The sequence below is a fragment of the Cyprinus carpio genome, chromosome A19, assembly GCF_018340385.1.
Source record: "Cyprinus carpio isolate SPL01 chromosome A19, ASM1834038v1, whole genome shotgun sequence".
NCBI classification, from domain to species: Eukaryota; Metazoa; Chordata; class Actinopteri; order Cypriniformes; family Cyprinidae; genus Cyprinus; species Cyprinus carpio.
In genome coordinates this window covers 24,218,975-24,283,695 of record NC_056590.1, presented here as the reverse complement: position 1 = coordinate 24,283,695, position 64,721 = coordinate 24,218,975, and the positions used below count along the sequence as shown (strand labels likewise).

At 35.2% G+C, this 64,721-nt stretch overlaps 4 protein-coding genes across 11 annotated transcripts in view; 1 reads left to right on the top strand and 3 right to left on the bottom strand.

Annotated features, from left to right (window-relative positions):
- Nucleotides 1-11,229: 11,229 nt before the first annotated feature.
- On the top strand, nucleotides 11,230-13,061 carry LOC109111303 (cell wall protein DAN4-like). Its single transcript, XM_019124239.2, has 2 exons — nucleotides 11,230-11,377; nucleotides 12,286-13,061. The coding sequence occupies exons 1-2, from the start codon at nucleotides 11,321-11,323 to the stop codon at nucleotides 12,736-12,738; spliced, it is 510 nt and encodes a 169-aa protein (XP_018979784.1). The 5' UTR covers nucleotides 11,230-11,320; the 3' UTR covers nucleotides 12,739-13,061.
- A 1,313-nt stretch (nucleotides 13,062-14,374) lies between these two features.
- On the bottom strand, nucleotides 14,375-19,581 carry LOC109045633 (annexin A2-like). Of its 7 annotated transcripts, none has more exons than XM_042777152.1 (14): nucleotides 19,326-19,581; nucleotides 19,198-19,232; nucleotides 18,755-18,839; nucleotides 18,457-18,559; nucleotides 18,257-18,345; nucleotides 17,952-18,065; nucleotides 17,644-17,734; nucleotides 16,896-16,975; nucleotides 16,699-16,737; nucleotides 16,244-16,334; nucleotides 15,671-15,778; nucleotides 15,497-15,552; nucleotides 14,707-14,814; nucleotides 14,375-14,570 (listed from the first exon to the last, which is right to left on the bottom strand). In XM_042777152.1, exons 3-14 carry the CDS (start codon nucleotides 18,794-18,796, stop codon nucleotides 14,409-14,411), a joined length of 1,083 nt encoding a protein of 360 aa, XP_042633086.1. In that variant the 5' UTR covers nucleotides 18,797-18,839; nucleotides 19,198-19,232; nucleotides 19,326-19,581; the 3' UTR covers nucleotides 14,375-14,408. The 7 variants fall into 7 exon arrangements, with proteins under 7 accessions (XP_042633086.1, XP_042633085.1, XP_042633088.1 ...); XM_042777151.1 differs by having other exon boundaries at nucleotides 18,257-18,346; nucleotides 18,458-18,559; nucleotides 18,755-18,834; nucleotides 19,326-19,579; XM_042777154.1 differs by lacking the exon at nucleotides 19,198-19,232 and having other exon boundaries at nucleotides 18,257-18,346; nucleotides 18,458-18,559; nucleotides 18,755-18,803; nucleotides 19,326-19,580.
- A 702-nt stretch (nucleotides 19,582-20,283) lies between these two features.
- On the bottom strand, nucleotides 20,284-56,897 carry LOC109045393 (serine-rich adhesin for platelets-like). Its single transcript, XM_042777147.1, has 22 exons — nucleotides 56,559-56,897; nucleotides 51,715-51,817; nucleotides 45,649-48,542; nucleotides 39,813-41,484; nucleotides 33,676-33,723; nucleotides 32,253-32,371; nucleotides 29,046-29,256; nucleotides 28,372-28,511; nucleotides 27,405-27,531; nucleotides 27,271-27,306; nucleotides 27,026-27,165; nucleotides 26,716-26,842; nucleotides 25,707-25,861; nucleotides 25,424-25,550; nucleotides 25,072-25,104; nucleotides 24,561-24,673; nucleotides 24,247-24,376; nucleotides 23,964-24,103; nucleotides 23,735-23,858; nucleotides 23,454-23,612; nucleotides 23,180-23,339; nucleotides 20,284-21,178 (listed from the first exon to the last, which is right to left on the bottom strand). Exons 1-22 carry the CDS (start codon nucleotides 56,729-56,731, stop codon nucleotides 21,090-21,092), a joined length of 7,020 nt encoding a protein of 2,339 aa, XP_042633081.1. The 5' UTR covers nucleotides 56,732-56,897; the 3' UTR covers nucleotides 20,284-21,089.
- Nucleotides 56,898-64,277: 7,380 nt separating this feature from the next.
- The window catches only part of LOC109094691 (PR domain zinc finger protein 1-like), a 12,801-nt gene continuing 12,357 nt past the window's right edge, over nucleotides 64,278-64,721 (bottom strand). For both annotated transcript variants that reach the window (XM_042777146.1, XM_019108405.2), the window contains one exon: nucleotides 64,278-64,721. This exon is cut by the window's right edge and continues 1,386 nt beyond it. The gene's annotated coding sequence lies outside the window, so the exon portion shown is untranslated.

Genomic DNA, 64,721 nt, shown 5'->3' with positions numbered 1-64,721 from the left:
GTTTGAAAATTAAATATATATATAAAACATAAAAACAAATAAATAAATAAATAAAGGCAAAACGAATTGATGAATATTTGATGCTATTATGATAACAATGAGTACATTGTATAAATACTATTTATGTATATGTAAATGTTCTTGTTCTACATGAAAGTCTACTTTCTACTGCTCTAAATAAAGTGAGTTATACGTATGTGCAAAAATTTGCTATTAGAGTATATAATTATGTATTATTTTAAAATATAATATTGATATATAGGCCTAAGTGAGGCAGCACATTTTATCTCCTTAATTATACTCCTTTATTTATTAATTTATTTTTCATTATTTATATATCATTTTAACAAGTTAAGATTTGTAAAATGTTGTTCATTGAATATTCTGAATTAACATTTCTCTTGGATTTGTTCAGGAGAATATAAGAAGAGTTTCATGATCCTTAGTTCCTTGTTGAATTATTTACAAACATGTGACTTGCCAGTAAATACACTTACAGCTATGGAAAGGCTGAGCTGCTGTCAAACTTCCCTGCTAAACAAATCATAATTGATCCAGTATGAGAAGTACTACCACTGACTTCACACCAAATGCTTTAGTCTCTGACACTGTGAGAAATGACAACAACATATTGAAACAATTACATTTACTCATTTGTTGTACCATCATAACCTGAACCCTTCCCCTCTGGTCGTAATAGTTATTTTTTTTGTAGAGAAGCTGCAAAAACAGCTTCTGCAATTGTAACTTGGCATCAAATAGTTATATGAAAACAGTAACACATGACCATTTACATTTACCATGACAAACTTCTGCAAAAAACAAACAAACAAAAACACCCTATACCATTCAGAATCTCAGGAAAAAAAATAAAAATGTTCTAGTTAGGTTTATATGTTCAGATCTAAACAGGATGTTCTACAACAACACACCCCATGGCAGTGTGACGAGATGGATGTTTACGTAATAGATTTAGAAAATTAGAAATTGTATTTGTTTATATGCAAACCTTTTTGGTAGTTGCAAAACATTTCCTCAAATTGGGGATTATTTTACCAAATCTATAATCACAACAAAAAAGAAAATAATAATAATAATATTCCACAATTCCAGAAGTGACCATTTAATTTGTGAGGATGATTTGTGAACAATTTCTTTGTCAGTGCAACAGGTCAGCACTAAAAAACTTTAAATCAGGGCATGGGTTGTAAAACCTGAGAAAAAGTAATTATGTTGACAGTAAAAACAGGCAAATATCCATAAACACAATGACTATCCATTTTAGACATTTTGAAACAACATGCTGGAAAAAGGGAGGGTTTGCTGCAAATCAGTAATAAAAAACAATGTACAGACTGGCTGCTGAAAATTCAGCTTTGCAACCACAAATAAAAAATGACATTTTGAAATATGTTAAAATAGAAAACAGTTATATTTAAATTGTAAAATTACACTACAATTTTAATTAACATTTTATTAATTCTTTTCATTCTGATTCCTATAAAGAAAATCACTCAGTTAAACAAAAGTACATGAGCTACTTAAAATATTAACTTTGGATTGAACACATGAAAATAATTCATTTACATTCACATTTACATTTATTAATTTTCTAGGTGCTTTCATCCAAATTGACTTACAAATGCAGAACAATTTGTTACTGAAGTCAACACTATTTAAAAAGTAAAGAACTGATCAAATTCCCTGAACAATAAAGGAAGTGCTTAAAAGTGCTTCTAGCTGGAGGAAAATGTTTGTCCCTGCTGCTGCTAGGCCTCTTTTTTAGATGAGATGAAAAAGATACATTTTCCAGATACTAAATGAGATGAAAAACATAATTGGGACAAAAAAGATGAAAGAGAACTGTGGAAGAAATATATATTTATATACACACACACACACACATTCTAGTTTAATTAACATTAGTTAACTACATTAGTTAACATGAACTAACAATGAACAATAATTCTACAGCATTTATTAGTCTGTGTTAATGATCAACATTTATTAATATTTTTACAATTAAATTACATTATATTTGTTAACATTAGCTAATACACTGTGAGCTAACATGAACAAAGAACAACTGTATTTTTATTAACTAACGTTGACAAAGATCAGTGTTAGTTTATGTTAGTTTACGTTAGCTAATAATTCATGTTAACAAATTATTATTATTATTATTATTATTTTTTTTGCATGGGTCCACATGACATTTCCTGTAAGCAGAAGGGAACATTTTCATTAAACTCTGCAGCATCTAATTTTGCAGTTCACTTTCATTTTCTTTCTGAAGACACATGAATGGATTCTTCATGTTATGAAAAATATTTTCATCACAAGTTTAACACAGAGTGATTCAAGTTTCATACTATTGCTTAACATGGCCATTTTTATTTTCATATTTCCAATAAACAAAAAAAAAAAGAAGAAAAAAAACTGAGAAAACATGACAGAAATTTTGTCATTCTGTTAAGTATTTCAAATGACAATTTTATCAATAAAAACATTTGTCTTTATCTGCCCCTACCACAACAGTCAGTCCTGGGACTGTCACTGTACCCTCACGCAATTCCTCTGAAATTATGACCCACTCAATCATCAATACCACTTCATCGACTCATAATACCAGCACTGCTCCAAACCTTCAATCCCAGAGCTCCCAGGGCCCTTCATCACATCCCTCCATAACACAACCTCAGTTTACCAGACCTATGCTCACAACCAGCACCATGGCACAACCACTGCTGACCCCTACACCCTCCTCAGGGCGGTGCTTCAGCCCAGTACAGTATGTCCACTTTGGTCTTCTGCTGATCTCTCTGATGTTTCTTGTCGTAGCGGAACTACACGGATTGCCAAATAATGCTTTACCTGCATTAACTCTCATTACCTTCAATAACTATTAATCATTCTTCAGTTATTTTTCTAGTTAGTAGTCAGTGAATGTTTTTCTGTGGCAGTCTAATGTATATTTAACTAGAGAACTCACAAATATTGTGTGATGCAATGCTGATCTTGTCACTCCATTACACAGCTGTACAAACTCCTCTTTGTCAAATGCCAAATTTGTTACAAAAAATAAGCTAAAAGACAGAATGTATTTTAGAGTAAAATTATCGTGAACATCCGTGTCCAGTGCTTGCATGTAACATATGATAAATTAAGTTTAAACTGGTAACATATTTTCCTTCTCAAAGGAAGAGGACTCTATTATAATATGTATTTGTTTTGTGAACTAGGGTAATATGGGAAATTTTAAGTTGTTTTAGCTGGAAATCACGTGTAGGATTATACTTAATGCATCATATGTGATCTGTCAATGCAATCTCAAATGGTGCAACCAAATAAATAAATAAACAAGATTATGTGCAGTACAACTGTGCGATTCATTATTCATTTCATGTCTCGTTAAATGCAAATACTTTGCAAATTAACTTTTCAACTGATAAAGTAGGTATGCAGGAACCAGACCTCTCAGGACATTTCCTGCAAGCAGAAGGGAACATTTTCATTTTAAATTCATTGGTCGCATGCCATTACGTTTGTCACGAACACCAGTAAAACTGCATATAAACATCGTAGTATAAAATATACTGTAAACAAATATATATTAAAACTCAGCAACATCTACTTTTGCAGTTCACTTTATTTTTCTTTCCAAAGATGTTTCTTTATCTTATGATAAATATTTTTAACACACCTCAGTTTAATGTTCTTCTAAGTCTAACACAAAGTGATAATAATGTTTGAGCATTCCAGTCATACCATTGCTACTGATTGTGTCCTACTTTCACCACTTTCAGTGATTTGGACTAGCTTTATCAATAATACATATACTGTTTAAACATGTGAGGAAAACAGGACCAAACTAACCTGGAAAGCACATCAAAATATTTATCATAACTATCTATGCAAATAATGCAAATGCAAATATATATATATATGTTGTTTATATATTTTTGGTAACACTTTCTGTGAAGTCCACATTTACAAAACATTATAATGGTATTCTTAAGGAATTATAATGAATGTATAATGCATTATACAAATAAAAAAACTTTTAATATGTTGTATCATCTCATTAATAATCATAACAACAAATAAAACACCCATTACATTTAAGAGTGTGATTATTTATAATGATTTATAACACAATGAATACCATATTAAATCCACTTAATTTATAATGGATTATCTTATATCTTGACATTATTTATTTAAGATCTGCACATTATCTTACTACATCTTGTGAGTGGTTAGGAATGGTTGAGTGTTTCCCGTGAGGTTAATGTTAATTTTACTGTGAGTATAGTTTAAGCTCAGTTGTAATTCCTTCAAATTAAAAAATATTTTTATATATATATTAGATTGCATTTTATTTTGATGTCCCCTTGGTCTATTGACTATAAGCAGCTTACATGATAATTAACTCTCATGTGAGTATTAGCAGACTTAAGAGAATGAAGTGAAGTGATGTGACATACAGCCAAGTATGGTGACCCATCCTCAGAATTCGTGCTCTGTATTTAACCCATCCGAAGTGCACACACACAGCAGTGAACACACACACACACAGCAGTGAATACACACACACACACACACACACACACCGTGAACACACACCTGGAGCAGTGGGCAACCATTTATGCTGTGGCGCCCGAGGAAAATTGACGTACTTGGAAAGTTGTTTATAATCAGTAGAATGTCTGTTGGGGAACCATCAAAATAAAGTGTTAGTATAGATATTTAGCAGACATACACTCCAATGACTGCTAGATGACATGTAATGGCATAGTTACTTATCAACAGTTGTCTAAAGGGTACCATCAAAATAACCATACTGATATTACAATAAAAATAGTTCAAAGCAAATGTGAACACGTTCATCTGATTTGATATCTGAACTTATAGCTGTTTCAGAAAAACATATTATTATTATTATTATTAGCATTAGTATTAGTATTATATATAAGTGGTCTTTGACTGCTTTAAGTAAAGTAAAATTACTTTACTTAAAGCAGACAAAGACCACTTATAAATAATAAGACCGCATTATAAAGCCTTTTGGATGTTTTCATGAAGACTTTATATTTGTCATTTTACAGTAAAAACACTAATAAGATGTACTAAGTTATTATGCCGATCTTAATCAATGGCAAGATATGAGACTTATAATTCATTACAACTATGTGAAATATAATTCATTGTAACTTAAGTGGATACAACATGTTCAATTGTGTGTTATAAATCATCATACGCTTAAAAGCTATAACCACAAATAAGTAGGTATTATAATAAATTACGATAAGAAACAATAAGAAAGACTGTACAAATGTAATTTTGAGTGCAATGAGTGAGAGGCCAGCTGATTGGCTGTTTGCCATCCTGTTAGTTGTTGTTATTTATGGGAGAGAGGAGTAGCCTATAAAAGCTTGTTCATAACGGATGTTAATCACAAACAAGGTCTAAGCGCCCACACATTAGTTTACCTGCTCCAGGACCTCTCTTGTCTTTGATCACATCATGTTCAAGATTTTGTTTTTTGCATTGCTCATGGCAGCTCTGCTGGTATTTACATATGCACAGGTAATTTATTTAATCTTTTTTTCTATCTGAAATAATTAAAAGTGCATTAATATTAAGGAAATTGATCTAAGATTCACATAAATAATGAGTGTAACTGGTTTTGAAATACAACAATTACTATTAGTGCAAATGTATGTCAAACGGTGCTTTTTAAATAAATGGGTAGAGGTTATTTTAAATGATGCCAATTTCGTTCTTTGTGTGACTTTTGCAGATCCTTATTTTTATAATAGTTTAGCAAACACAGAATTAGACAGCATTATATTATCGTATTCACATTTTTAAAAAGTATTTTAAGTGAAAAAAAGCCTGATGTCATATTCAAAGTGTATGATTTGAATATTTGATATTCAAAATAACAAAGAGGAGGGGATGAATGATGTCACACATGTCACATGTCTGTGTGTCTGTGTATAATTACACTGACTGTACAGTCTTGTAATGTGGTTCTGTAAGCAAAAAGATTTACAATGGTAATCATCTCATTATTTCACATTTCAGAGCACCACAGAAAAACAATCTACGACCATACACAGCATTACCACTGCAACCACAGAAGAAACAACAGCAGCAACAGCAACAACAACAATAACACCAGCAACAACAACAATGACAAGAGCAGCAGCAGCAACAACAACAACAACAACAACAACAGCAACAACAGCAGCAGCAGCAACAACAACAACAACAACAACAGCAGCAACAACACCACCACCACCACCACCACAAACAACAGCAGCAACAGCAACAACAACAGCAACAACAGCAGCAGCAACAGCAACAACGACAGCAGCAACGACAGCAGCAACAACATCAGCAACACCACCAACAACAACAGCAACAACAGCAGCAGCAACAGCAGCAGCAACAACAACAGCAGCAGCAGCAACAACAGCAGCAGCAGCAACAACAGCAGCAGCAACAACAACAACAGCAACAACAACAACGACGACAACAGCAGCAATACCAACAACAACAGCAGCAACAGCAACAATAACAACAACAGCAGCAGCAGCAACAACAACAACAACAGCAGCAACAACAACGACGACAACAGCAGCAACAACAGCAGCAGCAACAGCAGCAGCAGCAACAACAGCAGCAGCAGCAACAACAACAACAGCAACAACAACAACGACAACAACAGCAGCAAGAACAACAACAACAATACCAGCAACAGCAACAACAACACCATCATCAGCAGCAGCAGCAACAACAACAACAACAGCAGCAGCAACAACAACAGCAGCAACACCAACAACAACAGCAGCAACAGCAACAGCAACAACAATAACAGCAACAGCAGCAGCAACAACAACAACAACAGCAGCAACAGCAACAATAACAACAACAACAGCAGCAACACCAACAACAACAGCAGGAAGCAGCAGCAACAAAAAAAGAGAAGAAGCAACAACAACTGGAGGAAGAAAAGCAAAGTCAGGAACAACAACTACAACAGCAGCAGCAACAACAAACCCAACTAGTAGTATGATTAAGAGCACACTGATAACCACAAATCGAATTCCCAGACTTAGCGCTTCATTCAGTCTACTGTTCCTGCCAGTGTCCATGTACCTGTGGTGGAAATGAGCAGTTGGCAATCTCTGGTGGTCTGGAAATATGATGAGTAACCATCTGAAATCAAAAGCCACTACAATCAGGAAAAATCATTTCGCTTGTTGATTTCCATTGTTATATATATGATAAAACATTTTGCTTTTCTTTCTTTTATTTTTAATTATGTTTTCACATAAACAAAATAATTGTGTGAAAACAAAAATGAATAAAGAGTTCATATTTTTTATTTTATAAGGACATAAAAGAACTCATTTCAATAGATACATAAACGTGACTGTATGTAAACAATTTCCACTTATACATAGACTTTTTGATTTGAATTTAAATGGTGCTGGTTTCATGCTCAAATCTTCTGTGGACTGGAGTTATAAACACTTGCTAATGACTTGAGTAATATGAAACTATTTGTCTCACAAATTGATCAAAACTGTAAGCGTCCGTACCCAGACATTTTCATGAAAGATGTATTATCTACATATAGTTCAACTTCCTTGGGGTGAAGGTCAGCACTGTCACAATACAGATTGCTTGGCAAAGGTAGAATTACATTACATGCTTCAAAAGAACAACAGGAGACTTTAATGATACAGCAATCTTTTATGCACTGTAACTACACTATGGGATACCAAAATGGACAGATTTACAGCAGAAATGTAATGTTTTATTAAAAGCATTTTTTTAGGAACTTACTAATAAAATGAGTGTCTTGTATTTATGTTCATTGTGTTTGTTTTACTTGATGAATCAGAAAGTCAGTTTTCAAGAGGTTGATATATATTTATTTCCTGTTTGGCACTTCATATCATAAAAGAAAATAATAAAATAAAAAAGATAAGATAAGATAAAATAAAAAATAAAATGAAATAAAATATAAAATATAAAATATAAAATATAATCTAACCCTAAAATGGACAGGTTTCCAGCAGAATTCTAATGTTTTATACACTGAACAAAATTATAAGCGCAGCACTTTTGTTTCTGCGCCTATTTTTCATGAGCTGAACTCAAAGATCTAAGGCTTTTTCTATGTGCACAAAAGACCTATTTCTCTCAAATATTGTTCACAAATATGTCTAAATCTGTTTTAGTGAGCACTTCTCCTTTGCCGAGATAATCCATCCACCTCACAAGTGTGGCATATCAAGATGCTGATTAGACAGCATGATTATTGCACAGGTGTGCCTTAGGCTGGCCACAATAAAAGGCCACTCTAAAATGTGCAGTTTTACTGTATTGGGGGGTCCGGGGGGTCCGAAAACCAGTCAGTATCTGGTGTGACCACCATTTGCCTCACGCCGTGCAACACATCTCCTTCACATAGAGTTGATCAGGTTGTTGACTGTGGCCTGTGGAATGTCGGTCCACTCCTCTTCAATGGCTGTGTGAAGTTGCTGGATATTGACAGGAACTGGAACACGTTGTCGTATACACTGATCCAGAGCATCCCAAACATGCTCAATGTTTGACATGTCCAGTGAGTATGCTGGCCATGCTGGAACTGGGATGTTTTTGGCTTCCAGGAATCGTGTACAGATCCTTGCAACATGAGGCCGTGCATAATCATGCTGCAACATGAGGTGATGGTCGTGATGGCACAACAATGGGCCTCAGGATCTCGTCACGGTATCTCTGTGCATTCAAAATGCCATCAATGAAATGCACCTGTGTTCGTTGTCCATAACATACGCCTGCCAATACCATAACCCCACCGCCACCATGGGCCACTCGATCCACAATGTTGACATCATCAAACAGTTCTCCCAACACCATACACGCTGTCTGCCCGGTGAAGTGAAAACCAGGATTCATCCATGAAGAGAACACCTCTCCAAAGTGCCAGATGCCATGGAATGTGTGCATTTGCCCACTCAAGTCGGTTACGACGACGAACTGCAGTCAGGTCGAGACCCTGATGAGGACGACAAGCATGCAGATGAGCTTCCTTGAGACGGTTTCTGACAGTTTGTACAGAAATTCTTTGGTTATACAAACCGATTGTTGCAGCAGCTGTTCAGGTGGCTGGTCTCAGATGATTTTGGAGGTGAAGATGCTGGATGTGGAGGTCCTGGGCTGATGTGGTTACACATGGTCTGTGGTTGTGAGGCCGGTTGGATGTACTGCCAAATTCTCTGAAACGCCTTTGGAGATGGATTATGGTAGAGAAATTAACAGTCAATTCATGGGCAACAGCTCTGGTGGACATTCCTGCAGTCAGCATGTCAATTGCACACTCCCTCAAAATTTGCGCCATCTGTGGCATTGTGCTGTGTGATAAAACTGCACATTTTAGAGTGGCCTTTTATTGTGGCCAGCCTAAGGCACACTTGTGCAAAAATCATGCTGTCTGATCAGCATTTTGATAAGCCACACCTGTGAGGTGGATGCATTATCTCGGCAAAGGAGAGGTGCTCAATAACACAGATTTAGACAGATTTATAAACATTATTTGAGAGAAATAGACCTTTTGTGTACATAGAAAAAGTCTTAGATCTTTGAGTTCAGCTCATGAAAAATGGGGGCAAAAACAAAAGTGTTGTGTTTATAATTTTGTTCAGTGTAAAAAGCATTTAAGGAACTTATTAACATATGTCTACTTACTAACTTATGTAAGGAACTTATCTGTACATTTCATTTGTTTTAAGGGATAAGTAGATCTCTTTTCTTTATATTAACTAAAGTCTCAGCATATCTTTTATAAATTGATAGGTTAAATATTAATAATGTGTTTAAAGATTTGATTTCAATGGTCCACTTTAGACATTCTTACGCAACTACATCAACTAACTCTCATAAAGGTATAAGTAGACTGTTAGGTTAGGATTAGAATAAGCCAACATGTACCTGTAAACGTACTTATAGTCAGTGGAATGTGTTGGGGGACCATCAAAATAAAGTATTAAGCAAAGACTGATTAAAACTGAAAGCCATATATATATATATATATATATATATATATATATAAATTAAAGATATATATATATATATATAAAATTATTATTATTATTATTATACATGCCATTCAGGCTTTATGCTTACAAGTGAAATAAAAAAAACAATGAATTTTCATGTGTCTCACACATACTGATAAAAAAAAAATGCATAGCCTGAATGCACTGCAAGTTGCTTTGAAATCATGTTAGCATGAAATCTGAATACCATTTTAAAAAATAACTGACAAAATACCTAATATGTTTTTTTTTATGACAAAATAAGACATTATAAAATTTTGATGTTCTGAAGCCCTTCAAACCCACCAGTGTGTACAGAAGCCTGTTTAGGGGCATCCATACACATTATCCTTTATTATAATAAATAAGTCAATCTTCAAATCAATGTGACCTACTGGCCATAGAGGAAACAAACAGTTTTGATGAGTAAAACAAATTGGGAAGAAGAAAAGCAGAAGCTGCTCTAAATCAAATGAACAGCATGTAATGCTAGGTAATAGAAGTTAATACAAGTCAGTCAACCTTTCCACTTGAGTTGTGAGTTTAAATGATGCCTTGATAATATAAGTGCATATCTTTATTGAAAGTATTATAGGATCCAAAGGTCACATGATCCAGAGGAACAAGGAAGCAAGAGGATATTTCCCAGAAATATAATTACATCCTTAAATCTGCTCTTAACACTTTGTGATAAAGTATTACTGGAAAATAGGTGAAAAAAAAAAAAAAAAACTCAGCATCAAAAATAGGTTAAATAATGAGAAAACTGGGAAACCACACTGGCATAAAATCAAGACATTCACATTTAAATGATCTTCTAACACAGTGAATCTAAATAAAAAAGAAGACATGTTACCATGAAATATGAGAGGCGAATAAGACAATAGCTTGGTTTCAGTTTACAGGAAAAAGTTGTAAATATCCATAAAATAGTAACATCATAAAATCAATAAAAGCTGGACACACACCCCAGAACAAATACCACCTTCATCCTGATCCAGGGATTGGCTGTTCGCCCTGAGTTTTCACTAATCCACACCTGTGTATGACCATGAGAACATGACATAATTACAGCTCATAGAACCTTATATAAGAGCAGAGGAGGGACACAGCCACATTGTGTGCACCTGTTGGCTTGGTCGCAGTTTGAAGCAAATTTCAATCTCTTTGGTATCATTTCTGATTACAGTTTTCTCTACATCATGAAGTGGATGATCATAAGATTCTGCATGTTGGCACTGCTGGTCTTCCAGGCTCAGGTAAATACACATACATCCATCAATAACCTGCATATTTTATATTCACACTCCACACAATGCTGACGTCTTACAATATTATCATAAGTTATTGAAATATGTGTGGGCAGGTAGTCTTGAATAGGCTAAGACGAGGTCAGACTCTGATAAGCTCTTTTCAAAGCTATATGAGAATGCAAATATTGAACTTTTTGGGATATAATAATAATATAATATACAGAAGAAATATTTTGTGTGGTTTCCCAGTAAAAAAAAAAAAAAAAAAGGACCTGTTTTTAGAGAATCTATTTTTGATTATTTTTATTTCTTGTTTTAACTAGAAATCTAACAAAACATAGTGAGATTTATGCTTAAAACAAGAAAGAAAAAAAAAACTTCTTTGTCAGTGGACTAAGAAAAATATACAGAAATAAAATCTTTCCTTTTTCTGTTGTTTCCCAGTAAAAATGTCTTTGCATCTTACTAAAAGAAAACAAAAAATATTTTACAAACAAAACTGTTAAAATAAGAATTATTATCAGAAAATCTGTCTTGAATTATTTGTGTTTCTTGTTTTAAGCAAAAAACTAACAAAACGTAGTGAGATTTATGATTGAAACAATGGAGTAAGTTGATGGAGTAATAAAATGACTTCTGTTCTGCTTCTCAAGTAAATGTATCATGTTTCAAATATATTCAGATGTTTTTACTGGATGACAAGAAAAACTATTAAGGACATGATTTCCCAAGTTATATTTACAACAATTATATTACAGTATTGAGAACAGTAATAGGGAAGGGGAAGTTTCACACCAATCAAATCTGAGGAACAAACACATCATTGTGCTTTATTTTTAACATTTAAAATTGGCAGTGGATAATAAGCTTTTTATTGTTTAATTTAATTAAGCTTTTTAATTGTTTCCTAAAAGACTAATGTGACAACGACTGTGACAACTGACTTGGCAACAACTGATAATACTTCAGTTGCAAGTACAAATACAACAACTGTAAAGACTTCAACTACAACTACAGCTCAAGTCACTGTTCCAACAATTGAAATTACTTTACCCATAACAACGAGCACAAATACTTCAAATACAACTCAAGCCACTGGGACGACTTTGCAGGAACGTGTGACAACTCCATCAGATCAGCCAACCACAACGCCTCCGTCTTCAGAGCCCAGCATGATTCAAACAACTAAATTTTCAAGTAGCATGACTGATATGACCACAATGATGAATTCCTCAATGCCAGTGAACGCCACCATGACAACAGTTGGACAGACTACAATTTGGACAACTACGTCGTCCAGCAACTCACTGACAGTTACAGTCATCAGCTATTTTCTATCCGTCCTGCTGTACATGATGTTGAATTGAGCATTATTTGATTCAGCCCTAGATTAAAGCTAAGCTGGACTGTTTTGCAAAGTACTGTATAATATAATATAAGTAGTATATAAAAGTATAGACTATATGTATATACTTTATAAATAACTGATGAGTATATAAATGACTATTACATTTACAGTAGCATAAGCCAAAACTGACCAACAGATAATAGTTTTATTGATTGAATGTTTGTTATGATTGCACCAACCTGCTTGATGCATCACAAATGAGGACTGAAAAGCACATATGATTTCAAATGAAAAATGCATAGTTTAAAATAATGTCTGAAATAAAGGGGGAAAAAATGTTGATTGCATGTGTCTCTTTCATAGCAAAGACTAGTGTAGATTTTCATTTTAATGTGACAGTAATGTATTTACTTTAGTAAGTGAGCCTTTTCTGGACTAAAATAGTTTAAGCAAAATCAATTTATTTTTACTCAGTTTATGATCTCATGACATACTGGGAAAACAAAGCAACAACCTACAAGATAAGAATGACAAATGACACAGTTGACTTCATGTTTCTGGGTCAATAAATTTAGTAGTCGGATACTGAAGAGGATTTTTTCCTAAAGTTTTCTATTTTAATATACATTAAAATGTCATTTATTTCTGCGATGCAAAGCTGAATTTTCATCAGCATCATTACTCCAGTCTTCAGCGTCATATGAGCCTTCAGAAATAATTCTAATATGTTGATTTATCATCAATATTTTTTTTGGAACCTGTGATACATTTTTCTGGATTAATTGATGAATAAAAGTTCAAAGAACAGCATTTATTTAAAATAGAAATCTTTTCTAACAATAAAAGTCTTAATTATCACTTTTGACTGACACCTAACTTTTTATTAATCACAAAAAAAATAATAATAAGCAGCAAAACTGTTTCCAATATTGATATTAAATAAGCATATCAGAATGATTTCTGAAGCATCATGTGACACTGAAGACTAGAGTAATGATGCTGAAAATTCAGCTTTGATCACAGCATTAAATTATATTTTAAAGTATATTAAAACAGAAAACCATTATTTTAAATTGCAATAATATTTCACAATAGGCCCTCTAGTTGCTTTTATATTTAAATGAAACTAGAGGGCCTATTGTGAAATATTATGGTAGAATAAGTTTGTTTCGTTTAACTATAAAGGCAACTAGAGGGCCTTTTACCCCATGACCTAGGTAGTTCACATATTGTTCCCTACTTCTTACCTAACTGTGTTTTGGGGTATTTTTGACCATAGCTGGTCTTTTCACAGGCCTTTTATGGGCCTCTAGCTCATAGAGCTAGGACTTTTACCCCCAAAACTATAATTCCCCTCAAAATATCCCCTCAAACAAAAGTTGTTTGTTCTGCTTAACCTTTAAAAACTCTTATGGGCAATAATTTAAATAAATAAACCAGAGATTTAAGTTGAACGCTATGAAAGACCATTCTTGCCACATAAGAAAAAAAGTCATGCTTTGGTCAATCATAATTATGATATAGAAGTCAATATATTGACATAAAAAGTGATGAAAATTATGAGAACAAAAGTCATAACTGACATTAAAAGTTGAAAATTATATTATTAAAACTGTATTGCCTTCCACAGGGATTCATAAAGGACAGTGCTGCAATTCTCAGTAAAATTTTATTAATTTATTTATTCATTCAGACACAAAGCTTTTCAGTAAAAAAAAAATGGATGGATTGTGCTTTCACTGTGTGCACGCAAATGTTTATCATTTGTATCATATACAGTACAGCACTTTTTCTAATCTTCTGCACGGCATATAGCCAACAAACCCTGCTGGAGTTCACCTTTGAACTGTTCTATTGAGAAAAAAAAAAAAAACAATAAAAAAATCATTATTTTGCTGGAATTAAAAATGATGGTGAAGACTGGTTTAAAGACGTGTGTCTGTGTGTGTGTGTGTGTGTGTGTGTGTGTGTGTGTGTGTGTGGAGACCTGTAAGGCCGTGTACAGAGAGGTTCCCGTTGATTGAAGGTATGCCACTCTAACTCTCAATAGATCCTCCTCACTGTGAGCCACCATCACACCCTGGACCACCGATGACTGCAGAGTACAGGACAGAGTATGTCAACAAATATCTTACTAGCTAATATATCACATATTAAACTAGCTGTTTCAAAGCAAAAAAAAAAAAAAAAAAAAGTATGTGGGCACCTGAGCATTATACAGTGTATAAACAAGTGATCTCAGTATTTGTGTAAAGCTGTATATTTGTTTTAAAGAACTTCCCGTTTTGCATTTGCATATGTTTTGCATGGATTCAGCAAGTTGTATTTTAGGGAATAACTTGCTATAAATTCTTTAAAATATTTTTTTTCACTGATACATACTGTAGCTGCCATCCAAGAAACGTAAGTTTATTCTATAATTGTAATTGTGTGCACACTTACACAACATTTTTCTATGATCATTGGGACTTCTGTTGTTTTTATGTTGAGCAAATTATATTTTCTATCCACTAACCTCAAACCAAACCTTCAAATTAACTTTTCTGTATTTTTTAGCTCATCATATAGGTGGTTTTAAGTTTTACTGTACTCTCTGATGGGACATTTGGGACCAAAAATGCTGACAAAACCTGATCATGCACAAGATCAAGTTTTAAAGTAAATAATTTAGGAATGGCATTAATAAATATTTGGCTTTTTGAAATGACATTTATAAAGATATAGATATAGATAGTTCTAAAATAAAAAAAAATAAAAAAAAAAAATCCCAATCTTACTTTCATAGTTTGGATCCGTTGTGCCAAGAATAGATACTGGTTCTTTAAACACTGCACTGATAAGAAAAAGAAAGAGTTGAATTGCAAATGCTTTGTGGATTTACATTAACTGATCATTACACATTGAGCACTCACACATTAATACATCCTCAAACACACATAAACCAGCTTTACCTAGTGTCTTTAAGCCCTTTTTGAGGTCTCCAGAGAGGATTCCTTTAAAATGTCCCTCTAAAGCATCCTCGACTGTCTGGCCTTTCTCAAACTCCAGTTCTTCCAGCACTGAAGTAGAAATAACATCACTGTTTACAGATATTTAAAATATTTGTTGTTGTCGGCCTTACAAATACCATACAAGAAGACTTAAATTGTACATATGGACATGTTCCAAGGATTTGTATGCATCGAATTAGTCAAAAATGTTACATAAGTAATTACAATACCCATACCAAATATACAGGAAACAACAACCTTTCCAAACACTAGGACTACAAGCAATGGCAGATATTAAACAGTAATAATGAAACGTTCTGACACATCTCATGCACAACAATTCCATCAAAAGTATAAGCTGTCAAATTTTGAAATACCTTAAAATATAAAATCCCTAGATTTAGGTTTGTAGACTAAAGATGTTATTTAGTGTCTTTATGAACAATGTTCTTAAGGAGAAGTTTTCCACATTTATCTTCTGAAGACATTTTCCAACAATTTTGTCCCTGAAATTATAGCTAGATCAGAACTCACCAGTTCTAAGATGGTCTGGGTTTCTTGTGGTGAGTAATTTGATCCAAATATCAGCTGCAGGTTTCTTGTTTTTCAGCTCCTCAGATAAAGACTGTAAAACAAAATGAAAATAAACTTATTCAATCACACAATTCAAACAGGTATATGAAATATGCATTTTATCTGAGGGGAATTAGAAAACTTTGGATATCTGTCATCCCTGTGATCTAACTGAGCTGAAATATCTACAATCTGAATACTATTCCAGAGGTCATCTAGAAGTCACTGTACAGTACTGGCCGTCGCAGTGCAACAGATCAAATAAAGCAAAGTCAACATCATAGGTTTTATAGTTAAATCTTTATCAGCTACATCTCTTAATATGACATGAAAGCAGTCATTTGAGAGAGAGCCAGAAATCTTTTAAAGGAACAATTCATCCTAAAATGACATATCTGTTATGAATGTGGACTCACTGCTATATCCTGGTCAATAATTCCTGGCCCAATCTCTTTCTGATAAAGGAGAGAGAGAAAAAACAGAGAGAATGAACACGATTACTCGCATAGCAAGAGATATTGACATTGTGATGATGTATCAACATAATAAAAAATGGTTTTGGTGGTAAATATTTAACAGTGAGATTCAGGACAGGAGGTACTACAGGTCTTACCTTCAACAACGCCACAATGAGCTTTGAAAAATCTCCACTGGTTTCACTTATCAAGTCTTTCTCCAAATCCCGCTTATACTCTGTTAAAGTGACAATGTTTGCAGTTAGCACTGTTATATATTTAATACTTATTGAATTAAATATTATTGTGATAAGATATACACTAGCGTTTAAATGTTTGGGGGTCAGTAAGATTTATTTTTGAAACAAATTAACACTTTTATTAAAAAAGGATGCATTAAATTGATTGAAAAATGACAGGAAAGACTTTTACATTGTAATCAAAAAAGTCCATTTCAAATAAACGTTTTTATTTTTAACTTTTTATTTATTAAAAAAAAATTAACAGACCCCAAAAATAGCAATGTAATTTACAGCATTTTTGTGTTGCTTTACAGTGAGAAATCTGCAGTAATCAATAAGTAATTTGTGTCATATATGAACACAATTCTGTGTAAATATTTAGTGCTCATGTTGATTGATCATCATACCAAAAACTTTTTTTAATTTTTTTTATTAGTAATATTTTTTTTTAGACAGTGGCATAATTGGTTTGAGGCCAACTGGCATAACAGCTTTTTAACTCTATGACAATATGCAATGCTTTAATTCACTAAGAGTAGGGTTAAAAGTTAGACGTTTTACACACACACACACACAAAAAAAAAAAAACCAAGAGGCTTTTAATTGCATTCATTAAATTAAAAGGTTCAACATTTTTACATTTTGAAAATAATTCCTAAAGCACCTTGATTGTATGCAGCCCTGATGTCTGAGAGCTGCTGTGGTGTCCTTGTGCACAAAATCTCTAAAAGGGTTTCTTCATCTGTACCAGCCCCCTGAAAACACAAAAAATTAATACAATCTGAGTGGATGTCGATCTATAGTTAAAGGCACGCTGATAATCACACACACACACACACACACACACACACACACACACACACACACACACACACACACACACACACACACACACACACACACACACACACACACACACTCATGTAACTGCATACTCAAAGACTAGCACTATACTAGTGATTAATGCCAAACCTCCATGGCTTTGCGTAAGCGATGGGCCTCAAACTGCTCTGGTATCATCATCAGTCCAAGTATCAGAGACTGCAGATCACCGGAAAGAACCTTCTTCAGACTTGCGTCCAATTCCTGTAACACACACACACACATTAGAAATTGTATTACCCTTGTGGGACATTTGGTCACTATACTAATGTATTATATGACCTAGTCACTTCTTATAGTATTTGGCTTCTAAAAAACACAACCCCCCCCCCCCCCCCCCACACACACACAGACTGACTAGCTTGTGATGATTTGGAGATTTGTTTCTGACTTACTTTTTGTGAGAAATTCTTGTAGACCTGGGCAAGAGATCGTCTCTGAGCATTACTGCGATTGGTCAGTATTCTCACAATGGTGCTCACATCGAACAAAAAGTTATGGTAGTTTGAAATTAAAACAATTAAATATGATAGAATACTAGCAGATTGAATTTTACTACCACAATCATGCCTCATGAGTATTCATATAACTGTACCTTTCTTCTCCAGTGCAGTGTGAAGGACTGTAGCATCTCTCTCGGGACGGAAATTTGGGAAAGGCCGAACAGACCCCAGGGTGCCCCACCACATGGCTTTAGACTGTGGGATGATAAAAAATATAGGCAATGTAAAGAGGAGGATGGAGATTGTAGAAGAAAAGAATCCTGATGTAAAAGTAAAATGGTATTGAGAAGATGATTCGAAGAAGAAACAGGAGATTTAGTGACAAACAATGGGACTGAAGTACTACACAAAAAGTGATGCAGAGAAAAATGTACAGATGCAAACATTCACCGTAAGTGGAGATGTTTCCTGTGAGTTAGCTTCTATCTCCATGGCACCCCTTGTCAATGTACAAGGAAGTTATGCACAAGCTGCACTGAGAAAAATTTTTTTGTAGAAACAATTTTCTCTAGTAAATTTCACTATTACTTTTAAAGAAATGGCAAGTAACAATGAATTATACATTATATTTTAAGTAGAAAGACTGAAAAAGTATTTTATTGTAAAATGTACTCCAGTAATCTTTTTTTATTTACAACTCATTTCATGAGAAATCATTTTTACAGTGTATATGGGGAGAAAAAAAAACATTAACAAAAATAATGAAAACCCCACACCCCCTGAGAGAGCACTGATCTTCAAATATATTGTAAATAAATAAATTCCTTAATTTTTTAAGCAAAAATAGACAAATTAATAAACAAAGAAATCAACTTCATTCTCACTTAACATATCTGTTCAAATTAAATTCAAATCAGCTATGATCCTTCTGACAAAAAGAGGAAAGCAAATAGTGGAAAAAGGTTTAACTAACTTAAAAAGAGGACTCGGATAGTGATGATGATTATTTAAGGTGGTTTACCTATACTGAAGACTCAGAATGAGAGTGTCTGTGAGATTTCAGTCTCAGGTGAGATCGAGTTTCAGCTTTTTTGGTGACTCCTGATCTGCCCTCTCTCAAACTTAATAAAGCAAGATGAAAACTCAAGCTTTTAAATCACTGTTGAGAAATAAATAGCATCCATACGCCGCATTTCAGGCTCGTCTGCTGCAAGAAGCACAAAATGTCTCAATGTCTCAAACCAAACAAGCTCTCAATGCCTTAGATCAGATCAGATCAGATCAGCTCAGATATCCCATGGGTGTAACCTTGAGACTACACACAAGAACTTAAAAAAAAAAAAAAACTGCTTAACTGGAACACTCAGTTGACTAGATTCCTCCCCAAAACAACATTTCTGAATTAAAGATACTTTGAAAGAGAATTCTCGAACACGTTTTAATGTACATTTAAACGATTTGATGTCAGTTATTTGCTAAGCTGCATAAAACAGGTTGTAATTTGAGAAATGTGTGAAGGTGTTGTTAATGTCAACAAAGATGTTAGTGGAGCTGAACTTGCATGTGACTGTGCCCATAAACACAAGTCAAATGTTGAAAATATCACAAGAATTTACCTACAACTGAAAGAACAACATCATCAGGTGTGACGTTTGATTTGTAGACCTGAACAAACAAAATAGCATAAACATGCATTTGCATACTTGTCATTCATCAGCAGCCGTTATCAGACATCTTTACACACGTAGCAAACATGCTGCTCTTGACCTCGCAGCTCCAGTCAGGTCACTGCTCGAGTCTCACTGATCGTATCTGATCTCAGCAGTCTGGCAGTACATGTTTCCTAAACCAAGTTAAACGGAATAAAACGAATAAACAAGCACTACTGGATATGTATGCCAATACTGTACAAGATGTTCTTGAAGAACCGTTCTAAGAAATTAACACAAATAATAAAACATAAGTGAAAATTTTATGAATTCAGAATTTTTTTTTAATGTTTTATTACAAAAGTAAAACCACTCCCTGTTACATAATATTTTACATTGTACTTTGAAAATAACATTTATACATAATAAAGTTTTCCTAACCATGGCAACTTTATATTGACTGACATAAGCACACTTTTTGGTATTAAAAACAACAGAACAGACGGAAATCTGCCAGTATTCACATCGGTAGCATTTGCAATGACTATAAACTAATCGCAGACATTGATATTAAAGTATACCCAATATGTCAAATAAATGTTTAGACAAAACAACATTAGCTTGTAAACAAATAAAATGAGCAGAAATGAAAGAATCCTTGGAAAGTTGCCAGATTCATATGCAATGATGACATTCACACGTGATGCATAGGGAAACAGGAAAAAAAAAAAAGTTTTTAAGTGACTTAACCACCAGCACCATCAACAGTGTGTAAATGACCTGTAGGTTATATGTTTTATTCAAACTACAGTATGTGCAAATAAGACACATCATAGGTGAGAGCTTTATATTCCACAATCAAGAAAACTAGCATGCTGGATGATATTTGACCTCTGCTTCTCTCTCATTTTTAAATGGCAATACATTAGCTATGATTCATTTTACCTATTATACAGTCTCTACTGACAGGAGAACCTTTCCCCGCCCAACATCTTCTGATTGTATGTAAGGATGATTCACTGGTGCCCTCAAAGTGTCAAATGTCAGTTCACAGATAGTGTTTGCATTGTTGGGGCAGGAGAAGTGGGTGGAGTCAAAAGGAGAGGGGGGTCAGATGAAGAAGAGAGTGGGCGGGATTAAACAAACTCCAGCTCCCACTGTTGAGTGGCATGTTCCTCATTCTCTTCTCGAATCACTAAATGTTGTTTGTCGTATGTCTTACCCCCTGTAAAAAAAAGAAAAAAAAGAGAGAAATTAGATTTCCTGGAGAATGTTTTTAGTGTTGCCAAAATCTAAATTTTAGGTCGAAACCCATATATTAATAAAGAAATTGAGATATTTTATATTTATAAGAGAAAGTATACACTACCATTCAAAAGTTTGGGGTTGGTAAGATTTTTAAATACTTTTTAAAGAACTTCTGTATGATCATAGAAGCTGCATTTATTTGATCAAAAAAACACAGTAAAAACAGTAATACTGTGAAATATTATTACGATTTAAAATAACTGTTTTCTATTTTAATATATTTTAAAATGTCATTTATTCCTGTGATGTCACATGATCCTGCAGAAATAATTTTAATACGCTGCTCAAGAAACTTTTCTTATTATTATCAATGTTGAAAACAGCTGCGTAATGCTTTTAACAGTGCTGCTTCATATTTCTGTTGAAACTGTAATTGTGATGAACAGAAAGTTAAAAAAGCAGCTTTTATGAGAAGGGTCTGGCTGCAGACTTGCACTTGCACTACTTGCACTCTCAGACTTGCACTCTCAGACACTTGTGCTTCCGCTAGCAACGTCACTTGCAGTCTTTTTTTTTTATTTTGTTCTATTTATTGATAACTTTCTGTTTGAATCTCTCAACATTTTACAACAGTAGCCAGGTGGTGAAGACTATTAAAAAAGAAACTAAATTACAATGTCACTTGCAATCGCCACTTGCACTCTCCGCTACCTGTGATGTCACTTGCAATCAACACAAATTGTCATGTTGCCAATGGAGACAAGACGCTGTGGTGGTGATTAAACGATTAAAACTAAATTAGTAGGCCTACTACTATAACGTACAGGGTCCTGCAAGAAAAAGATTGTACAGGGTAATGCGTTTCAATTGTAAGATTGAATATTAACGCAATGCACAAAGTCTTTCACTAAGCGTTTTCCTCCTGTAGAAAAAACAAACACTTAATATGGCATAATGTATTAAGATACATTAAGTTCAATTAAAAGACCAAATTCGATATATAGTTATTATTTAATGTACTACAAGGCAGGCAGATGGCTATGAAGACAATGCGCAAACTTTGTCCTCCCATACAGCAAACGCTTAATGTGGCCTAACAACAGACCAAGATGATAAAGACAATTCAGTAGGCCTAGCCTATATGTCTTGTTGTTGACTCAATGTATATAGAGACCAGCAAATATGAACGTGCATTATGAAATGCATTAAGTGATTTTAAAAGGATCAGCTCCGTGCAGGCAAGCAGGCGAGTACAGAACGCAGTGCGTTAAATCGTACATTAAATGTTTTCCTCCTATAGAAAATCATTATAAATAAAACACATAATGTAGCTTAATGGACAAAGACAGTGATATAAACGAGTTGTAGACAGTTTATTCTACATGGAAAAATGCTTAACGCGAAACTTTGCATGTTGTGTTTATTCTGGACTCACCTGCTTGCCTGTACATATTAGTTATGTATTTTAATAATGCAGAGAAGCATATTGAGTTTGGCCTTTATCATCTTAGTCCATTATGCCACATTTTGCAGTATGTGAGGAAAATACTATATACATATTCATTATATTAATGAACTGTATATTTAATTTGATATTTTAATAGCATCTTAATACATTAAGCCATGTTAAGTGTTTGTTTTTTTCTACAGGAGGAAAACGCTTAGCGAGAGACTTTGCACAAGCGTTCATATTCTGGTGTTCTGGCCACGGATTTGCCGGTCTTGTCTTTTTCTTGCAGGACCCTGTAATTTAGATGAAGTATGGCACGCCACTGCTGTGTTGATGCCAACTACCCTTACTTTTTTTAATTCTAAACAAAAATTCTGTCTTTAATACATTAATAGGAATAGAAATAAAATAATACTTTTCATAATAAATAGTAAATAAATTGCCATATAATAAATAATAAAATAAATAGGTACAATATACAGTAATAAATCTTGTACTTTGTACATAAAGCACCAAACCATATCTTACCTTTGATATCCAGCACCATTCCTGGGAAGGTGACACTGGAAATTGTGCCGCTGACCTGAGCGCTCCATGTCTGCACTGGCACACGCGTTTCAGTCCACAGCACCACCTTAGCACCTGACTCCACATTACCCATCACCTGCAGACTCGTGGTTCGAGCCAGCTGACAAAAAGAGAGCATACGTTAAAAAAATCTGAGAGGGGGTGACTTGAAGACATTGTAAACAACGAATAACTATACATGCATTATTCACCAACATCATGGTGTGCAAAGCACCTTGTTTTTGATGAGCCCGTCCTGATAAAGCCAAATATCACTCATTCCCTCCACCTGCTCTGTGACGACCACGCGGCCTGTCTTCATGTCCTCAACACCACCCTGCACTGATATGTAGTGTCCCGTCTCTTTATTTTTGATGCGGAACAGTCTTTGTTTCTATAGGGATATAAACACTCAATTAAAAAATGGACATACTAAAATGATATGAAATACATAAGAAATACTCTGTTTTCTAGTTATCTTGTGTAAATAATTGGTCATGTGAAGGTGATACTAACTTGTCTGACTGGATACAAGGAGCCGATACAGGACAGAGAGCTGAATTTATTCCAGTTTGTGATTTCAATGGGCTCCAAAAGGAACTGGCGCCCCCTGTAGTTACTATGTTCACATAACACCCAACTGCAAATAGATTGATGTGGTTTTAACATACATATGTTAAAAATCTCATACAAAATAGACATGAAACCTCAGATGTACTAATAATAAGCAGCACTGCAAACTTACCAGCCACTGTTGACCCTAACAGAGAGGAAATGTGCATTAAATCCCTCCTCCCACATGTTGTATATCTGTGTGTCAACTGTGACCTCCCGACCTTCAAAGCACTCCAGTCCAAAGAGCGAGATTGACGGCACCGAAAAGGTCTGAGAGAGAGAACAAATGGGCAAAAAAAGAGAACTACATGTAGTTAAATGTATCGTATACAGATTTCTCATTGGATCATGGCTCGGATCATCTGATCACCTCCTTTCCAGAAACATATTAAGAAAGCAGAGTTTCTGCTCACCATTGGAACTGCTTTGACAGAGCGAATGCTGGAGTCAGCTGGGATGCCCATGCTGGTCATGTTGGGATAATCTCCTTCAGACAAAACATACATGTTTCCTGTGAACTTCTCTCCTCCATATAGCACCCAACTGAAATGAACAGAGGTATACAAATTCAGAGTGTCAAAATCTGAAAGAAACATATTATCATGAATATAGTCAATGGTAATGCATGTTGAATCTAATGTTTACATTTGTATGTGTCTACATGCATTATGGGGCCACTGTATACATTCATTGAAACATTTGTCCTACCCTAAATTTTCTCACTAACCTTCCTCCCACCACCCTGCAGGACTTGACACTTAGACTTTCAGGCAAACAGCCCTGGTTCTGATGACACACCCTACATGTGCCCTGGAAATCCAGCTCTGAGTAGAGCAGCACCTGCAGCAAAGGGAAAGAGAAGACAAATGTTTCATTAAATGCAGTGTGTTAATGATGAAGATTTCCTTTACATACTACTGTTCAAAAGTTTTAACACTGTTAAATATGATTTCTATTTCAAATAAATGCAGTTTTTCACTGTTTCCACAAAAATATTCAGCGGGACAACTGTTCAAAATTATTAATAATAATGTTTCTTGAGCACCAAATCAGCATATTAGAATAATTTCTGAAAAAGCATGCGACACTGAAGACTGGAGTAATGATGCTGAAAATTCAGCTCTTCCACCAAAGGAATAAATTACATTTAGAGAAAAGTTGTAATAATATTTCACAATCTTGCTGTTTTTACTGTATTTTTGATCAAATAAATGCAGCCTCAGTGAGACTCAGCTCACCTCATTTCTGAAGCTGGGTCCTTCACTAGGTGCCTGAAATACACAAGAACAACCTTATTAATGAAATCAAGGACAGAATATTAAGTGGAGATTCATAGGGGAATTCATGGCTATGAAATAATTAATGTCAATGAAATACTTTAATACCTTTTCAGCACATTTAACATCTAGTTGAAGTGGATTGCAAGTATTTACAATGTTAACTAAAGTAACTGTTTAGAGATTGTGCCTCTCAAAGTTCTCTAATATCTACTCTTTATGCAAAGCATTTTCAACCACACACAATTTGAGTGAACAGTTCTCGCACAGTGTTTGGATTTGATTAATGAATAATAAATTGCCTCTGACTTACTGTGAGGATGGGCTGTAAGGAGCAGATACGGTTGTTTACAGAGCCCCAGTCTTCACAGCTGTTGTAGAAGCCTTTTTCCAAGACATACTGGTTACCTGAGAAATCCACATGAGAGTAGGCCACCCATCTGAGGAAAGAAAGAAAAATCAGTTCACATACTTACTAAAACATGGCTCAGTCTACCAGACTGCAATAAGACAATAACTATCAGATAATGTATGCGGAAGAGCTTTATAGTCACTCAAACATTGCTACATCAAAAGATGGAGGGATCAGAACATACGCTCCACTCAGCACGTGGATGGAGCGGGTGTTGATGCCGAACCCAAACAGCTCCACATCTGGGACAGTTTCTGCCACCTCAAATGTGGGCTCTTCATTCTCCACATTCTCCTCTTCAGGCATCCCATATAACACCAGCAGGGGCTCAGATAGGTCCTACAGGAAGCAGATTTTACAGTCCAAAAATGAATACTAATAATTTTGAACATTTATTTTCATTTATTTTCAATTTTCATTTACAATTACAAGTTTTAATGATGAAGTGCACTAAACACTAAAATGTTGTGCAAGCTACACTTCATTGTCACCAAGACAATGTCTTGTGTGTGTGTTTCTGATTCTGAAATTAATAAATAAATGTGTGTATTATTTATTGTATTAATGTAATAAATTGTATTAATATTTCCATTTGTAAAACAGATTTATATGTATTTATAGCTAGTCACAGAAATTCTATTAAAAACTATTAAAATATGTATTATATTATTGCTATTATTATTAGTAGTTATATTTTCTATATTTTTAAAAATATTTTTTAGTACAGATATTACCATACCATTATAGTTATCAAAGAAATTCTATTTAAAATATAATTTTAAAACATGTATTGTATTACTGTTATTATTATTATTATTAGTATATTAACATAATAATATATATTAACATTTTCCATAATTTTCAGTATAAATATTTACATGTACTGTAGTTATCACTACTCACAGAAATTCTATTTAATATATTTTAAAATGTATTATATTATTGTTATTATTAATATTATTATTTGTAGTAGTAGTAGTAGTAGTATTAGTACATTAAATAAAATATTAATATCTTCAATATTTTTAATTATATTATTGTTATTATTAATTGTATTATTATTATTAACACCAGAGTATAGACATTTTTTATAAATAACATTTTATTGAAACTAAATGGTATGAATCTTGGTAAGATTTTATCATATACAAAAAAAAAATAAAACAGTAAAATCTATTTTGTGTTTGTCTTACAGCTTGGATGACTCGGACTGAGCGCAGCTCTGAGTTTACTCCTCCCCACACCCGCCAGTCATGGTACTCTCCCTCCTCCAGAAGATACTGGTGACCCCGGAAGCCCTCCTTCTCATAGCCCACCCAGCTACAAAATAGATGGAGTAAGTCAAGCACAAGAGAGAAAGCAATACAACAAAATAAGTAGATAATGTCCTGTATACTGTGTAGTAAATATGTCTTTCTATTTACTACATATTTACTGTGTAGTAAATATGTTCTTGCTCTTTTCCCCACTTCATTCCCAATCAAACACACTTTCACCACTCACCAGCCTCCAATAACCTTAATGGATCCTGCACTGAACATAAACAGTGATTGTTGCTTGTCCACTCTTGACAGGAAATCTCTCATGCTGGTGTAGATTTCTCTGCTTTTGCCAGTGAAATATGGCTTTTCATAGAGCACAATCTGTTAAAAGCAAATGATATCAAACATGAATCATCCTTGATCCTGTAAACAACACAAATTACATGACTGCTTAATTACATGGTAGCTGATGAACTCAACACTTACTTTTGGCTCAAAGAGGTTCTCCACTCTAGGTTCCCCCTATGAAAAACATTTATTTAATATATAAATGATTAATTACTGGTATGCTGTGGAATCACTGATCAAAAAGGACAGCAGACTGAGGAGGAGACACTTACTATTTTAAGCGGATGGAGGGAGCCAACGTATGGATGTGTGACGCCCCAGGCGGCTGGGGTGGAGAATCCCCCGACTTCAAGCACTCGTGGGACTCCCTGAAAGAAGGGCTCTGCAAACACCAACCATCTGGAGGAAATCAAACACATGATGTTAACAAATAAACACTATGATCAAGCTCGAATGGAATATATGCAAGCAAATAAGTATTCTGCAGATTTTCACCCAAAATCAACCCATTCTCACTCCCAATTCGTAACATATAACCCAACTCCTACCCCTAAACCTAACTATTTGCCAATATAAAACACAGTATATAACAGGCAGATACAACTACAGTCACAAGTATTAATATTCTTCGGAGGCTGATTTGTGAGAGGAATAGACGCGATCACCATCTCCATCTGCTGTAAAGCTCAGATCCTATGTTGCAGTCTGTGAACAAATTCAAAAACTGCCGCCAGAAGAAGCATTATGTCATCTTTGGTTGTGAAATGACATTGGTTCTTGTGTGTGTTGTGACCGATTGCATCATGCTAATGTTCAGGAGTATCTTCTTCAATGAGACGTGAGCGCTTTAAGGGAGTGGGATCATTTTCAGCTATTTAAACTTTATGATTTAAACTGTTCTCCGCATAAAGATATCGTATGGCTTCAGAAGACTTGGAATGCAACACGACTTGTTTGTAATACTTTTATAAAGCTTTTTTATGGCCAGTTTTTGCAATAAATACCTGTGACTGTACTTTTATTTGCCTGTTACATGTTTTATATTGTTCAGAAGTGGGTAGGTTTAGGGTAGGAGTGTGGTTAGGTGCTCCAAAATATCTATAAAAGTATAAATTCATATAAAATGATTTCTATTTTTGCAAAGGCATGCAAACCATTAAATGTGTCTTGATCTGGCACATAAAGCAAACAGCTGAAAGGTCAGGAAGAGTTTTGGAATAAGCTGCACTGATCACTCACAGTCCAGCGTTGATGATGATTGAATTTGCTTTGACTGGGAAGCCAAATATTCTGGAGTCTTCTGAGGTGTCTCTGAATGTGACCTTCTTGCCTTCTGCATTTTCTTCTGGGAAAAGGCTGATTTCAGGAACGCTGTAATCCTGAAAAGGTAAAAAATACTGAGCATTGAGAAAAAAAAAACCTTCTGCAAGTGTGAGTTCCTAAAAAGTCAACATACTGGCACAATTTTGTTTCAGGACACAAGGTGGCGCACCAATTAATCTTCTATTATGGTCTTTGCATAGTCTTCTAAGAGTTTATACTTTGTTTCTCTAGTGTTATTATTATATTTACTTATTTTATTATTAGGCCGAGACCCTGTTTTAATTGTTTCGTTGTGCTGATTTTTATATTCTCTTACTATTTTTAAATTTTTGTACAGCACTTTGGTCAGCCGTGTGGCTGTTTTATATGTGCTATATAAATAAATTTAAACTTGACTTGAGCCTTTCATAAGATAGCTACGATGTGACACTACATTTCAGTGAAACCAAAACATGATCCCATCCATCCGAGACACATTTACAAAACAAATCTAAAACAATCACGCCTCTTATGATAAGAATGTCTATGAACTTGAATTTCAGCTAACAAAGAGATGACAAAAAACTACAGCAAAAACAAGTCTGACATACTCTCACTGCTCGCCGTATGGATCCGATGACGAAATTCCTCTTTAGCCGAGGCTTGGCCTCATGGTCCTCTTCCCCATGATCCTGCATTGTTCCATTCTGCTGATCAAGCACTTCTTCATCTGGTGGTCCAAATAGATTTGTCAGCTCGATGTCCCCCTCGTCCAGAGCGATCTTTTCCCCTTTGAATTCTGGCTTCTCATACAACACCCAACTTTGAAAGACAAAAGAGAGGACATAATATGAGGAACAGAACATTCAACTTTCTATTCATCACAGAATCCTGAAAAAGTGTTAAGGTTCCCCCAAATTATGAAGCAGTACAGCTGTTTTCAACATTGATTGTATTAATAAATATTTCTTGGCCACCAAATCAGCATATTAGAATGATTTCTGAAGGATCATATGGCACCAAAGACTGTAGTAAAGGCTGATAAAAATTCAGCTTTGCCATCATAGAAATTAATTACATTTTAAAATATATTAAAATAAAAAAGAGCTATTTAAAACTGTAATATCTCACATTATTGTTGTTTTTATCAAATAAATGCAGCCTTAATAAGCATAAATTCTTTTAAAGATATAAATAAATCTTTGCTACCCACACATACCACAATTTATGACCCTTTTTTGAAATACTTTAGCATAGCAGCTATTACTCTACTTCACTTCTACTTGAAGCACACTGATGCAAGGGTTTGACACTTGATGGAGAAAAGCCATGTATGTAATGACATCCTTTGGCAAACTACAATACAGCTGACTTTGCCCAATCGCTCAGATAAATTACGAGGGCAAACATGAAGTTGCTTATGCATAAACATAAATCAGCCAATTCTCTTTGAGCAAAGGGAGTGACAATGATACAGATGATACAGTGGATTTTAGGTGTTCCTATTAGTATAAAATGTATAATTCCAAAACAGCAATTAGAAAAGGCTACATTTATGTGTATCTGCAGTTAATGACATTTTGCAGTGATTGCAGTGAGAGTTTCATTGCTGGGAGACAGGGAGAGTCTGCATGTTAAGACTGATGTGGTATGTGTCTGATTCCCTTCACTAGCTGATCTGACTAAGCTATTTAGTGTGCATTAATATTTACTCCTATATTTTTACTGTCTTGTGTCAGTTAAAGGGGTCATATGAGGCGATTTCAAGTTTTCCTTTCTCTTTGGAGTGTTACAAGCTGTTTGTGAATATATAAGATCCCTAAAGTTGCAAAGACTAAAGTCTCAAACCCAACGAGATATTCTTTAAAAAAGTTAATACTTGTCGTTGTGAAAGCGAAGCTACTTTGTTTCGTTTTCTAAAAGAGGACACAACCAGAAATCAGTGGTTAAGTTGTATTTACAACACTGTTGCAGAACAGTTCAACCCAAATATTTAGATGTGTGCAATGCATTTTATGGAGGACTGTTTCCTGATCCTGGGAGGGAAGACTACAATGCCAGCGCTTCTGACTCACAGTCTGTAAGTATGTTTACATATGATTTGCCACTGATGATTCAAACACGAGTTTTAAGCAGTGTAGAGCAGTGGTTCTCAATTCCAGTCCTTGCGCCCCCCTGCTCTGCACATTTTGTATGTTTCTCTCATTGCTTCAGACATTTGTTCTATTCGAACATAAGTGCCCTGTGAAGTGGACATCACAGGATATTCCGCCATGATTCCAGTTTAAGGCGAATGTATATGTTCCATTTAAAGTGCAATGAAGTGTGCGAGACATGAATTTAAATTGTATTTATTTACAGCGGTATATGATGTCACACTTGTCCGTGTGTGAAGACATTGCGCAGCGCAAATCTGTGAATTAATGTTCCGAAGTGAGGTAAACTTCAACAGATTTCCCCTGCTCAGGGAGCAATAAACACTGTGTTGGGACCATGTCAATGTGTAAATAGTTAATGCAGTTAGTTCACTTATATCACTTCTATTTTATGTGTTTGTTTGGTTTAGGTGAGAGAGACATGCAAAATATGCAGAGCTGTGGGGGCGCGAGGACTGGAATTGAGAACTGCTGGTGTAGAGTAGCGCTTGTTGTTTGTCGTTTCTCCGATCACAAATGCAGACATGGTTTTATGTTTACGCGGTGCGATGCAACACAACGTGTAAAACACAGTATAAGTCATTATAATCCCTAATTATGTCCCCACTGGATGCAACAAATGGCTCGTTTGTAATACGTTTTATTGTTTTTGTCTTGTCGCGCTGGTGTTCTGACCGGGACACGCATCACAGTATAGTAAGGGGTGTAACATTTCCGTCACACACTTGAGGCATTCGGCCAATCACAAAGCACTGGATAGCTGCCCAATCAGAACACACCTCGCTTTTCAGACCGATGAGCTTTGTAAAACACAACGCATTTCAGAGGGGCGGGGAAGAGGAGAAACTATAATGTACATTATATGGAAAATAATGTGTTTTTTGAACCTTAAACCGCATAAACACATTTCATTACACCAAATACACAAAATTATTTTATCAACATCATATGACCCCTTTAATATTTTGCATCATCCTGAACAGCATTATTATTTTATTAAACCTATGTTTATAAAACAAGCATGACCTGAACCATTACAATTTTTCATTTTAATTACTTTAGTATTTAATATCAATTTTGGCCAATTGCTCTGTAGTTGCAGGATAATGATGGCCATTATATATATATATATATATATATATATATATATATATATATATATATATATATATATATATATAAACAAACAAACCTTAAATTAATCAAAAGTGAAGACAGTAAAGACTTTAACAAAGTTACAAAAGATTTCTATTTCAAATAAATGCTGTTCTCCTGAAAAAAAGGTTGTTTTTAGCACTCTTTTCAGCATTGATAATAAGAAATGTTTCGTGAGCACCAAATCAGCATTTTAGAATGATTTCTGAAGGATCATGTGACACTGAAGACTAGAGATATTGCTGCTGAAAATTAAGCTTTGCCATCACAGGAATAAAATACATTTTGAAATATTTCAAAAACATGAAAAATTGTGCCAACCCCAAACTTTTGACAGGTAGTTGCCTGCAAACATATGCATCTTCAAAACTTAAGTCCCCATAAGTGCACATTTAAAATGACTTACAAAATATAGATCACAAGTGAGAGAAATTAAAATGATATGTGCATGCTTATGTGAGCATGTCAGCTCAGCATGGAGGTGCACAGTTTGTGTTTGCCACTCACCCTCCTCTGATCACTCTGATTGAAATAGTGTCTGTAAACTCCCATGATGTGGCATCAACAACATCACCACGCACTTCAATTCTCCCACCGGTCATTCCAGGCTTGTCATAGATTAACATCTAAAAGAAAAAAGAAACTGCTTAAAAAGTCCCATCTTTTCTACAAAGACTGCATTGTTTAATATTTAACCATCTCAACCACTAGGGGCAGCAGATGTGCTAATATTGGACTTCCTTTGTCCTGCACTGACACGGAAACATGGCCATTCGCACTGTCCTACTTTTGAAAGGCAAATGTATTGTCTCAAAACCTTAAGGCTGCAATATTACACTGATGACTATAGTAAATGTCAGAGAAGGAAAGGACAAGAATATGCAAGAATAAGCTTGACAAGCCAGTTTCGGTGACCTTTTCTAAATCTAAAGCTAAACACAAAAATGTCAATCAAAACTAATTCAGTAGAGATGTATAATGCACAGTAAAAACTATGAATTGTGAAATATATAAAATAGAGGTTTAGTAAATGTCACAGAGGCAAGTTGAATCATGCTTACTGGAAAAGCGTTATTGTGGTTTAATGTTCCCACCAGACAGCAATCGTGAATGAACAAATGATAAAACATGGTATTTTATGATAATATGCATCATTTTATAATATATATATATATATATATATATATATATATATATATATATATATTATGCATATTATCATAAAATACCATGTTTTATCATTTGTATATATGTTATATATACTATATTATTATATTATTTGTATACATATTATATATACATACATACATACATTTTAGTAGTAGAGGGGCTGTACTTTTCTCAGGTGTCCTTCACTGGCGTTCATTTTGACATTACCGAAATCTTACATGAATGTTCTAGAAGCATGTTTCTGCCTCAGAGTTTAAAAATAAATCAATTAAAAATATACTGTTTACAAACAAACTTAAATAAATAAAGTCACACTATGAGATATAGTCACAATCACAAAACTTCACAAACTCTAACTTAATTTTCCAACTTCCAAATACAATAAATAAATTAATAAATAAATAAATAATTGGTGTGAGTGTCAGTATTAACAATTCATTACCCATAATTTCTTTTAAAAATCATTTGATACAGGACATCATGTCATTTTTACCTCTCTTTTTATAACCCTTAATGTCCAAATGTGTATTTGGCAGATGAAGTGGTACTAAATCTGCACTGTGCACTGCGGACCTGTTACACACCTACTAATCTCTCTCACCTGTTCTTAAATACAGGCCTCAGGCTTTCCTCACAAGTGGAAACCAAGTTCATTCTGTCACTTTTTAATATGAGCACATGCAGTAGAGCTTGGTTTGGCCTCATCAGTTTCATTTAATATCAGTGAGAAAAGAAAGGACATTTGTGTCAAATATCTCACCTTCCCAGGCCGAGGATTGAGCTTGCCATGCTCCTTTTCTTTTGTGAGCTAAATAAAAAAGAAAAAAAAGAAGAAATATTTAAATAAGATGAAGCCTCATTTAATTAAACGAAGATATAAACAAAACAGTGAGTAACTTCTATTTTAAGAAAGCATTACAATTAAATTATTCAAAGTATGTTTGCACTAGTAGACATTATTATGCTATTATGAAAATTCAGTCAGAAATCACAGAGTTACAATATTTTCAGAGATTCCTTTACATTGTGTTCAGTTCAAAACTTCATGTCACATGAATTTAGGATATTTAAATGAATAAATCATATTCAGAAGAAGAAACTAATACTGAAATCTAGATCCCTTGGTTAAAATCCCCCAATTAAATGTTAAGGTTCAAAATAAAATTCAACATCGTTGTTATTAGTAAAGTTTGGCATTTCAGCATACAAACAGATCACCTTTGGTTTTTAATGGAAACACTACACTCCTAAATCTAACATTTGACAATAGAAGAAAAGTACTTTACACAACACTTGATGTTTCTACCTCTCAAACTCACATACAGGAAGATGTGAGAGGCTCACGGCCTTATTGTCAACAAGACTCTTGCAAACAGCAACAGAATGCAGCAAAAATGTACTGAATGGTGTGATGCCTGCGTTTAAGACAAGCTGTTTGAAATGTTTACTGTACTTAGAGTTCCTCAGGGAAACTACAGTAAATACATGAAGGGAAACAAACTGAGAAAGACATCTGCAGATCTGCTGTTAGCATCTATGCTAAAACAAACTGCTGACTTTTGAAAGGGAAATCAAAACATCAACTCATCAGGTTCAAGAGGTTCACTCATGTGGAGTAATGGCTTTTGATGAATGCAAAGTTTTTAAATTACATGTCAAGATCTCATTGTTTTTTGTAAATGCCACATATTTATGTAGGAGGTGATGAAAAGCCCTTCCCAGATTTTGGCGAGCTACAAGGGTTGCCACCCGTCCCTTAAAATACGGAATCGTCACGTATTTAAAGGTCAAATGATGCGTCCCGTATCAAATCAATACGGGACATGATCTGTCCCGTATTTTACAAAGGTCAACACTTATTTAAATAAAGAAATAAGCATTTTGCACTGTTTCTAATACTAATAGCAATTGTAATGAAATCAAGAAGCTTCAAACTTAAAGCTTAAAGCAGTTTAAAACACCTGGAGCTAAGATCTTGTCTTTTTTTTTGTGAGTGTAGGGGTGTAGTGCTGATTGGGGGATTTATCAGTGGGTCTGTCCTGTAACTATTGATGAATGAGCAGTTTGCAAAGAAGCATTTCAGTTGCTCACGGTGGACTGTCTGACTTAAAGGGACAGTTCACACAAAAATTATTTTTTTTTGTCGTTTTTTAAACCACAAGTTGTTCCAAACCTGTAATAATTTCTTTCTTCTGTTGAACATAAAAGAATATACTTTAAAGAATTTGGGTAACCAAGCAGTTTCTGGTCCCCAATGACTCTTGCTGTCATTAACAGATGAACAGCTGTTTAGTTACCCACATTCTTCAGAGTATCTTCTTTTGTGTTCAACAGAAGAAAGAACTTCATGCAGGTTTAGAACAACCTGCGTAAATTACGACAAAATTTTTATTTTTGGGCGAATCATACCTTTAAAGTGATAGACACATCTGTGCTTCTAAAGGCATAGGCATATTGTTTTATTAAAATTTGGATAGTCTCTTAATATAATATTCCATACATTATCAGAGCTTGGTAGATATAATTATTATATTTTAGACATTATTAGACAGATGAATTAATAGATTATATTATTTAGATAAAAAATGGGACAAATAATTACATAATAATGTAGTCCTAATTTAAGTAAATTAATATAAAAAATAAATAATAAATATGTATTCCATCCAGGTAACAGCTGCAGAACTGTTTAACTGACTAATAATAATTAATAATTATAAATGATAAAATTTAAAATAAAAATACTATTGTGTTCTGTTGCAAGTTTACATGCTTGAGCATGTTTTGTCATGGTTTACTGTAGAGCTATGAGTTCCTCACTGATTATTTGTGTCCTTGGTTTTTGGGGGTGGGGGGTGGGGGGAGTCGTGAATGGGTGTCCCTCAATTTCCCTTGCTAAAGGTGGCAACCCTACGAGCGACATGCCTTTGCACTTGGCAAGGTTAAAAGAGAGACAACATCACACAAGAGTCCAAGTCAAATTCCTCTGTTTGCATATGTGGAAGCTCTTAATGAAAAGTCAAATACATGGGTTACATAATGCAGATCCTATAAAGCTACCTCTATAAAACTACCTCTATATGGCATCCTCACTGTCAGACATTGTGAAAACATGTTTTCCAGAATGTCAGAATATTTAAAATATGCATAGTGTAAAAGGGTGTGAGATGCAGTCGGTATCTCTACAGTCGATCTATCAACAATGGAACAGTGAATGTGACATCTTATATATATTTAGCCAAATCATGCATGACTGCTTAAAATGTACCAACTTTTGTTTGGGGTGGGTCTTACTTTTAACTTCTGGCTATAACTAAACTTTTAAAAACTGACCTTTAAGAGAGCCTTTTGTTGGTGGCTATATTGGCTACATCATTAAAGGGGGGCTACAATGGTGTTTCATGTGTTCAGAGTTGTTCACAGTGTTAAAGAGATGGATTCTCATGCTAAACATGGCCAAAGTTTTATAAAATAATATGGACGAATGACGGAGAATTTCTGTGCTGAAAATCTTATTTCCGAGTTGGTACAAGTTTCGGCTGTTTTTTTTCGATCATGGATCTAATGACGTAGATGATGGTGGTACTCCTTATATGAGCATTTCTCTCAGAAAAGCGCGCCCGTGCACACATCGACCAGAGGAGAGTGAGACCGCGCCCATCAACGCGCTTCATCTGGAAATCATCGGCAGCGCTGCATAGGATTTGTTCTAGAATGTCTCCAAATAAGTGTGTTTTTGGATGTGATGGAAAGTTTACTGTGTTCAGCTTCCCAAAGAACCCAGCGAGTTACACGAACAGTGGATGCAGTTTGTTTTTCGGGGGCAGCAATGGAGTGTAGCAAGTGCGTTTGTGTGTTCTCGTCATTTCAGTGATGAATGTTTTATAAACAAGGCCTAGGTCGACGCTGGATTTGCACATTGTTTGCTATTAAAACATGGAGCGGTCCCAGTGATAAAAGACCCCATTCATGTAAGTACAACTGCATCAGATTTCTGTCTTTTGTTGGAAATCAGCACATAAGTGAATATATGTTAATGGAAACAACACGAAACATCAGTATTATAGCTCGGCCCACGCACGCCTCCAGGAGCTCGTTTTTTTCCGGTGAGAATTGGAAAGCTGTATTTTCTTTTATAAATATGATAAAACTAAAGACTTTTTGGAGATATGAAGGATGCAGTACTACTCTATAGGTACTCAAGATTAACATGAGATTAGGTGAAACTGTGTATGTTATGTACCCTTTAATATGAAGTGCTGTTTACTCCTAGGATCCAGTAGGAAACTGAAAATCGGTCTATATAGCCTTTGAGGAGGGTCTCCACAAACTGATATGTGTGGAGCATGAAGGTGACATAATTGTTGCTCACTCTCCTACAATGACAGCTGTCAGTGTGAAAACCTTGTCCCACAATGTTTTTGCACAATTTTGGACACAAGAGGGCCACTATTCAAGTGTGAATCAAATATTACATGGAGGGATATATACAATATTTTAAAATAAATATGTTGGGTAACTCGAAGCGTGTTTACAGATCACAATGCAAGCGGGAGAAGTCTCATGTTACAGTCGTCACGATTGCGGATGACAACATCCTGGATCAACACTGTTCCTGTACTGCAGAATATGATTAAATTTATGTACATTTAACCAGTTTAATATGGAGACACACTGAAATGTAGACCTTTGTTTATGTGTTTTTGGCTTACAGTGTACACGATGTGAGAACAGTTTGCTATTTAGGTTTGTAATAGCATTGACTCACTAACTTTAACGTTAGCTAGTTTTAGCCAGAGATACCTTGCGGAAACAAGATGACGTTAAAATTCTGCTTGAGCAGATGAAAATTTTAACTTAATGAGTGTATGACAAGTTTTTATCTTCATTGGGATTGGGGTTGAATGCTCTGTTTTGTTTGGGTTTAGGAAATGTAATAAATTATATTGCCCATCCTCTCAGGATTCCTGGAATCAGTGTTACAAGTACTCCAGGCACATCGGTTTTCCATTTTCGTAGCATAAACAACATCAAACCGATGAAAGCTTCGGATCTTCCATTGTTTCTCTATGGCGCTGAAACCTACAGATGTCCGAGTTCCGCTCCCCATGCAACTGATACTGAACTGCCATTGACACATCTGCATTCCAGGGGAGGGGCTTACCGATAGGTCAACTGGCAAATTTACAGTAAGCCATTGCCAACCCAAAGAAGGGTGTGTCTGAGCAGGACATGACCTAACCTGTCTAGGGAAATTATCAAAGCTAATTAGAGGAGTCAAAGCGAACGCAGTAAGATAATAAATTGCATCACATTCCATCAGCCTCTCCTTCTTTCGCTGCCTATTGACATGAGCCCAAGGGACGACCGGTTCTACTGATACCATTTCTGACCTGTCCTCAGAAAGTGCCAATTCAGCTTGTTTATTCTCAATGTTTTTGCAATGGGAAAAACTTGCTGTTTTTGTCTTACATAATCATGCTCTGAGAAATGCATTCAATAGGAAACCAGTCTAATTATATAGAGTTTAAATCAATTTTCATTTTGGTATTATGAAAAGATATAATTTCAAGAAGGACATTGCTCTATGCATAATTACAGGAAACCAAAAAGTTTGCTCTTTCATTGAAACCTGAACTATTATATATTATTATTTAGGGGGTTTGCATATTATGATATAATTACATAGGATGCTCATGTAGTTTGCTCTTTCATTGAAACCTGAACTATTATATATTATTATTTAGGGGGTTTGCATATTATGATATAATTACATAGGATGCTCCTGTAAATGGGGCTTAAGTGGCAAAGTGACAAATATAAAGATTTTTGCATATTGAATTTTAATATAAAGTTGGATGTGGGTTGAACTGTCAGATAACTCAACATCATCACTCTATGTCAACACAGAGCAGGAGCAGTATGACGTGAATGACAGAGGTCAGGCTGTGTTTTACAGTGGATGTGTGATCATTTGAAGTTACTCCCTAGTGACAAACCTCTTCATATATATAAATCATAAAAGTCTTTCCCTCAGTAACATTAATAGTCCTTTTTCACATGATCAAACTTGTGAGACATTTTAAAGCCTTATATGCTGAACCCCAATGTGCTCCATATATATATATAATGCCTAGGGAATGAAAGTGAGTATGATTCCTTTACCTGCTGAAGGTTGCACCTTCCCATAGTAACGATAAAACCTAACCAAACTACAGTTTGGTGAAGCTGCTTTGGTTAAAATCTAAATTTGACTTGCAAACTCAGGCTCTGTACAATAAAGAGAAGCAGTAATAAAAAAGACTGTACAAAACTGCTCAGTGTCTGTTTTGGAGGACAAGAGGAAACGTGAATATTGCATGAGGACTACGGTAATGTATACTCCCATCAATCTCTATTGTAAACCCTTCATGGTGAGGTGACATAACACACCTTCTAGCCTTTCATTCACTGAGGTTTAAGGCTGAGGTGCTCAATCCAACTCCAGAAGAGTCTTGCAGAGTTTTTGCAGAGTTTAGTTTCAACTCTAATGACACAGACAAAATTCTAGCCAGGTCTGTAAGTACAATAAAGGAGGGTTGGGGCAAAGCTCTGCAAGATATCCAGGAACAGGGCTGAGTAGTCTAGGTTTAGGGCATCCTACACCTGAACAGGTCTAAAAACACAATGCTTGGTGTAAGTGGTTTCATATCAGGTTACACTAAGAGGCTGACTAGGACTAGGAAAAACAGAGTAGTGACATAATACGAAAAACAACACTCTCATTGATTCCATGCCCTCGTTTTTCAGAGTGGTAAACTTCACCGTGGCACCCTTTTGCTCTCCATTTTAAAAAGCCTAAGTGTTTGATGAAGATACCAACAATGCCAATATGTATTGTGACAAAGCAATACTCACATATGCATCAGGGAAGGCTCTGTATTTGAGGAGTACGTTCCGCTCTGGTTCTGGCTTTTGATTCACTTGGAAGCTCTTGGTGTCATTCATTAGAAGACCTCCATCAAGGCTACTGCTGCGCTGAAGACCCAAAGGTTGAGAGTTCTTGAGGAGAGTTTCAGAGGGCAGAGAGCGGTAAAGTTCCACAGTGGATTTGTGGTCGAAACTGGAGGTATTTTGTGAGTTTTGTTGGACAGATGGAGCCACGCTTATTCGAGAAGTTTCAGTGATCCCACTGAGGGAATTTGATGGAGATGTGAGGTATGAGAAGCGCTCAAAACGTGAACTGAGCAAGGTGTCAGATCCCTTGGTGGCTGAGCTTATTCGCTCTTGACTAGGGCTGATCTCAGGGAGAGATGCTGCACGGAAGAGGGAGCGGTTTGAGGCCTTGCCGTTCTCAGTTGGCTGGAAGAAGAAGCTGTTCTCCAGGCGAGATGAGCCTCCATTCGTGAGTCCTTTTGTAGAACTCTCTTCGGTACTCAGATCATTGAGTGAGCCCCTGCGCATGACGATGCTGTTGAGGGCCGAAGCTCGCAGAGGCATGGAGGGCCCCCAATTCGGGCTCTCTCCGAGCTGCTTTTCCTTCATCAGGGTCAAAGGAGAGCGCATGTCCTTGTGGGAACTCCAGTTAAAGCCTATGTCTAGAGGTAAACTAGAAACTCCATTCAACAACTTTGGCTCAGTAATAGGTGAGACTGGAATATGAGCAGAGAGTGGAGTAGGGGATGAGATTGGTGCATCCTCTTCAATAGGTGGCAGTGAAGAGAAGGGAGTGTTGGATGGGGTGCGTTGAACCCTTTGCCGGACCGGTCGCTCCATGCTTTTGAGAGTGTCTACCAAGTTATCCATTTCTGAGAAAGATGTGGAAGAAAGAGTGTCAGGTTCAGGCCCGGTGGGTGAGGGAATCAGCTCTACTCGCGTAGCTTGGAAAACATCAGAGGAGTAGTCATCTGCCTCCACGATCATCAAGCGGGAATCGAAATGTGCCTGTGAGTCAAAGACTGTTTTTCTTATCTCCTGCTCTCCCTCTCCCTCTCTCGCTACAGGTGAACTAAGCTCCACCCTGCTCCTCCCACTAGTGTAACTCTCACTCCTCTGATGAACTTTGCTCTCCACAACTTTCCAGTTACTGTTGTCAAGGCTACCGTTAGTCTCTGAGGAGAAAGCAGTAGGCTGGGTCTCGGGAGAGTGAAAATGAGACGTGTAAACTCCTTTTTCATAGCTGGGGGACAGTTGAGAGGAGCGTAGGTATGTGCTATCTGTGAACGTGTAGTCTGAACTCTCTGTGAAACTGGACTGCTTTTCTTCAGGGTTGGAATGGAGACTTTTCCACCTCCTCTCAAGCTCAGGACTAGCTCTGCTTGGTTCTGACTGATCTCTTAGCCTTACGCTGTCCAATGGTCTTTCATTGTTCCCAAAGTTGCCCTTTTTGTCAGTGCTGACTAGGGACACTTTGCGGACCACCATGGTATCCTCTCTGCCTTGTCGAGAAGATGGTGGTTGACTGAGCTTCGTACTTAGCACCGAAACACCAGAGTTCATGTCTGTATCAGATCCAGTCTCAGTTTCCACTTGGTTTACTGTTTCTGACTCGTCAGTCACTGTACCGAGAACAGTGGATGTATGAATGAACCTTGAACAAAAGGATGAAAATGAAATAGAAAAAAAAAACATGAATCCTAACGATATTCAGCACATATTTCAAAGCTACTAAGTCGTTGTAAGTCAAACATTAAAATGTAATTACAAGGGACTACAAAGCTACTGTGACACAGTATTTGACTATAGTACACCTGAGGTCTATACCCAATAAATATGGAGAACCTTGGCATCTGTAGTTTTAGGAACAAATTCTGTTCATGTGATAAGGAATTTGAAGCTCGTTTGATTCATGAATCCCTGAATAAATACATTCATATTTGAAGTAGAAGCATAAAAAAGCACAAATGGAAGCCAGATCATGCAGGGTATAATTGTCCCTGTCTAGTATGGGAGTGTATTGCAAAGTGCGTAGGTAAGTTTCTCGAAAAACGACATGTTAAAAGGGCACTTCAAAATGAATCACAGCTTTAAAAGCTTTAATCACACACCATACAATAGTAAAAAGATGAGTGGAACTTCTGAATCTATACCACATGAAATTTTACTAATGGAACAGACTACGTATGCAATCACTTTACAACATTAAGCATGTAACAATAACAGTAAATATAATCAATAAATGTGTAAATGTTTCAATTTCTTCAGTAATCAGGGCATTGCCTTCTGGGTACAGAGCAAGTGGCATCTGTGGTGTTGCCTTTTTCAACATGATGTATGAAGATACAGTTCATTACATACTTAACTTCAAAAAAATAAAATAAGAATAAAAAATAAATAAAACACATTACAATGTAATTTATCACTATACTCAAAAGCGATGTCTCTTCATCAACTTTGTAGTAATGCATTTTTACCTAACATAGCAAATATTATCAAATGATTTGGCATTATGGTGGCACTATTAAAAACGAGAGAGATATAGTGTATATATTGTCTGGCTATCACTTACAGACACAAGATAAAACTAATTCCAAAAATTTCTGTCTCTGCTAGTTACAGAATACTTATTTGGTTAGTTAAATATTATCTAAATAGGAAGACCCTTGGCTTGAGATTAACACACATTCCACACATAATCAGACTGAAAACAGAAATAGTATAAACTGAATGCTCACATGTTATATACTAGCATTAATATACACACATCAAATCATACAGGTGCACACATTTGAACATCATAACATTAGCAGGTTTAGTTTACTTTCACTTTATGATAAATATATGTCTAATTGATATTAAACAATTACTTATAATTTGACTAAAGGCAAGACACAGAGACAAGATAAAGAGGAAGTGTCACTTCATATGATGAAGAACAGAGAACAGAGAAAAGACATGCTATTTGTCATGTAGTTTATTTTTCACTGCATTTAACCCTGAGAGACTTAAAGGGAGAGGAATCAAGTTATATCAGTTGACAGAACTCACATTTCATCTTTGGTCCCATGCGATTTAAGATATAATCAACGGATTTTAGAAATGCACACTCACTAGCTATACTGCACCACCATACACACTTGTTTGGGACATTCTTTGCCTACACATTCACACATTAGTTCAGGTGAATTTCCAGAGCATTTTGTCTACATTCTGAGAATTGTTGTGGCTCTGATCTTGGGTGGTGGCCAAGCTCAGTTTTGTGGTTATTTGCATGTGTTCACCACACAAGCCTCACTGGAGAGATAAAATAACTTAAAACAAAACATTATTGCCCAAATACAAGTGTATTTTCAAGCTGTCCGTTCAAGTTACATTGATTCTCTAACAGACTTTGGTTTAGAGGTCAGGTGCATTAGGAATGTAGATGTTTGTATGTTTAGCCAATTCACATGCTATGTGACACACCAGAGAGATCTGTAATTTTATCTGTCAGTTAAGGTGTAGCTTAAAGTCTATATTTCACTTTAATAGAAATGGCATCTATAATTGCGACTGGTCCCTAACAAGCATTTCTGAGCATTTACACAAACACTTACGTGACCATTCTAGACTGTGGGAGAACTGCCTAATGAATTGAAAGACTGTTTACCCAGCAAATCCTGCAACAGAGCATGTCTGTTTGTTAAAAATCATGATCAATTCAAATGTCTGTGTTCCAGATATGATGCAATACCCTCCCCCCCCATGAGTATAATTCAATTTTAGATCTATCAGTGATTCTATCAACAAGATTACTTCAAATTTAATACTATAATAATTCAATACAATTGTTCAAATATTTTATGTTGTTATAGTATATACATGACTTGTGCTAAGTGCATGCCAAGGGTTAAACAATGTGTCAGCACTCATTCCCAGATGAACATGCATAATATATTTGCTCAAAGGTAAAGTAATATTAACTTTACATCATTTAATTTACATTTCTTGAAAGACGGATTAAAAAATTGCATACGCCCATGTAAGACTAATGTCCAGCATTTAAACAACTTCATGAGCACATTCTACTGAAAATCATACTGTTCTCGGAAATCTCTGGTTCATTCTGATGGAATGTCCGTAAAGTTTGTCTGAGTCAGTAATCAAAAGGGGGCGGAGCTTAGCGAAGGGTCAATTGTAGTAAATACTTCATCAGACCAATTTTTGACAGTTTACTATAGTAATTGCAGGGATTATTTCAGCTTTTCCAGACCAAAAAAAGGAACACATGAATTTCCATAAAATCGCCTATATAAACCAAGAATATGGGTCATGGACAGCTGTCCTCCATCTAAGTATGTGTTATTATCATAATTTATTATTATTATTATTATTATTATTATTATTATTATTATTATTATTTTGCTAAATGTCAAAACCAAAGTTAAATAGCACATTTACACTTCCAGGCAAAAACATGTAACATTCTATTCATAACATATCTGATGAGGCATGTTGGGGGGGGCAATTCTTTTGTAACGTATGTCTGTCACTTGCATCCCTGCAATCATTCTAGACATCCACATACTAGGCATCGCTCAGAGCTACAGCAAGATGTATGTGCACTGATTTTTGCATTGAAACACATTCCCACTGCTGTTGTTAAAAATGTACTAGCATCTGTACAAATTAACATCATGTTAGCCACTGCATTTAACTGACACACAGGCATAAAATAAGCATGACCAGTATCTAAATGGCAAAATGCAGAATGCAAATCCATTAGCCACATTCGTGGTGGTTATACTTGTTTGCCTAAGGAAGCATTCAAGAGGATCTCAGCTGTATTGGCATTGGCCTTCGTTCATGAGGGCTATTTCAAGAATGTGTATCATCAAGTATGAGTCAATAGCATACTTTGAACTACCTTGCATTCCTTCAGCAGCCCATCCCATTCAAAGGAAAATAGAGATGCGAGGTTGTGAGCAGGTGAGGCTTTGATAAACCAGTCCCTTCTTGGGATAAGACCTTCAACTTCACTTACAAGAGAATTGGAAGTTCATATTAACTAATCTAAAAGAGACAGAATAATCATTCTGTATATACTCCATGAAAAACAATGAAACTGGCAGGGAGAGAAAAACAGAAGCCAGAATATAAAGTTGCTGAGCATGTGGAATAAGAAGGGTGCTGTACATAAACAATTCTATGCTCATATCCATCTCCCATAATTTGACTTCATCTCATATATCACTTTCATAACAACAATAAACAAAGGCACTTCATATAATAACCTTTTTTAATATTTTGTTCTATACTTTTCTTCGTTTCACTTCTGTTCTAGCTTGAACACACACTCATACTTAAAACTTGGCATGGTGTGCTGCAAATATTGATGGCCATCATGAGAAACTGCTGGCGCTGTTCTTCATTTGTAAGTCACTTTGGATAGTGGCGTCTTAATGAAATAATATAAATGTGATGTGAATCACTTTAGGGGTACATTGCAGTCAGAATTGAGGGGTTACATTTGTTTGTTCCCCATGTGAAAAGTGTGTAATTCAAGCAAGATAAGCTGAACTGATTTTGCATCTTCTATTAAACTATGCATAAATGAATGCATGAATAAAATAATTTTTAAAAAATATAAAAACTTATATTTATAAAAACACATATATATATATATATATATATAATTTTAGTTATGCATTTATATATATAAATATATCTATGTATTCACATCAGGTTTTCAGATCAATACATTAAATTTCAAACAGTACACCAATATACACACAAATTTCCTGTATATTAAAAATGTGAAATTTTTGTAGCTCACCTTTCACCTGTTATTAAACTTCTTGAAAGTAGCTGATCAGGAACAGTGTTAACTTCTGCTGTATCTTCCTTTTCCTTTTTGTTGTCTGGTGTTATTTCGCTGTTTTCTACCCAGTGCCTTTGAGTGATATAATCACTGGCTATCTTTACCTTTGTCACTGTCACCTCTCCCTGTTTGTGGCTCGTGTCTCTGGTGTGTCCGAAGGTCTGCTCTGTGATGTGTGCAGTGGAGATCTTCTCACTGCTGTGTTCTTGACTTTCACTGTCCTGTGTTCTTGGGAGAAATGTGGCTATATCCAAAGTCTCTTCATCGCTGGTATGTTCCTCCTTCTCAGCGTAGTGGTTATCAATGCTTGTTTGGTATTTGCACCTTGCCGTGTCCTCCAGTATTGTTATGTCTCCGCTTGACTGGTGTAGGGCCAAGGGGTGGAGACAAATCTCCAGGTGACTGTGTGTTTCCATGCTTGAATTTGCAAGTGATACCTTCACTGGCTCAGAGAAGGGAGGGGCCGAAGTGCATTCTTCAGGGCTACATTCTTGATTGACTGGTAGGGCTGGTTTCAGTAGAGCAAGACGGTGAATCTGCTGCTCTGCTTGACCTGTCAACACTTCGGTGCCTCCACATACCTCTGCTTCCATTGCACCTTGCGTTGCAGATGCTTCTCTTGTGCTTTGGACCATTTTCAATTCATTTCTCTTCTCTTCAACCAACTCATATGTTTCAGAAACCTTGTAATGTAACATTTGCTCTTGTGATAAAACATCCATGATTTGCTCTGATCCGGTGTCTTTTTCTAGATTCGATGAAACTACATACTTCTCATCATTAATGTCACCTAATTTACTTTGTTCCTCAACTTCTTGGCCATATTTCTCCTTTCCAGACATGTGAAAGTCATTTCCAGTGTCCATATTCTCAGTTGTGGTTTCAGCCTGGCCTTCTATGATCTGCTCTGATTCAGGGTCTTGAACAGATGTAATGTCATGACTTTCATCATAAATATCATCTAATCTACTTCTGTCCTCCACTCCTGGTCCACATTTGTTCTGCAGGTCATTTCTAGTAGTCAGAACTGTTGTGATTCCAACCTGGTCAATCAATTCATGACTTACTTGAGTAGATGCCTCCTGAACATCTTCCTCAGGATCTTCATAATTTTTGAATGTTGTCTGTTGTGTGTCTACCTCTGTCTTTGGGGTTTGAGAGCTGAACAGCTGGTCTGAAACATCTAAGTGAGGGGGAGGCTGAATTATGAAGGCAGGTATGACTTCAGAGGGCAAAGTGCAGGAGATACCACTATCTGGAAAATCGGAGGAAGTTTCAGAAGCACTGGTCGATTTTGCTTGGTCATTCTTCTGACTTATTCGGTCTTGTTCTGATATTTCACTTAGGGTTTCCACATCTGAATATGACATATTGTTAGAGAAACCTCTCTGGGAATGGTCAGGGCTGATGAGGTCTGAGGAACCTGAAAGGTCAAAGGTGACAGTTGACTTACTGAGGGTGTAGGTTCCTGACACAGCTGACTGGGGTAAAGAGATATTTGACTCATTCTCAAGAAGGACAGGTTCAGCAAGGCTAGGTTTCACTGAGCCAATGGCATATGTCAAGGAAAAATCATTGTTTGTTTCATAAGCTTCCATGGAAATGGTCTCACAATTAATCTTAGGGTTAGTTTCTTTCAGTAAATTTGAATCTGAAGTGGAATGTACAGTGATTGTGGGTAAACTCTTAGGTATTGAACTTAAATCACTTTCAGAAACATCAGTATTGGAGAGAGATAAAATTGGCTTTTTATCATTATCAGCATCCAAACTGTTCTCTGTGGTTTTGGAGGATGATAAAGTACTAGATACAATCACATCTGGCACAGATGAAACCGTATCAGTGTTGACTACATCACCATTGCTGGCAGACATGTTTCTGTTATTTGCAGCGCTGGTTTGAGAATCTTCTGCCTCAGTAGATATAATGTAAGGTGGAAGACTGGAGGAATGTTCTGGAAGGGTATCGGCAGAATATGAGTTTAAGCTGGAACTCTGGGACACGGTATTGTTTGATGTGAAACCATCAAGGATGACAGAGGTGGTACTGTGGAGGGTGGAAGAAATGGAACTTTGGGGAATGGAAGAGATGGAACTCTCAGGCATGAGAGAGGTGGAACTCTCGTGGATAGAGAGGATGGCAGAGGTTACATCTTTTGATTCTTTATGTTCCAGGTGTGACTCTTTCTGAAAGATAATTTCGTCTTCATTAGGAGTAACGTCTGAGGTGAAGGTGTTGACCTCAACATCTGCTGAAATTCCTGATTTAGATGTTTCAAAATCAGAGAAAGGGTGATCATCCCTAAGAGAAACACCACTCGGGTTAAGATCAATGTTTGATTTATGGACTATGCATGTGACTGTACTTGCTGCAGTTTCCATATTCGGAGCAGGACTGAATGAGTCAGTAATTTTAGACTCAGTGTTGGAGTACTGAACAGATTTATCTGCAGATGGGCTATCTGGGGGTGTCTGGTAAGCATCACTATCAGACAGTGAAGAGTCAATAAATGGTATTGATGTACTGTCCAGATTTGAAGGCACAAAACCTGCATCCTCCTTATTAAGGTTGGACATGTCACTCAGGATATTCTGGGACTGGGATTGGTCAGAAGTGCTGGAGGGTTCTGGTGTAGGCACTGCTGTCTTCAAACCAACCTGGTTTTGTTCTGTTTCATCCTGGATGTCAAATTCTTCCTGTTCACTGATGTGATCCTTGACCCCTGGGACTTCACTATTGCTTGAAAGTCCCTGGGATAGTTCTCTTTTCTTCTTCTTCTTCCAGGATAAGGATACAGCAAAGCCCTTGGATTTACGGAGGTCACTCTCAGAGTGACTGTGCTGCACTTTCTAATAAAAAAATGAAAGTAGTAGGTAGTAAGTTATTGAAGAGAAGGAAGGGAGGTGGTGGGGGGGATGATTGATGTAATAAAAGAGGAGGAAGGAGGAGGAAGATTATTAATAATGATGAATTATTTAAAATTAATAAAATAATATAAAGAATTCATTTGCATCTGTATTTTGTTGACATTTAAATATGTCACAAATACACAGTATGCACACAAGTCCCTGCATGTTGACTCAAGAAACATTAAATGTCTCATAGTAACCTGCCTGATTTGCATTTTCTAATGACTTCCTCAGGCACGAGAGGTATGAGACGATGATTCAATGGAAAGAGCTTTTTGTTACTAAAGTATTCATGAAACACCCTACTATCTTAGTTTTATTTACTGAATGTGATTTAACCACTTGTAATGATGACAGACAAGAGCATACACTACAACAGTGTAGAAGCACAAAGAAAACTGTATTTGTTGTTAAACATCAAATTTAAGTTTTAAATGAATCATAATTGAAACCTGAAACTGCAAATAGCTATAATGGGATTTTTATATAAACAGTAACAAGCAAAATGAAGAAGTATTACATATCTAGTAATTTAGCCACAACCATGTGTTATCACCGTTATTCATATTTATCTCCTTGGGAAATTAAATCTTGTTCTGCTGTCTGGTGAAATATGATAGGTCTGTTGCTAAAGTGAATGCAGTGTTTTATCTGATAACATAAGATGAAATGACAGGAAGTGAGATAGAGAAAGATGTGTAATTGTCTGTAAGTCTGGGTGGAGGCCCTTGTATTCCTTGAACTGCGTAGGTGGTACAGTTCAAAATGACCATATCTGCAGGCCATCAGTCAACCTGTCATATAACTCAATATATATACTGAGCAAAGCATCTTTGATGATACTGGATCTGACGTAAAACATCGGAAGACAAACCTTAATTACATGAAAAGCAAAATAAATTATCCATGAAGCACATCCTATCAACTTTTATTAACTTACTGAACACTTTTTTTGTGAAGCCATTTCGGATTGTTCAGCCACAATAAACACACTCACACATTCATGTTCATTCACATATAAATAGCTCCACCTGCTGGTCGAGTATAAAAAAAAACAAATCCAAAAAGGAATTATAACCAAACGTTATTAGCCTCTGTGCAACCAAAAACAAAACTAAAGTTCTCAGTTCCTGATCTTACTACGAAATAAATAAAATTAAAAATACATACATACATACACATATACACACACACACACATACAGTATATACTGTTTATCTACAGTATGTGTGCATATATGTATATATATATATATATATATATATATATATATATATATATATATAATATATATATATATACACACACACACACATATATATATATATATATATATATATATATATATATATAGTACAGGTCAAAAAGTTTTGGAAACATTGCTATTGAGGTCGTTTTTGAAAGAAGTCTCTTCTGCTCATCAAGCCTGCATTTATTTGATCGAATGTATTTTATTAAGGTATTTTTGTGTTTTTTTGTTATTATTTATGAATTATATTATTATATTTGAATATAATTTAAAAAATAATTTATTCCTGTGATGCAAAGCTGAATTTTCAGCATCATTACTCCAGCCTTCAGTGTCACATGTAACATCCAGTCTATCACATGATCATTTAGAAATCATTCTAATATTCTGATTTATTATGAGTGTTGGAAACAGTTCTGCTGTCTAATATATTTGATGAATAAAAGGTTAAAAAGAATTGCATTTATTCAAACTTAAAAAAATAATTATAATATTATATATGCTAATAATATATTTTCTTTACTATTACTTTTTATCAATTTAACACATCCTTGCTGAATAAAAGTATTGATTTTATTAAAAAAAAAAGAAAGAAAAAAAAATTACTGACCCCAAATTACTGACCCGGTAGTGAATATTGTTATTACAAGAATATTTATATTTTAAAAACATAGCTTCTTCTTTTTTTTTTTTTTACTTTTTTACTTTTTATTCATCAAAGTATCCTATAAAAGTATCACATGTTCTGAAAAAATATTAAGCAGCAGAACTGTTTCCAACTTTGATAATGAATCATCATATTAGAATGATTTCTAAAGGATCATGTGATAGTGATCCTAAAAATTCAGCTTTGCATCACAGAAATAAATTATAATTTAAAGTATATTTTATTTTAAATTGTAATAATATATCACAATATTACATTTTTTTAATGTATTTTTGATCAAATAAATGCAGGCTTGATGAACAGAAGAAACTTCTTTCTAAAACATTAAAAATAGTAATGTTTCCAAACTTTTGACCTGTACTGTATATATATATATATATTAAACAATGGAATACATACAGTACATAAACTTAATACTGTTTTAAAAAGTACTCTTAAAAAGTACTCTTCAAAATTACTTGCAAGCCAGATTACAGATGATCCACTTTTAATACTGACCTATAAACATACCCTAACAGCTCCATCTTGTCAATGAATCAAGAAGCAATAGTTACAAGTAATAGATTTTATAGATAGATACAGTCACACATTTTAATAAAACCTTAAATCATTCCTTCATTACATCCTCATCAATAAATAACTGTTTATTAATTAATTAATTTAAATGTTAAAATACGGATGTAAATACATGAGATGGACTGTAGTAATTAACAATTCTGAAACAGGTATAACTGACATTTGGGATCAGAATGCACTTAAAAGCATCCAGTTTTAATATAGGATTCATTTGCAAATATTGTATGCTAAATTGCTATTAATTTGATAATCAAATTGAAGTTTTAGCAGAAATTGAAAAAGATGGTGCAGTTAGAACATTTACCAGCAGGGGGTAATGGGGCCATGCTAACCAGCCAAACCTTGACTCCTTCCTTGGTAATAAATGTATTGTTTATTATTATTATTTTGCATACATACTGGACCCTATTGGCTGTGCCTCAATTTTCAAGCTGTGTTTAAATATTAGTAATATTTTACCTCTTTTTTACATTGCAAATCTGTTACTAACATATATTGAAAGGTTTTGCAAATTAACTCTAAAATCTAAAAAGGATAAATGTTTACTGTAATTTTGTCCTAGGTATTGCATAGCCATACACATGTATGTATACTGAAGTACAAGTGTGGTACTCTCTGACCTTTGACCTGAGGACAGTGCCAAAGAGAGATGTCTTGCGTTTAGTCCACCTCTCATCATCCTGGGTTTCACTGTCGCCAGCTCCCAACGTCCCAGATTCAGTTCTGTGGAAGACGACATTCAGTTAGAGATCTGCTGATTGAGGATTTGGTTTAAAATTCAGATAAATGCACAGAGAGCAATGAGAGCAAACAAAAAAAAAGTGGCCTTGAGTTTGTTATGTGGCGCCAACGCTCAAGTCAGCCAGTGAAAATGACGAGGAACATTAAATTATCTCTTTCCTAAACTCATCCAAATACAATGGGTAAATAGGTTATTCATTTTCTTAAAAAAACATACTTTAAGTGGAAACCAGGCAGCTGAATGCTTTCAGACAAAAAGATGTGGAAACACAGGGCTCACTAAAACAAATGCACTTACTAACACAAACACACCCAGTGTGGCCCATTGTACAGCACCAACTAAAATAACTTAAGTAAAGTGGGTGCAAATCAGAGTGAATACAGTCTTGCAGTCAGGAATGCAGGCATCAATGCATCATAGCTCTAATAGCTCTAGTTCTTAATGAACACAATGGCCTAATTGTGTGGCATTACACAGTCTTACAAAAAGAGATGCAATTCATATCTCAGCTCTGATTTAACCAGCTTTAAACTAAAAATATCAAGGTGGAACAGGTGCATCCAAAAGTCCCTGTCATGAAGGAAGCAATCACATTTTTTGAAAGTGAATCACATAGTTGTCATTCACATAAACCTATTTTAAACAAAGAGCAACTGTTACTTGAGTAACTTGAATGACTGATGAATTGAAGTAACTTATGCTTTGAGTTATGTGGTAGAATCCTTCAAAAAAATATCATATAGACAGCTGAGACTGATTCTACAACTTCAAACTTTTTCATTTGCATGCATATACATGCAGTGATGATCCTGGAACCTAAACAGAGCGTGAGAGCAATCAGAAGGGAGTTGTCTGAGGCCTAAAGATTGCAGGGTCTTTTGCTAAATATCCTGCTTCACATTCCAAACCCACTCTTAAATACCCTCAGGCACATGACTCTGAAAATGTGTTGGTTCGAAGATGCATAAACATGCACATTTAAAACTAAACCCGAGCATAATCACTGAATTGATATTTGTTTAACCTGTAACTGTAAAAAACATTTATACTCTTTAAACAAGCTGAAACTTTCACTCTTCACTACCTTGGTTTTTTGATCAAGCTTCTCCCCAGAGGGGAGAACAGCCAAAAGTATGAGTTTCGCTCTGTGTGATGGAAGACATTAAGCATGCAGTGTAGCCAGTTCTTTTAGGTATAACCATATAATTTGCTGGTAGCACAGGAAACTAACTCAAAAGAAAAAAATGCTTTGTTATCAAGCAGAATTATATTCATTTAAGTAATGAGGCAAGAAATAGATTTTGATACCTTAAATTTATTTCAGAGCACAGGAAACTAGTAATTAGTAATAAATAAAACTAATAATTAGAAACTACTAGTTAGTAATAAATAAAAAAGTAAATATCTTTATAACAGTTTTTGTATAATTATTTTCATAAACTTCTATACCATTATATATATATTTACACACACACACACACACACTGATTTATACTTATAAATAAATAAAAAAACACTCTTATATTGTCAAACAAAATTGTGTGCTATGACAAAGACTTCCAGCAAAGTGTAAATCTTCTCATGGGCCACTCAGAAGTGTTTCACTCTGGTTGCAAGTGATATCTGCAGTTGGATTCTCAACTTACAAACACTTTGTGAGATCTTTGTGTTGACCCATATAGCACAGACTACACAATGTTACTATCAAGTCTACTATCCAAGACAATTATAAACTACACTAAGTCTGTCTACACAAGCAACAGGATTGAGGATTTTAAATGTACTCCTGTCAAAGACGTCACTGTGAGTACACAGTTTGTTTGCCTTTGAGTCACAGTTTATTTGGGAATGGAGACACATGGCAAACAGTGTTTGAATAAGCATCACAACGTATTTTGCCAAGCAAACACAGGGGACAGATCCTGTCTACAACAGACAGGTTCTGAAAAACAGTCACATGTCAGGGTGTTTTTATAAGATTACAGCAGGTTGCTCACCTGAGGGAGGAGCTTTTGTGGCCGTACAAATAATCTATGATATTCAAGTACAAAAGCTGGTTGTTGGGGGTTTTAACTGAGGGTTGGGCTGTGTGAATGTGCAAATCCATACATCCAAACAAACATGCTCTTCACACAATATTGGGTCCTTTTGGGTAGAATTAAAGTGACTGATCATTAAACATGATTAAACTCAACTCACCCATTAACCTACATTCACAGCCGAAACAAATATCTGGTGTCACCATCATTGGCTGCATGATTTGTAGATTTGTCAGCTCTGCAGCCTATAAATCACCAACGTTCTACCACCCTTGAAATTATGGAACAATTATAATCATTACGTAAGAAATAATAGATGACGGGCCATTGAATTATTAGGAAAATAATGCACACCTGAGGTGGTGATGCGGCCATGACGTGAAGCGGAGTTTCTGTTACACCTCGGGTGTAGCAATTTAGCAACAATAAAAACAATAGCAATTTTAGAACAAAAACCGGACAAATCTCTTTAAATATATCATCTGATCGATGTCTTGCGTAACCATAGTATGAATAATTAGGAATAATTGATTCCGGGCTGTTGAATTATTAGAAAAATAATGCACACGAGGTGTAACAGAAACTTCGCTTTGCGCCGTGGCCGCATCACCACCTGTGCATTATTTTTCTAATAATTCAACAGCCCGTCATCAATTATTCCTTAAATGACTATGAGTTACACTTATATGACTAAAAGGGACCATAAAGCAACACTGTAACTACTGACCTCTTTCCGAGCACATTCACCATCTGACTAGTAGGTGAAGCTGATGAGCATATTCAAACAGAACGGGGTGGACAGAGCCAAGACTAACACCAAAGTCCACCACATAACAAGTCTGCAATGTTTTTAAGGTACATGTATACCATTTAAACTCGCAGTTAAGTGTCCCAAATAAGCCCCCAATGTTTTTTAAATGTTGATGCTTGTAGCAGCTTGTGAGACTTCCCTTTAGGCCTTATTCCCTTTTAGCCAGTCACTTAGTCCTTACAATTTTTCCTTCACTTTTCCCAATTTTCCCCACAATGAAAGTAATGTTGGTAAAGATCATGAATGTGCTCTTATCACAATGAATTCACTTAATGTTTTTTGTAAGATTTTCAATGTGTTCTCATCTCAGTTGACCTATTGAAAAAAAAGAATACGGATCAACTGTGGTATTTCTTGATAAAAAGTTAATTTTATGATTTAGAATTACGACAGGACATTTATCTTGTGACTCAAGAAGCTTATTAAACAGATGCGGGACACTTAGGATTCTAGAGAGCATTTGATTAGACAGAAAGTTTTTTTTTTCTTTTTTAATGGACAGACAATGTGATGAGAAGCTGATGTGCAGGGAAATGTCATCAAAATTGTTGATCCATATTGTTGTTAGAGACTGTAAATTTTGAATGCTTATATCTTCTAAATGCGAATTTGTCATTGTTTTGGAGCACACTAATTTATAGATAACCTTAAGGCTAATATATTCATATTAAAAAACAAAAAAAATTCAATTTTGATTTCATGGGGACTTTAAATACTACTGCTCTCAAAAATGTATTAAAATCACAATGTAGGTGCAACGCGACAGGCCGAGTACAGGTAATCACAGCCATGCACATGGAGCCCAAAAACACAATATCAAATCTGACATTGCTTTTACATAGTAGCTGTTTAAACAATTAGTTAGTATTGGTAAACTTACATTTTGAACAAAAGCTAAACATTTAGTTAGTTTATTTCTTCTCGGGGGGTAAATACACTTTTTTTGTTGTTTTTTTGGCAGGGTTCCCATGGTAAAATTCGCATTCCAGGGGCTAAATATAACGTTATTGGGGTTGTTTCAATCCGTAGACATAAAAAACAACCAGTGGCAACACTGTTAAAGTAGCCGCGGCCCTGACAACACTGGGAGTGGAGCAACTGATTCCTCATCTCAATCAAAGCGTTCCCTAATCACTTTGGATCCATTTAGTATATTTAATTTCCCTCTCCTGCATGAAAGTGAGAGAAAACTTTTTGGAGCCATAATGTAGCTTTCAAAATAACTGTACCTTTCAGAATAAGCTCTACTTTTTCAGACAAAACCACATTCTACTTCTCGCTTTGACCTGCCATCCCTTTGTGAGTGGAGTAATACATGTCAAAAAGTTAACAGAATAATCATTTAGGCCATAATATAGGCATATTATAAAATACCCTATTAACTACTATAAATATTATATATTATATTATTATATACTACTAAAAAAATTCTTTAGCTTCAGTAGCTACTGGATTAGAAATGTAATGTGGCTGTAAGACAACACTTTGTCCCAATTAACTCCAGAACATTAAGATAAATATAGGCTCCAAATAAAAAAAGTTAAATCACAGTAACAAACATGTAAATTGCTCTCGTGATTTTTTATTTTATTTTATTTTACTTTACTTTAAAGCAAAGGGACAAGTGCCTGGTACATGGTCTATTTGGGTACCTTTAGGATATGTCTGGGACATAGTCTATTACACCCATGGACTAACTCTCAGCTAGAACAGGGTTCATTTTATTTAGCTTGTGGTTTGTACATTCCATATTGTTTAAACCAATACAGATGACAGATATTGGTTTTAGACTGTCTGACAGATCCATGGACAAAAATAAGCATGGATCATTCAGTATTAGTTAAAAAGGCAAACAGAATGAATTGGTTTTACCTTGCAGCCTTTAGGCTCTCCTGTAAACTGTCCGATTTCTTTGACTTCCATTTAAATAATTTGAGCGTTGCTTTGCTGCTGTCATCTTTCTCCACGGACTCTTTGAGATTTGCTTCACTTTTAGAAAACAAATTCCTCAAAGATTTTTTGGTGGAAAAACTCTTTTTCGCCATGGCAAAACTTCTGAACGATCACTGCAGAACCACGCGAATGACTTTAGTAAAAGTTTATTACGATGTCGAGGGACGTTGAAGAACCTACTGCTCTCTAGTACACAGTCAAACCTTACGCTCTCTCACGAACAGATGCTCTGGCTGTGCATGTCAAAGCTAGTGAGCCACCTACCGAGTGTTTTTGTATAGGCGCGCTCGAATTTAGCGTCTGCGCGCGCACATGATTTCCATAAATGTTATCCAAGATAGGCAGTTCTCTAGTCTAGGTTATGAAACACAGCAAGACTCTACTTCATTAGTGTTAGGGTTATTGACTCGTCCAAGTGAATCGAATCTTTGGAATTAGATTCATTCACTTATTCGATCCGCGACCATTTGTGCAGGTTATGTGTGAATGAATCATTCATTCGACCAGTTCTATTAACTATTTTCTTCAATTCTGTCAACTGATCAAGTTGTGGCACCAAATAACAGCCTAAATAAATTAAGTGTTTCAATAATGTTATTTAATTTTCACCATGTGTCCACAGTTCGAAAACAATTCGTTTATTATTATTATTATTAGCCTTATTATTATTATTGGTCTTCGCGACCGATTCATTGGCGAAAGAAACACTGAAAAAAAGTTTTCCGCTGATTTTCAAAATCCATACTCTAAGCTAAATCTGAATAAAGCATATGTGTAAATTCACGCTTATACTGGATCATAGAAGGCTAGTTCGGTGTTGTCAGTGCCGAAATAGCAAGTTTGGCGTCTGTATTTTTTTCACTCTAGTTCGGGAAAAAAGCCTATTACCACCTCCAGCATGGATTATATGACTGAAAGGTAAACACAGACGCAATAAAGACATCGAACGGGCGATAATGTATGAACAGAGGGCTTGGTTCAGTTCAGTGAAGCTCAGATAACCGATCTGTAACATTAGCCTACAATGTCGGTTCATTGTATAAATATTTAGCTATTTTATCACACTAACGTCTGATTCAGGAGGAGATACTAAATACTGATTATATTATAGTTTTGTTATATTTTATGTTGGGTAAATTCAGGTAAAGTGGGCCGCTTAAACTTGATTGTAGCCTACTGTTCTCAATACAATGTCAGAGCATAACAATGGTCTTTAATTAGCCTAAAGGGACACCATTTCTTTAATTCATAAGTTTTTATATGTAATTTAAGGTTGCTCACTAAATGTAAACAATTTTTATTGTGACGTGCTATTTTGTTTGATACTGCAGGGAATCAAATGCAAAGAATACATTTTAAAAAAGTTAGTTGCCATTTTAAATGCTCCTCTTAATACATTTTTGTTAGCTTAGCCTATTTGTTTTTGCTTGTGTTATAGTTACATTTTTATTTATATGCTGTAGAGTTAATTCTCATCTATTCTAAATCTTTCTAAATATTCTGATCATTTAATGTCAACACAACATGTTCTACCAGTTGTTTTGAATTTTACACATGAATTAAGTGAACTGATGAATTTCACCCATAGCATATATGTTTTTTGGGTTTGTTAGCCTACATTTGTTGTTGATATGTTTGCATAATAGTATGTGTTAGTAAATGATGTGTTTTTAATTGAGGTGCAGGATAATTTTTGATAAATCAGGGATGGCATACTTTACCTGAAAATAAATTTGTCTGACATGATATAAACTGTATTCAAATCGAAATATTATAGCTGGACCTTAAATTTAACAAAAGTAATAAAGAAGAAAAAAAAAGTTTTACAAAAATTGGCACACTTTACAAAAATTCAAGTTATTTTGTTGTTATTACTTTTCTTGTTCAGAACTTTGGGATACACTAGCTGTAGACCTATTAGAAACGTGCTCTATAAATAAATGTGACCTTGACCTTGACTATTCAGCTACTGTCTCTCAGTAATATTATTTACTCTTTACGCTACTGTAAAATCTTTCTTTTGTTTTATTCTTTTGGACAACTATCAAAACGTTTGTTTCTAGTGTCTGCTATAGTTCTGTGTAGTCTATGACTCAAACTTGGACAGCAGTAGTGCCTTTCTAAGCAACACTTTGAAAATAAGTCTGTTGTGGCCATATTTAAATTATAATTTTGAATGATAATTATTCAAACAAATATAACCGCACCTACTGGTACTTTTCCTACAAAAAGTAATGACATTTATTGGTCAGTAGAGGGCGCCACTGTACAATCTTTTTATTTTATTTTTTATTTATTTATTTATTTTTTAAACCAAAACCTTCCTACATAGCGATTCCATCCTTTGACCTGTAGATTGCGCTAATTCACCAAAAATGTGAAAGCCTAGTAGTTAAATCTCTGAACTGAATTTGTGGTGTAGGCTATCAACGATCTACGCTGTCTGGTGGATTTCTTAAGAAACCGATCCTAGACCAGAAAAAAATAACATCGATCATTGATATTCATGTACCAAAGAGCAACAACTAGCATATAGCCTAATTATATAATATGTACGTAATTATACAACATACAATGCATAGAATATGAAAGTGATTATACAACCAGCAGTCAAAGACAATGATCTTACACACACCTATGGTTACTCATATGTATTCAAACACAGTGTTGAGGTGGTACTTTTTCAGCAGTTATAGATTGAATTCAGTTTCTGTTTTCAGGTGTAACTGAAATCAATTCTATAGTACTGACAGGGCTTGTTTGCAGAATAACGCCTATCAATCTGAACCACAAAAGAAGAACATCTAAACAACAATAATGTTGAAAAGAATAACTAGTTAAATGATAATTGCAAGTCCACCCGAATTCAGCATTGCCCTGACTAGAAGCATCATAACCTATACATTCAGACAGAGGTGAAATCAAAGCAACGCCCTCATGCCAAATCAAAGTTGACCGAGTTCAACTTTCTTACTTAATATTAAACTCATTTGATAAGGATTGTAATATCAATTAAGGAAGTTGCTCTAAATTAACTTTGATTTGGCACAAGAGGCGCTGCTTTGAGTCTGAATGTATTATTTTAGACTGACACTTTTCCTCTACGGCACTTACTAAGTAGGTTATTGTAAGTCTGTCTAAAATGCTAAAAGTAGAAATAAACACTTGATGTGTTTAAATATGAGTCGTGTTTTTCCGTAGATCATATGCTATAGTTCACTCCATCAACATCTGCTCACGCTTCCGTCACTTGAAACTCTCATGACTTTGAGATATGATGGAAAATGCCCTGCTCTTTTCCATTCGACAAAGTGCATTGTGATCACTGGCTATTAAACTCAACTGCAAAAAAACAAAAATACAAAACACAAGTTGCTTTTTAAATGATAATTTAAATAAATAAATACATACAAAATTTCTGTTTTCTAAAACATTTTAGCACATTGTAGGTAAAACTATATTTTCCTGTTTAGTGCATGACGTGAGCACTGGCGCTCCTTAAAAAACAGGCGATGATGCCCCGAAACAGAAATGGAAATTGAAAATTGTAAATGGCTTGTTTGGTACTGTCATACTTGCAATCAGTTACTTTTTTTTTTTTTTTTTTTTTTTTGTCCTGTTCAAAAGAGCAGGCTATTTCCTATTTTGCTGTTGTGACACACAGACTTCAGTCAGAAAACCCTATGTTTTCTCCAAGGTCCATTAAAAAAATCAATTCTAAATAGTAAATGGCACGGCCAATTGAGAAACATGACATGACTGTTGTGCCAGTTAGTCACGAGAATTTGATTGGCAAAAGGAGTGTATGAACATTTGAACAAGTTGATGACTAATCTGATGTGAGAAAAACAGAACATTGTTGCCCATTTGACATACCAGGGCATGTCCAGACCTTTTAAAAAAAATGTTAAAAATAACAAATGTCATGCAGGCATGCTTATTGTTTCATGGCCCATTTATAAAAAATTCATGGTCACACCACAGATCACTATATCGCTACCATCATAATCATAAAACGATGAAGGCAGCTGTATTAAAAGCGTACACAGATACACAGAAATGTCTGTTATGTGGAAGTCTTGTTACAAGGTAAAACTCTTTCTCTGGAAAAGGAGGAGGGGCATATGTGAATCTTTGTAGTTGTTTGTGTATACCTGGTCTGGGAGTCATATCCAGTCGTCAAAGGATCAGTCATCTTGGCCACTTTGAATGAGATTTATGCTAGTTTGGATGAAATGCAACAATCAGAAGGTGCTGCTGATCAAGTGCCACTTGCAATACTTCAAATAAAAATAAATAAATGAAAAAAAAGAACATTAAAGTGAAGTTAAATAATAAAATAAATTTGGATAAATGAAATAATATAAAAAATGTTAATGGAATAAATTTAAATTAAGCAAATGTGCTTCTATAAAGTGCAAGTTGTTTATTATTTTTTTTTTACATAGTGGCAAGGAAAATATGATTGTGAAAGTACCCGCTCACACTTGTTGAAGTACTTTGTTGTTTTGCATGCTGTGGAAGAATAGAAACAGAAAAAAACATTTGTAGTTGTAGTTGTAGAGGTGAGACATCAAACTGGAATACACCAGGATGCACGCCACAAAAATTCTTGATTTTGTTTGTGCATTTTAGTGCGTCCAGTTGTACAAACCTGATCAGATTACACAGAAGGAAACAAATTCTTGTGCTACCTAAATGAAAAAGAAAGTAGAAAGGTCAGTTATGTTGATTACCTGTCAGTCATTCCACCCTTTTAATGTTGCCGTGAACAAAACAGGTTAGGCAGCCAATCCATGCACAGTTATCTGGAAGTAAACCTGTGGTCTTTTTGGTGCAAATTAGGTGTGAAACATTTCTAGTGAAGATTTTAGTTGAAATCCATGACAAGGAACGTGTGACCATATGAAATATTTACAGTGAAATTCTGGTTTTATCTCAGCATCTCAGTTGATGTATTTAGAAGTGAGGCACACTGTCTAACGTGTCATCAGCTTTTTACTGTGCAACTGTGTGCATATTTGGAATTCACTTGTGACTTTTAATCATGCTTGGGTTTGAGTCAGAGCTGGAGAAGAAAAAGCAAAATGCATTGAAGCATTGAACTGGCTGTTGATATATTACATGCAATATTTACATGTTTATTCAGTCTCTCATGACCTTTGGACACTCACCCACACATGTATTAGTAATGTGATCTGCCAGTTTCTGTCTTTTTTTATCTTTTTTCTTTTTTTTTGGGGGGGGGGGGGGGGGGGGGGTTGTTTTGGGGGTATTTATGATATCACAGTGAAACTATATTTAAATACACAAATAGGGGGATCAGGATGTTTCCATGTATCAAAATGTGCAAATATTACTTGAAGCCAAATCAAATACTGTCTAAAAGAAATTTGGAAGCATTTTGGGAAAAAAAATCTGTTTGTTAACATGTTAATTATACAAACTGAAATGTTAATAAATAAATAAATAAATAGATAAAGAAAATAACATTAACCTAGATTAATAAATACTTTAAAAGTATGGTTCATTGTTAGTTAATGATAGCCAATGCATTTACTAATATTTACATTAACAAATTGAATCTAATGTAATTAATGAAGTAATGAAATTAAATTTCCACTGGATTACTCTTAAAAGGCACCCAAGGATGTAAGATCTGACAGAGCAGGATTTCTGTCGCCTTGGTCCTGTGTGATAAATAATCATTGAATGTTGCTTTTCTAGACCTCTTGGGTTCGCTGGAAAAGATAGTGCCAGTTGTACTTTCAATTCTCTTGTAGTCACAGATACATACTGACAGCACTTCAAAGTGATTCATGGATAAGACAAGAAAGAAGTCAAATGGAAAGCAGCCAGTCTGGCCAATGGCCCAGGAATGTTTTCATTTCAATAGTATTCAAATTACACACAAGTCTTTCTGTAAGAGGGCAGTTAATTACATTAATATAGCATAATGACCGTGAAACATCAAACGAATGTGCAAAATCAGTTTTTAACACAATATTCTATTTTTTTTTTTTTTAGGTGAACTATTCCTTGAAGGTTTGTAGGTCGACTACGAACCAGTTATCTTTGATGCACTTTTTGAAATTATGTTTCACCCCAATTGAAACAGGTGTGGCAAAATTTTTATTTTATATTTTAGTTTCATAATATACCTGGAATTCTCCCTCTAAAAATAATAAAAAAAAAGATATCATTTGCTTTAAACCCATGTTCCACTTAGAAATTGATAGGAAATTTCACAAAGAATTACAAAGAAACGGCAAGTAAAACATTTAATAAAATTTGACATTTTTGAGTAGAAAGACTGAAATAGTGTAAAATGTTGTGATCTCTAACTCTGTTACTTTACAGTGTACTCAATACACTTATCAACTAATTCTTAACTAATATAAATATTGCATGCCATTATGGTAATGTACATTTTTGATGTACAAACTAGATTTTATGCATTTAAACTACTTTTAGCCCAGTGTTGCGCTGGCCACTGTTGACAGGAACTAAGCTTCTGGGTTTCAGAGAATCACTTACTAGCAATTACTGAATGCATGAAGTTTTAAGTCTGCGCAGGAAGGCAATGCAAGTACTCTGAACATGTCACACACACACCCACAGAGACAAACACACACACACTCCTCATGTCATTTACAGCAAGTCAAGTTCCACTCTTTCTTTCTCTGTGGTGTGTTTTCACATGCTTCTCTCTGTTTCTTTCTCCTTTCTGCCATAAAAGGGCCTCTTGCAACTTCTCCTAAGATGAATTCAAAGTGGTGGTTTGACATGTTGTCAATGACAGATGTAGTCTCTCTCACTTGTTGTCTGCCGTTCTCTCACACATACCCTGCTGAGGTGTGTTTGTTCTGGTCTGAGGTGTGTGTGGCATGGGACTCTCCCTTCATGTGTGCACCCTTGAGGGGAGAAGAGGGGAGGCTGTGACAAAAGGAAACAGATAAGCGTTGTACTCAGAGAGGACATAGAAGATGTGAGGTATTACTTACTGTAACTGCTTTGTCTTCTGTTCCTGACATTTATGTTGATCATACCACAGTTTTACCTGCTGATAGAGACTAGAAGAGCAGTTTAGTAAAAGTACAGGTCAGCATTGTGTAGGAATGGTGACTGAGCGTGACAAACTGCCAGATAAGTTACTCAAATCAGTGCTTTGCTTCATATTAACACAACTGTATTTTTTTGTTTTATTGGAGCGGGGCGATTTAGGTGTTTCAAAAAGTCAAAATTTAACTTGAACTGATGTCAAAGTTTCTTCAGCAGTTAAACATGACTTATTGTCATCTTTTATTATATAATAGCTAAGAGGAGTTCATTTGAAACCAAAACTATGTTTTTACTGTAAATTCCACTATAAGTAAGAGTAGGTAAAGGTTGAAGGTGTTTTTTTTTTCATGTCAAAATGAAAAACAATGTTGCATGTGATAGTGGGCATTTTTGATCAGTCCTAGCTGATGAGCAACAATTTCAGTTCCTCTACTTTCTAGAAATACGACCACAGAGATCAACTTTTGTGTGGGACTTTCAAACTAATAAGCCTTATGGGTGTTGTATGAGTGTGTGGGTGTGAAAACTTGATTCTACTGACATAGTAAAGTCATTAACAGCATAAGACAGAAAGAGTGAGGTCTTAGACAAATAATGTTTAATGTGCTACATTATAAAAGTTTGTCAAAAATAGGTTCTCACATATAAAGTATCAACATCTTTTGGACTGAGTCAAAAATATACTAGGATAACAAAAGAAACACTTAAAGTCACTGTACAAAAGTCACTAAGTAATGGAACCGTCTTGTTTATAAACCCGGCTGTAGCTAACAGTCAAATATCCTGCACTTGGATCTAGTTCCTGCTTTTTCCAGTGCTGATATCAAATAAATTAAAAAAGCATAAAATATGAACCTGACCATTTAACTTTTTAGTATGAGGTACTGTTGTGTCTGTAGTTCTGTAGTCTATAAAAAGTATTGGAATCTTCATGATTGGCAAATTCAGTTCCAGCTACATTGATTTGATTATTTTCATAGTGCTAACAATACTTGTTTGGATTAAAGAGACAACAGTAAA

What these genes read in the sequence shown, in the direction of transcription:
- LOC109111303 (XM_019124239.2), top strand. Translation starts at nt 11,321, where the DNA reads ATGAAGTGGATGATCATAAGATTCTGCATGTTGGCACTGCTGGTCTTC. An exon ending in TGCTGGTCTTCCAGGCTCAG is followed by an intron (nt 11,378 to 12,285) that starts GTAAATACACAT and finishes GTTTCCTAAAAG; the next exon opens with ACTAATGTGACAACGACTGT.
- LOC109045633 (XM_042777152.1), bottom strand. Translation starts at nt 18,796, where the DNA reads ATGGAGATAGAAGCTAACTCACAGGAAACATCTCCACTTACG. An exon ending in TTATTGACCAGGATATAGCA is followed by an intron (nt 16,335 to 16,698) that starts GTGAGTCCACAT and finishes TTTGTTTTACAG; the next exon opens with TCTTTATCTGAGGAGCTGAA. An exon ending in CCCAGACCATCTTAGAACTG is followed by an intron (nt 15,779 to 16,243) that starts GTGAGTTCTGAT and finishes TTTCTACTTCAG; the next exon opens with TGCTGGAAGAACTGGAGTTT.
- LOC109045393 (XM_042777147.1), bottom strand. Translation starts at nt 56,731, where the DNA reads ATGGCGAAAAAGAGTTTTTCCACCAAAAAATCTTTGAGGAATTTGTTT. An exon ending in ATTAAGGTTATTGGAGGCTG is followed by an intron (nt 26,843 to 27,025) that starts GTGAGTGGTGAA and finishes TCTATTTTGTAG; the next exon opens with CTGGGTGGGCTATGAGAAGG. An exon ending in TGCAGGGTGGTGGGAGGAAG is followed by an intron (nt 24,377 to 24,560) that starts GTTAGTGAGAAA and finishes TGTTCATTTCAG; the next exon opens with TTGGGTGCTATATGGAGGAG.